Source organism: Trichomycterus rosablanca, chromosome 18, assembly GCF_030014385.1.
Source record: "Trichomycterus rosablanca isolate fTriRos1 chromosome 18, fTriRos1.hap1, whole genome shotgun sequence".
Classification (NCBI taxonomy): domain Eukaryota; kingdom Metazoa; phylum Chordata; class Actinopteri; order Siluriformes; family Trichomycteridae; genus Trichomycterus; species Trichomycterus rosablanca.
This window is the reverse complement of record NC_086005.1, coordinates 7,958,187-8,030,275: the sequence shown is the minus strand read 5'-3', so window position 1 is coordinate 8,030,275 and position 72,089 is coordinate 7,958,187. Positions and strand designations below refer to the sequence as shown.

The 72,089-nt window shown below is 36.6% G+C and overlaps 2 protein-coding genes across 3 annotated transcripts; one reads left to right on the top strand and one right to left on the bottom strand.

The window, feature by feature from the left end:
• Positions 1–29,236: 29,236 nt before the first annotated feature.
• On the bottom strand, positions 29,237–32,654 carry LOC134332451 (GTP-binding protein Di-Ras2). Its single transcript, XM_063014102.1, has 2 exons — positions 32,628–32,654; positions 29,237–30,359 (listed from the first exon to the last, which is right to left on the bottom strand). Exon 2 carries the CDS (start codon positions 30,342–30,344, stop codon positions 29,748–29,750), a length of 597 nt encoding a protein of 198 aa, XP_062870172.1. The 5' UTR covers positions 30,345–30,359; positions 32,628–32,654; the 3' UTR covers positions 29,237–29,747.
• On the top strand, positions 32,401–65,997 carry syk (spleen tyrosine kinase). 2 transcript variants are annotated; one of them, XM_063014100.1, is made up of 14 exons: positions 32,401–32,476; positions 48,373–48,826; positions 49,734–49,894; positions 54,031–54,169; positions 55,089–55,161; positions 55,679–55,710; positions 56,006–56,074; positions 57,112–57,178; positions 57,268–57,439; positions 59,142–59,351; positions 60,752–60,938; positions 61,720–61,860; positions 62,448–62,560; positions 64,728–65,997. In XM_063014100.1, exons 2-14 carry the CDS (start codon positions 48,425–48,427, stop codon positions 64,798–64,800), a joined length of 1,839 nt encoding a protein of 612 aa, XP_062870170.1. In that variant the 5' UTR covers positions 32,401–32,476; positions 48,373–48,424; the 3' UTR covers positions 64,801–65,997. The 2 variants fall into 2 exon arrangements, with proteins under 2 accessions (XP_062870170.1, XP_062870169.1); XM_063014099.1 differs by lacking the exon at positions 32,401–32,476 and adding an exon at positions 42,031–42,127.
• Positions 65,998–72,089: the final 6,092 nt, after the last annotated feature.

The following is a 72,089-nucleotide window of genomic DNA, read 5'->3' as shown; positions in this document are numbered from 1 at the left end:
TCATTTTCAAGGAAAGTAAACATCTGCAGCAATCATTTCCTTTAAATTCATTAATAAGTTTATGCATGTCCGCCTTCTTACATGATCAAATATTGCTGTGTGAAGCTTTATTACCTGCCAGCCTGAATTTGTCTTTAAAATAAACATCAGCAGTATCTTAACCTTGCAGCAGTGAGCATCAATCAAAGACCAATTAGACAAATTAAAAAAAGACAAGAAATACATGGTTTTACCTTAATGATGTACCAGCCCAGTTAATCCTTGCAAAAGTTTGCAACAGTTATATTTCATCTGAAAAAGCAGGACTGCCTTTAATCGAGACGCTCCTCTCCTTCTTATTGTTCTGTTTCTTCTGTAAAGCCTTGAAGCAGCTTATTAGCACTAATCCCACCTGTGATGTCAGCCGTCGATTTAGTGTGTGTAGCAGTACCACTGTATGTATTCTGAAATAAAGTAAATTAGATGTATGACAAAGGCACAGATGAAGTAGTAATTAGAGGTTTGTGCACCAAAAATATAATCATCAAAAATACCAGCTAAATTCTGGTCATTGATACAGTGTGTGTTTGTCCTGATCAGGGATACCAAGAACACACTCTGGTCATCTGTGTTATTTTCTTGGAACAATTATTAAACTCATTAGCTACAGAACAGATATTAGAGGTTAAATAAAGATGTCAGGGAAACATTTACAATATGACTGCACCAGCTCTGTCAGTAGGACTCTTGTAGGACCAGCATTTTCTGTAGTTGTATTAAATTTCCCCACTAGATGACAGACACAGTTAAAGCATTCTGACCTGAGTGTACAGCGCTGTTCTGTGTTTTTGGAAGATGTCACGACTTGCAAACACATTTTTGTATTTTCTGTCTATCCGTGTGATAGTTCTGAGATATGCTTGGGCTGTCTTGCATGCACAATTTACATCTCAACGATTTACATTTTCAGTAATGGTGTAGTCAGTGGACTGTGAGAGCCATTCAAAACTTCATCTTGCATTTCTTGTGGAAGTTTAGCATCATTAGCCTGTTGAAGATTCCAGACTTTTTTAAGCTTCAGTTTCTTGTATTACTTTGTCACATTTACCTTTAGACTTTGCAGATTTGTGTGCCTCTTTATGTCACCCCATGTTCATCAATCAACGATGGCTGACCCTGCGCTCTGACCCAAGCTTCCAAACAAGCTGGGATATGTGAAGAAAGAATTTCATTGTACATATGTATATGTATATATGACAAATAAAGTATATATATATACACATATATATATTATTATGAAATGTTCCTTTTTGCACTATCTACATCATTTCCAAAGATGTTGACACACTGTGTAAGGACCCTGCTTGGTGGAAGAATGTGCAGAATGTAGGGGCGGGAAAAGGAGGGCTGTGCATGTGTTGAAAGAGGCGTGTACAACGACGGGTATCTCTCAGCAGCGGAAGATAAATTGAGTGTGCTAAATCAGGAGGAAAATGGGGAGAAAAAAATGTATATGTCCTATTTATGTATATGTCCTATTTATATAATTCATACTCCAAAAAGTTCCATTTATATAATTCATCAATGAAATCACATATACATACACATTTCTTAAAACTGTATAAATTATATAAATTAATTTCTTTAATTTCTTACAGGATTAATAAAGTATCTATCTATCTATCTATCTATCTATCTATCTATCTATCTATCTATCTATCTATCTATCTATCTATCCATCCATCCATCCATCCATCCATCCATCCATCCATCCATCCATCCATCCATCCATCCATCCATCCATCCATCCATCCAAATATTTCCTTTCAACTTCAGATGTTTCACAGACACAGTCTTTTTCTACATTTGCCAGCATAGCCTTAAGGTAGTTGTATCTACTGTCTGTTGAACCATCATTTGAACCGTATATTCAGCTGCAGTTTAGTGCAGTTGTTTATATGACATGCTAATTGCACACAGTAATTGTAGAAGAGAGATAAAGTGGTCTTGTAGCCACTTGTTGCTTGGTCAGGAGAGATTGTAAGCAATTGGTGACCCTGGTCACAGGACCTGCTCCGGCCTTTCTCTCTTTTATTTTTCAGAACTGCAGAATGGAGGTGTGTTTAATGAGCTAATTAGCATTTAAAACCATCTGGGCATGTTTCGCCCCTTTCTTTGTCCTTCTATTGAAGAGTGCTTATTACATGACCACAGTTTCTCATAGGTACTGTGTCAACTGTCAGATCGTTAATAGAGCTGTTTCTCCTGTTTCTCTATCAGTCTCCCAACTCTCTCTCTCTCTCTATCTCTCTCTCTCTCTCTCTCTCTCTCTCTCTCTCTCTCTCTCTCTCTCTCTCTCTCTCTCTCTCAGCAAACTCATTGGATCATGTACAGACATTAAATTCATTTACAGTTTAGAAAATTCAGAGAATATCTAAAGTACAATTTCAACTTTTTAATGAACAGTTTACAGTTTGTTTTATCTATCTATCTATTTATCTATCTATCTATCTATCTATCTATCTATCTATCTATCTATCTATCTATCTATCTATCTATCTATCTATCTATCTATCATCCATCCATCCATCCATCCATCCATCCATCCATCCATCCATCCATCCATCCATCCCCCTCTTTATATATATATATAATATATATAATTTCATTTCATATCTATTGTGCAGCCGTGTCATATGTCATTAACAGCCCTTTTACCTGTAGGATTATTGTTAAGCCCTGGCTATGACTCACAGGCTGCAAGGCCACATGAGACTTTTTTTACACAGCAGTCTATTCAACAGCTCATTTTAATTTCTTACTAGACAATAAAGGACTAGAGGACAATTTCACTCATGCTGGATCACACATTGCTTGTCAATGCGTTCGATTTATTTGTTAAATTTAATAAATGTCCTTGTTTACTATATCACTATAATTTAATCACTAAAACTGCAGTTCTTATTCAAAGCTGTCTGGCCAGTTTTGATGGAAATTCACACATTGTTGCTACAGAACATTATGCCCCTAAATAGCAGAAGGAATTACCATCATGATTATAAAGTTCTTAAGATATTATTATTATTAATAATGTTCTTGGTGTGGCTGTATTTTGGATAATCAAAAATAATCAGCAAAAATGCACCAACCACAACAAGTTAGCTAGTATTTACCTAGCTGATAACTAGTTGCTGTGTCCCAAAAGGTTGCAGGGCACACATTTTCAGGCTTCAGTTATACACAGCGAACATATACAAAGAAAACCCTGTAAAACCTATTTCCACCTAAACCCTTTTTTGTTCTAAGTGTGGTAATATGTTCTCATCTGCTGTTCTATTTGATACAGACAGTGTGAGATAAGCAGTCTCTTCTTTTATAAGAATTTGTCTTTTGTCAGTTTAAGTGCCTGTGGGCTAAAAGAGCAGCAGAGCAGATACATTAACATTAGAAAAACTGATGGAACACAAACACAGCAGTTAGAGTCAGAGCTCAGAGAACTAGTACCGATAGTGTGTTAGTGTGTCAGCAAAGTGTCAGTACCTGGCAGCAAACAGGGATACATATTGTTTTTTTCACCATACATAATTATCCTCCAGTGTATGAAATACTATGACCAGTCAGAAGCTGTAATGTTAAACATTACTCAAGTACACTGCAGATACTTGATCTACTACATTTTTCATACTTCTCACTTTGTATACAGTTTCCAGTGTTCAGCATAATTTCTCCCGGACAGGTGGCTCAGCACTTTTTTTAGTCCCAAGAGCCAAGGATCTTAAAATGCTGCCAATACTCAATGGCAACAGGCCAATCCTAGACACTGCTGATAAAGGCATGTATAAAAACGGATCCCGTCCCAAACGATAAAATACGATTCATGCAATTATTATTTTGTATAAATGAGTCACGATCCAACTATAGCTGTGCAGAGCATAAGGCGAGCTGATTTTTGTTAGGGCTGTTTGTTAGAAAGAGCTGGTGATGTTTACAGGGCTGCAGCGTAAGTAAGAAGATATAGGCCAGGAGACACAGGCACATCACATACTGCCAGGATCAAAGAGGTAAGAACATACTGCCTTTGGTCAAGAGTATAACATGAAAACAGGAATTAATTGCTGTTCTGGGATTTAGGATGTCAAGTGTGTGCGTCTGTGCATGAATTAGATTATGGTTTGTGAATAAACTCCAGCAGGCAGGATCTAAGGAGTGATATGTGTCATGCTGGGGTGTTTTTAGTGCACCCTGTAGTGAAACACAGCTGTGTGTGCTAATGCTTATGCTGTAACCTTCATGGCTAAAGAGCGAGCTCGGTCTCTTGGGATATCTAAGCATCTCTTTGTAGTTCTCTATCTCAGTGGGAAGAACTGGCAGATTGTGATTGACAGGGCAAAATGAAAACTGGACTGGAAGATATGATAGAACAGCCACAAAGGGCCCTGCTAATAAAGTCTAGAGAACATTCTGTCACTTTCATTAAAGTCCCATCTGCAAACAGCTCTCGCTTTAAATCAGAGAAGTGGCGGCTGCTGATACAGTTTTCATTTTTACAAACACATAGAGAAACAGTTTGTTATTTCCGGGGTTGATACTACTGGTGTTTATATTTAGGTTATGAGTAAACACAGCACCTGGCGTACATGTACCATAACCATAAACTGACTGTGAAAAGTTGTTGGATTTTATTACCACCTTGTCATTAATTATTGTTTATGTGAGAGTGAACACTTGTCAATAGTAATTGCTTCCTCTTGTAAAATCACTTGATTGCTTGTAAACAAAATGGATAAAAATAATAAAGCAATAAGCCACGAGAGGCCGTGCGTTACTGTGATTTTAGCACGGGAATGACGTTTGTCTCGAGTGGCTTATTGCTTTTATAAAACGGCAGTCAACATAAAATACAATAAATACAACAATGTTTAATTCATAAATGTATTTATTGTGTATAAACTTACAATAAAGCATTCTTCCGCGACGCAAGGTAGTTCGATTAACAGTGTTGCTAGGCAACATGAGGGCGAACATAACATTCACTTTTTCTTTTCAGTGGCGTATTAATATGGAATGATGTGAGGTGGTCATAGGTGTGCGTTTATCGGGGATTTTACAACGGCTTTGAACGCGGCTCAGCCAATCAGATTTTAGGACCGGAACTATCCGTTTTATAATAGAATTTTAGGATGTCTTTACATTTACCTTTTCGCCATTAGCAGACACTTTTATCCAAAATGTCATACAGTGCAGTGACAGCATACAGTCTAAACAATTAAGGTTAAAGGGCCTTGCACAAGGGCCCAGTAGTGGCAAGCTGGCAGTGGTGAACTTGAACCAGCCACCTTCTGATTACTAGTCCAGAAGCTTAACCACTAGGCTACAACTGTCCTGTCTTTATAAGTTATAAATACACATAGAGTATAATTAAATTCTTTTTCTGCATATTCCACCTTGTTTAGAAGCCTGTGTCAGAGCATAGGGTTAGCCACTCTATGGTGCCCCTGGATTTAAGAGGGTTAAGTGGCTGCTTAGCAGTGCTGGGAGTCAAACCCACAACTTTTCAATTAGCAGCACAGAGCTCTATTGTCTTTGCTACCACTGTTCCACTTATAGCTACTGCTACCACTGCATTACATTACAGTTTATTCAAAATATTGCAGTGCATTAATTTATGTGATCTTCATAATGACAGATGGTTGCATTTTGCAGACTAATAACACATACACACACACACACACACACACACGTCTTATTAGCACTGATTAATCATTCATAACACATGCTAAAAAAAGAAACTAGCTTTTAAAAATGATGTGATCCATGAAATAAATTTGGACGTTTGGGTTGTAGCTGTGTAAAAAAATCTAATGTTATGTTCATATAACCATCCAAACCTTTTGGAGAACCATAAAAGGATTGTAAAGACGTAATAAAATAGAAAACAGGTTAACACCCTGATTTTAATCATTTCACAGATAGTCTACAAATAATAGAAAATTAGTACCATTGCTACTGTGCACAGAGAACAACAAATGCTGTGCAGCACTGTGCAGCACTGAAGAAAGCAAAAAAGTTCCCAAGAGTATCTCCTTTCAAAAGTGCAGAAGTAGATCAAGTCTACTGTAAGAAAATACTTTGCACTCCAAAAAGGCATTGCTACGTCTTATGTTTACAAAAGACAATGCTTCTGAATGCTCCTGAATGTTCTGTGCACACATGAGACAAAAGCGTCTGGGTAAAAATGTTCAATGGCAAGTTTAGCAGAAAAAGATAAAGTACACCAACACCAAATTCACATTCCACCTGTGAAGCTTGATGGGGGAGCATGATAGTTTTGTTCAGATTTGCTGCCTCAGAGCCTGCACAGAAATGTCAGCAATGGCACAACCAGCCTCAAACACATGTAATACTCAACAACAGAACAGTTAAACAGTTTTTAAATTTCTCCACGCTGATGGATTAGAAGCTACAGAAAAAGTTAATGCTTAAAGGAGGCACTGCCAGTGATTAAAATATATGGGTTAACTACCCTAGCCTAAAATGTAAATAATAAATTAACATGGGTAATAATTACATAGATGTTCAAATAAAAAACACACATAAAGACCACCCATTTACAGCATTTAGCAGATGCTTTTATCCAAAAAACCTTACAATTATTACCAAATACAACTCAAGCAAGGGTTAAGGGCCTCAGGGGTCCAACAGTGGCAACTTGGCAGCATAATAAAACAGACTGAAGCAGCATAATAAAACCTACATAGGCAAATAGCCGAACCTGTGTATCCCTGATGTGAAAAAATGCTTTATTTTATTGTGCTGGTGTATTAAAATATGTAAAAGATGTTTTAAACACTTAGTTATTTTCTGATCACATTGTACGTGTGAAGATGGTTTATGCTGATGTGTTAAATGTTGGTGTATTTTTGTAAGCCTTGGTTTAAATTGGCTTCCTGTTTGAATGTTAACAAATAATGTGGGAAGTCATATGACTAGCTGAGCAGTAAGCCAAGTGAAGTGTGAAAATGCCAATAATAGTTCTTCTGAACTGTCCTAATGGCAGTTCAATTAAATGAAACATTTACCACATTTTCTATATTTTATATAATAAAATCATCACAAAAGGTTTGCGAGCTTTTGTTAACCATTCACACTCTATGGTTACTAAAATAACAATACAAATACATTGTACCTATTGTTTTTTAACCAGTAAACTGCCTGAACATGATCATTTTGTAGATTTTAATTTACTAAATGTAGCTTAGTTGATGCTATGCACAATTTGCTAGCTACCCTCTTCACAGTTTATCAGTAAAAGGGACAGACTATTTGTAGATACACTATCTTAGTTGCACAGTTTGTAGATGGACAGTTTGGTGGGCTATTCTTAACCTAGCAGTAAGTTAAAAAAGCAACACCACACTAATATTATATGGATGTAGTTATGCTAAGATAAACACTGTAAAGTTGAATTCTTATGGTAGTCCTTTTCATTAAATTGACATTGTAATATAATATAGATACAGATGTTATCTGTAACTCATCTATAATTTGGCTTGCAGCAAATACTGTATGATGTGGTTAATCAAACAGTGAATACAAGCCCATTCTACATGTTGAACTTACATTGCGTGCCTGTCAGAGATGTTGTGGTTCGAATTTTTGGTTAAATTGAACTATATATGCTTCATGAAATGCAATTTAAAAGGCTTTTAAAGCTTTTTATTAACCTGTTAATGGCATTATTGCTGTTTAATGATTATAAAGTTGCTTTGTTTCTTTTGGTGCAATGTTTGTTCCAACTGTCTTTAAGAATTTTGAATTGTTTTCAACAAATCATGAGCATGCAAACAGTTGCTAGTTAAATGATCAGTACTGTTTTAGTAAGCTGGAATGACATGTTGTACTGGTTCTCATTTTTCTGTATACTAAAGATAAAATGTTCTCATAAACCCATTATCATTGCTATGTTGCTAAAATTAAAGATGAACAGATAGCATATTGACATTATTTAGAATTTGTGTAAAAAATTGCTGCTTCCGTGTTTAAGAAGTATCATTCAACAAGATTAGAGTGTGACTGATGAAATCAGTGCTGCAAGGCTTAAACATAATAAAGTTATTGGGCTCTAGAGTGTGGAGTTATTGACAGGAAATTAATTCTGTAATAGACAGGTTATTGAAATTGCTGTCTCCACGCGCTCTCTGCATTATGTCGCAGTACTTGTGTCCATGTCCATGTTCTCAGCTCTCCCACAGCTCACTCAAGAGTTCACTCAGGCTCCCTCATCTGTATTTTAGTTTTATTCAGGCTTTATGGAATGGAACAGGGCTATTAATATCACCCTCAACATCACCTGAGTCATATTGTACTGTCACTGCCTGTGCTATTTACGAGCTCTGTGTTGCTGCTACACCTTACCTGTTCAATTAAATCAGAACAAGTGGCCTTCGCTTACAAGTCTAAAGCCCAGTTAGCAGTTAGCTGTAAGCACTGTTTTGCTAAAACCAAAGAGCAACTCAATCACCACCAGTCTAATGATGCTTTGACTTCCATTATGCATTTTTTAACTGTGCACCACCATGAGCACTTCACTTCCCATGGACACGACGCCACAAAAACGTGTTCATGCTGGTTTGGTAGTTAGTGCAGTGTTACAGTCTGACCTGATCTAGATGTTGGGAGAACAAACATTTATCAGCCATTTCCTGTGTAAATGGATGGGCAAACAGTGGAGCCCCTGAGAGGCAGTAATTGCATCGTGGTTTTATGTTACATAAAGCGTAGAGCTGGTGGCATGATGTCAGGAAGCACTCACCGAGGGCTTTGTTCCTATTCGCCTGTCATTTTTTCCACTAGGGTCTGACGGGAAGCTTCTTCAGTCATAATTAAAGATGTGTGTTTGTGTTGGGGCCATTTTCTTTTTTAAATTACAAACGCCACTTATTCACTTTGTGAAATGCAATAAAATAGGAATGTGTCCAATTTTGTGAGAGAATAGTGTCAAAAACTTTTCTCAACATAAAACTGTAAATAATTTAGGTCATTCACCATCTACCTTACATGATATTTATAAAACGATTCAGGAAACCCAGAGAATTTTATGCTTTACTTTAGCATTTCAAATTATGGTTAATTGTCCTTGATCTATGTTTAGAACCACCTGTTCCAATTTAAATTGATTAGACATTGTTTTGAAATATCTTAAAATGTACACAGCAATGTTAGGACAAACCCAAACTACAAAGCCAAAATGTCTGTTTCTGTATATCATGGCAAGGATATAAAACAATATCCAGGCTTTGCGAGGACCACAGTGCTCTTGAAAAATTTGGAATAGAAGTAGCTTGGCACAACCTTGAACCTCACTAGAGTTGGCCGTCTGTCCACATTGGGCATCTGGGCAAGAAGCGCCTTGGTCAGTGAGGTAAGAAAGAAACCTATGAGGGCACTCAAACTCACAAGTTTGAATCTCAGGGCTCCTTGTGTGGGTAAAAAAAAGCAGTGCCACTGCACATGTGTTTTGCGTTAGTCATGGCTCTCCTCAGTGAAGAGTGGAAGTCAGCAGCAGTAGAGAGGAAGTGAAATGCTATCAGGTAATTGCATACCACTAGATTGGTAGAATTGGGGAAAAATGCATTAAAAAAGAAAGAACCCAAGATCATTCTAAAAGAGCTTCAAAAGTGCTGTGACAAGCTACTGTTGAGTAAAAGATATTTGAAAGCCCATTTGGAATTTGCTAAAAAAAATATGTGAAAGAAAAAGTCATTCTCTAGTCCAATGAGAGCAATTTTAGGGTTAGGGAGTACTAAAGTCCTGATTTTATGATTTCACGCTCATTATAAGATAAATCCTCACAGTAAATGCTCTCAGTGATTGAACACTGTAGATACAATGCACTGAACCGAGGCTGCACTTTATGATGTACCGGAGCCGCTCCAGTGACTGAGCGATAGCTTCTATTCCAATGAGTCGCCGTTCTGGTCACTGAGTTATGGTCATATATTCACCACTGCAATCTTTGCTCAGTGAATTAAAGGGCTCTCAGTCTTTCAGAGGCTTTTGCTTCTGACTATTGTAGATGTGATGCAGAAGTACAGCAGCCTTGAGTTTATTGTAGGCTCACTCTGACAATCTCCTGTCTTATTATCTTCATTATCCTTCACTTACAGTAAAAAAAAATCACCAGACTGAACTTGAGTTGCAGGAGAAGAAATGATAATGAAAAGATTTTAGTGCCTTTAGAATAAACCTTTCATTTTAAAAAACAAATTCAGTTCACTGTTGATAGCCTTTACTTTAATAAAAATACTTTAAAAATACCCCATTTAATTACATGACGGTAGTGGCTTTCCTGCTTTTAGCCATTAATAATAGTGATTAGTTATGTTGATAATGATAATGATTGGAAAATATGGGGAAAAACCCACGTAAATATAGCATTAGTCTAAAATCATACCTAAACTGTAATAGTTTGTTGAACCTAAAATAATATCTTGCATTAACTAACTTTGCACAGGAACATAAGTGTATGCAAAAACAGTTTTTTTTCAACTAAGTGGACTCAAAAAGCCTTGCTTATTTTAAAGTTTTCTCAGCTTGATTTTAACAGGATTGTGGAATTAGAACAGATCTGTGCTTTGTGCCAGACTACTTCACAATGTTCTGAATACAGCACAGTGAGAAGATTTAAAAATAAAACTTATGTTTGCACCTCTTTAAACACCCTGCAGCCTGATTAAGACTGATAATTGCACTTTCTTACAGTCACTGGGAGGCATTCTACAGCTGAGTGCAGATGTAAGGTTCTGAGAAAATATGAAATGGTTGATGGTGGTTTTAGAATTTCATGTATAGCAATTATTTTAAATGATAATATTTACTGTGAGGTGCCAATATATTGACTAGATTTACAATACAGTTGTTTTTAACTGTACTATAATCTGTTTTTTCACATTTGATGTTTGGAGATGTTTGTATAGAACAGACAAGGTAGATTGGATTGAGATTAGAGGTGCTGCTTACGGTTGGTTTGTATATTGATCTGACATGGTGTGCCACTGATTACAGAGGATGGATCAGCTTCCAGTTCCATCCACATTTGCCACCTGGTTCTTGTGCTTAATGCTTTTGAGAACTATAAGAATGAAATAGATATTCAATGGTCTGTCAGATTCAACTGTCAAATTTTAACATTTACTTGGTGTTTTAATGTTGGAATTTGCCAGGCCAAATAACCATTATTATACTATATATCACTGTTTTTTCTTCATCGGCTCCGGGAAACTGGTTTATTGCATATGATGAGATATCTGGGGTAAACTGGGTTATGATTGGATCTCCCACTGCCCACTGTGCCGTCCTTTATTCAAACAAAAATGTTAAAACAACATGTTTAGATTGTTACAATATGGAGAACAGATTTGCAAAACATTTTTACAGTAATGTATATTAAAAACGTTGTAGTGACCTGCCTCAATGTGGATACGTCTGAGACAGCAAAGGTTGCTTTAAATTCTGCTTGATTGAGTTAATCGGTACAGGCTAGACAAGTATTCGCTTCAGTGAGTTTATATGTGGTTTTTATGCGGTGTGCTCTTCACGCTCATAAAATGGCACTGGAATGCATATCGCAAAGTGGTTTTCTTACGAGAGAGCTTCAAAAGCAGTTAGACATATAAAGCTAAGTGAAGATGCTTCCTAATTTAAAACTGTCTCTTCAACAGGGTGGCGAGGTCTGACATATTAGCATATTAGCAGCCAAGTATGCGCATACAACTCTTCTCACCTGACTGAGACCATATGGTGAGGTTTTCAGGGCATGTCGGGAACCCATCTGGGATTCCACCATACTTGAGTTAAACATGCTGAAAGACCACACTGGAGCATTTTGTAATTAGATGTGCAGTGACTCATACAAACGTAATGATAAATAATACATTTAATTGTACATGGACTGTGAACAAGAAATTAGACTGTGATCTGAAAAGCTATGTGCTAAATTAATAGCTGGTATTACTCCATACTTGTACAACTGTAAGAATATATGTTAATTTGAGTTTTTTTTACATTAGTTAGTAGCCCTCATTATTTAATCAAGTCCTGTCCAGGACTTGGGGAGGCAAGTCTATTCCAATCCATGATGCTCCCACCATCATGCTTTACAGTTAACATGATGAGGATGATGTATTGGTGTGTAATGGCTTTTTTCTATTACAGGTAGTGCTTTCCTTGCTATGTTTTACCAGTTAACAGACTTTTTAAAATATTGTTGAACAACAAGATTTTGCAAAACATTAGACATGTAGCATGTTTGTGACATGGCTTTCCTTGTAGTGACCTTCTATTGATACTTTTTTGGTTTATGAGGACTTCCTTAAGGTTCTCATACTTTTTTTAGTCTAGACCCTGAAAAATACAATAGTTTGTAATTATATTTTGATAATGTGTTGATTGTTATTATGACTGTGATGAACAGGGGCACATTCTATGAATAATTAATATGGACATTTGGGCAATTTCCAAAAAAAAAAACACTTTCTTGCAATTAGAAATAGTTGCTACACAACATTGTATGCAGTCACATTAACAAATTACAAATGTTAACTTGATTAAATAAAATGTAGTTACCAGTCTGTACTTTTTGCTCCCTTCAACTCCTAAAATGCCCAAGAGGTTTTCAAATTTTTGCTTCTACAACCCAGACACTGATGTACTATTGATAAAATTTTAAACTGCAACCTAAAACTTGGTTTGATTTCAGCCAAACTGTGTGGGCTGAGACTTAAAATATCATCCTACATTTATGGGGCACAGCAGTCTGTCACCTCCTTTAGGCTTTGGCTGTGTGTATCTAGAGGACAAGTACAAACAAAATAAAATGATGAACTGTCATGTATGAGGGGCTTGATGTTAGTGAAAAACTTTCTGCGTCAGTGTTGAATCTTTTTTCTTCTCATATAAAGATACTGTAATTACCTTGAAATTTACAAGGAACCTTGATTTTATAAACCTTGATAAGATAAAACTGTAAAGCTAATTAGATTTTTGTTCTAGAAATCAGTATGAGACTTTGATAAGCCTAAACATGCAAATGCAGGAAGTTAAAATGCCCCCAGCTACATGTCACTGTCATGAAATTTTAAGTCGAAAGCTGTAAGAATATTATATTATTGTATATTGAACATGGCTGGTGAGGCTTGATTAAAGGATTTTGCACTAGACACTGGTGGACCTGTTCTGATACTCAGGTGAACCCTGACTGCAGGTCTGCATACCTATTAGCTGTAGTCCCAGGTTGATGTATCCAACGGGACAGACTTTCAGTTATTGTTGTTATGTTTTGAAGATCATTAATATGAAGCAAAACACTGCAGCAGCATGGAGTTGTACTTCTTTAGGGGATTCCAGAGAGTCTTAACAGCAATGCAAAGAAAATGGACAGACCCTGAAGTATATGAGATAGTAAAATGTACAATTTTGATGGGTTCAATAGATTAAGACTTCATGCTTTTACAAAAACACAAAAAGCTTTCTATTAAAAGTTTTATTAAACACATTATTTATTCATTCATATTACAGAAGTGCTTTGTGATAAAACAGTATTTTACATGCCTTGTTTTGAGCTTTTTCTTTTTAATTAACTTGTAATTGTACTTTATTTATATTAATAACTAATTTTTTTTTATGAAGTTGAGGTACAATTCTGATAAATTGTTTTTGGTAGATTTTCTGAATGTTTATTCAGCATCATACTTTAACACACACAACTCTACAATATAGAAAGTGATTTTGAAGGAAGATTTCTGTGTTTACATCATGCCAGGTATTGCATTGTAAGTCCTGTAAACCTATAAATCTTAGAACAATGCTGCATTCAGCAACGAACACACACACACACACACACACACACACACTACGCTTTTTATAAAGACTTGAGGATGTTTCTGTTTGGTGAGTGGGGAAGCCATGTAAGGGAATTGGCCTTATTCTGGTATGGTAATATCACCAGGAAATTAGTTTTGCACCATAGCGTGATCAGACCCATGATTCATTACAGAAATAATGAATTCCACACACCCTAATGTAAGATCATCTATTCAGAAATTAAGACATAATCAAGCAAGACAATGATCCAAAATTCAAAAGCAAGTTCATATCTAAATGGTTAAAGAAATCGAATTGAATTTTGAAGTTGCCTAGTCAAAGTTCTGACTTAAACCCAATGAAGATGCTTTAGACGGAGCTGAATTTAGAGGTTCATGCTAGAAAACCAGCAGCGTGTCTGATTTCAAACAGTTCATATCTAAATGGTTAAAGAAATCGAATTGAATTTTGAAGTTGCCTAGTCAAAGTTCTGACTTAAACCCAATGAAGATGCTTTAGACGGAGCTGAATTTAGAGGTTCATGCTAGAAAACCAGCAGCGTGTCTGATTTAAAACAGTTTTGTAAAGAAAAGTGGCTTTAATTCCTCTGTGGAGGTGTATAGTCTAACATCAATTTAAAAAAAATTATAATATATAACATTAATACATTTCAGTTGCTCATTAATGGTGCAACCAGTTATAAGGTTAATATGGGTGTTTGTTAACTTTGTTCTTTTAAGAAATTAAAATATATTTTAATAGTTATTGGTTTTTAAGTTTAAGTCTTTGTGTAATTAATTTTTTTAATGATCTAAAATAATGTACTGACACAAATATGCAAAAACTGAGGCAGTCAGACAGGGGTCATTTGTTTAATCACCCACCATATGTTTTTTTGTACCTACATTACAGTAATTCTATAAGATAATGACAAGACCAGTGATGTTAGTTAGATGATTGTGGATGTTAAATGTAAACCTGTGATGAAAGATAATCCAGCAGCAGATGTGTACTGCTTCCTTTCTTTCCTCTCGTCACAGGAAGGCTAAGCGAGCAAACATAATGAGTCACGCTTGTGTCTCCAATACACTGCTGCATACTACCCAGCTCCACCTCCCTTGTCACCATGGTAACCAGCCCTCTCCTCTGACAGCTCTGGGATGCATCATCATCACTGTTGTGTGCACTCTTGATAGAAAGTAAAAGAGAAAGGGAGAGAGAGAGCTGAAGAGTACGTAACTTGTGTCCAATCAAGCAATATTGAGAGTCACTAGTTCAAGACTGAAAATGCAGTTTTAATGCTGTTAGTCACTGCATGTTATTATTAAAGCTTGTCTATTACATGATATGGACAAAAATATTGAGACACTCTTCTAATTTTTGAATTCAAGTGTTTCAGCCACAACAGTTGCAATCAGGTGCTATAAATGCTTCCAACTTTGCAGCAACAGTTTCCCAAGACCCTTTCCTGTTTCAGCATTACTTTGCTGTTGTGCACAAATCAAGCTATATAAAGTCATAAAGAAAAGCTTGGTTAAGAAACTTTAGTGGCCTGCACAGAGCTCTGACCCCAGGCCCACTAAATGAACTGGAATATTTGTTCAGGCTTTCTTGGCCAACATCAGTGCCCACCCATATACAGGTCCTTCTCAAAAAATTAGCATATTGTGATAAAGTTCATTATTTTCCATAATGTAATGATAAAAATTAAACTTTCATATATTTTAGATTCATTGCACACCAACTGAAATATTTCAGGTCTTTTATTGTTTTAATACTGATGATTTTGGCATACAGCTCATGAAAACCCAAAATTCCTATCTCAAAAAATTAGCATATTTCATCCGACCAATAAAAGAAAAGTGTTTTTAATACAAAAAAAGTCAACCTTCAAATAATTATGTTCAGTTATGCACTCAATACTTGGTCGGGAATCCTTTTGCAGAAATGACTGCTTCAATGCGGCGTGGCATGGAGGCAATCAGCCTGTGGCACTGCTGAGGTGTTATGGAGGCCCAGGATGCTTCGATAGCGGCCTTAAGCTCATCCAGAGTGTTGGGTCTTGTGTCTCTCAACTTTCTCTTCACAATATCCCACAGATTCTCTATGGGGTTCAGGTCAGGAGAGTTGGCAGGCCAATTGAGCACAGTAATACCATGGTCAGTAAACCATTCACCAGTGGTTTTGGCACTGTGAGCAGGTGCCAGGTCGTGCTGAAAAATGAAATCTTCATCTCCATAAAGCTTTTCAGCAGATGGAAGCATGAAGTGCTCCAAAATCTCCTGATAGCTAGCTGCATTGACCCTGCCCTTGATAAAACACAGTGGACCAACACCAGCAGCTGACATGGCACCCCAGACCATCACTGACTGTGGGTACTTGACACTGGACTTCAGGCATTTTGGCATTTCCTTCTCCCCAGTCTTCCTCCAGACTCTGGCACCTTGATTTCCGAAAACAGTACTTTGGACCACTGAGCAACAGTCCAGTGCTGCTTCTCTGTAGCCCAGGTCAGGCGCTTCTGCCGCTGTTTCTGGTTCAAAAGTGGCTTGACCTGGGGAATGCGGCACCTGTAGCCCATTTCCTGCACACGCCTGTGCACGGTGGCTCTGGATGTTTCTACTCCAGACTCAGTCCACTGCTTCCGCAGGTCCCCCAAGGTCTGGAATCGGCCCTTCTCCACAATCTTCCTCAGGGTCCGGTCACCTCTTCTCGTTGTGCAGCGTTTTCTGCCACACTTTTTCCTTCCCACAGACTTCCCACTGAGGTGCCTTGATACAGCACTCTGGGAACAGCCTATTCGTTCAGAAATTTCTTTCTGTGTCTTACCCTCTTGCTTGAGGGTGTCAATGATGGCCTTCTGGACAGCAGTCAGGTCGGCAGTCTTACCCATGATTGCAGTTTTGAGTAATGAACCAGGCTGGGAGTTTTTAAAAGCCTCAGGAATCTTTTGCAGGTGTTTAGAGTTAATTCGTTGATTCAGATGATTAGGTTAATAGCTCGTTTAGAGAACCTTTTCATGATATGCTAATTGTTTGAGATAGGAATTTTGGGTTTTCATGAGCTGTATGCCAAAATCATCAGTATTAAAACAATAAAAGACCTGAAATATTTCAGTTGGTGTGCAATGAATCTAAAATATATGAAAGTTTAATTTTTATCATTACATCATGGAAAATAATGAACTTTATCACAATATGCTAATTTTTTGAGAAGGACCTGTAAATGCTTTTTTATGGCTGAATGGGCACAAATTCCCACAGACATACTTCAAAGTATTATGAAAAGCCTTTTCAGAAGAGTGACTGTTGTTCTAGCTAAAACGATCACATAGAGGTCACTCTATTTTAATTATGTTTATTAAAATGAGATGTCCAACAAGATCAAGGTCAGGTGTCCAAATACTTTTGGTCATATAGTGTATATTGATGTTTTACAATTTTTAAGGTTGTGTGTTACTGATAGGTTAGATTCACAGTGTTGTGGCATAGATGCTACAAGTCACTGAAACTGCATTTAACCAGGTTAAGATCTGGTGGCTGTGAGGCATACAACATAATTTACTTCTGTCAATGGGAGTGTAAAAATTTTGAAAGAGACAGCTCTTATTAAGATAGAAATATTAGTCAAAATAGCTTTGTACTGATTTACAGTAAACCTTCTCTCTAGGAGTATAACTGGGCTAACAAACTCTTCCACCTCTCAAAAACAAGCCAGTAGGTATAGACTAAATATCTAATAGTATATAAATGTGTGGTGCTATGTGATGGAGTAATGGGTGTGTCCTAACATTTTCACCAGAGCTCCCAGGTTCTAACACAATGTAACTCTGAACAGGATAAAGAAGCTACTGAAAATTATTTAATCTATAACTGACATATAACATTGTTTGAACTTGGCATTGGGTAGCGCAGCAGTAAACTGTACCAACCCACTACTGCTTGGATCCAGGATTCAAGCCTCTAGCAGCACGATAAGCCAGTTGGGTGTCCACATACAGACATGGTTAGCTATGTCTGAGGAGCAGAAGGTCGAGGCCTCGCGACAGATTGATGTCCTGTCCAAGGTGTGTTACTGCTGTGCTTTTTTAGTCTAGTTTCACAAACATGAAAATATCAGTTCAGTGTACTTTAATAGCCTGTCTAGTCACTAGATCTAAAGCCAATGAAGATCTGGAATGTGTTAGAATGGGAGATATGTGATATGAATGTGCAGCTTACACACAAGCAGCAATTACCTGATAAAACTATGTCAACACTAACAGTTAAATAATTACCTTAAACACCTTTCATGGCAAAGTAGTTTTGGCTGTTCTAAGGGCTTCCTACCCTATCAATGCTCAAAAGCCTTTCCTGCCGAAGGGCTTCCTGCTTAACAGTAATTTCAGTAGCATAAAGAATAAAAATACTGCCCTAAAATAAGTATGCCCTTTGCAGCAAGTGAAAAGCACTACTGTATTAAAATTATTCATGTTTTAGCATACTTTAGAAGCAGTTCTCCATTTCTTGAGTGCATACAGTACACACTGCTCACAGGAGGAGGGAACAATACTGCCTGCCGCACATGTTGCTGTGGCAATAAAAGAGTGATGCAGGACCTGCTGGCATTGACAGCCTCCCATTGTGCACACAGCAGTTGCTGTTGTTCTAAACCTTCCTTCTGACGTGAGCAAGGAAATAGAACAGAAGATATCATCATCATCGTCATCATCATCACACACACACACACACACACACACACACACTAATGCAAACGTATATACTGACCTGTTGATGGCTATATTTGTAGCACTGGCTTGATTTTAAGAGTTTCTCCTTCCTCTGAGGCAAAAGCAACATTTTTTCAGGCCCTTCCATATGTTCTAATAAGTGCTGAGTCAAGAATAAAATGTAGCCACCTACTTTGTCTGAAGTATAAAAATCTTTGCTTTAATATACAGAACAGCTAGAAACCAAACATATTCATGGCAATGTCAGTTGGCACAAATTACTAAAAATCATTATTATTCTTGGGACTTGCAGTTTAGGGTTTTAAAGTGTTTGGATTTTTTTACTTAGACTGTATATATAAAGTGAACTTAGTTTAATGAGCCACATTTTGATATACACCAGCCAACATTTACTTGCCATTTTATGAGCTTCACCTTTCATACGAACTTTGAATATACAATAACTGACAGTAGCCCATCTGTTGCTCTGTACACCCCATCGACCTTTGTAAATTGTATTGGGTCTACATTAAGCCATTACTAACACTTTAATGACACTAACATGGAAAACACATGGTAGAGTGTATTATACTGGTGTATCAAGTGTAGCAGTATTTTGGGGATTTTAAAACATCACCAATGATGAGTGTCATGTGATCAGAGTCCACTGATAAAAGACTATAGAATATTAACACACATTGTGCTCATAATAAAGCAGCTAGAGGATTTAATCAATATATAAACACCTCAGATATACTGTTTAATCTGATCTATTGGGGCCAGTTCAACACACTAGCATGTTAGTGTCACTGCAGTATTGAGAATAGTCCATCACATAAATAATATCTAGTATGTGGGGGTCCTAAAAGTCCTAATGCTTTACAGCTGAGCAGGTGTTGCTCCTTTAAGTCTTTACTCAATAATAACAGGACTTACAGGGCATCCTAATAAGGCTGAAATTGGTTGGAACATGGTTGGACAGGTGGCATCTGATAAACCACCAGGCTTTAAACATGACCCATTTTACTGCTGGTGTTTGTCTGTGTAAAACCCAAGGCTGCATTCTTGATGTTATGCCTCAGTCAGAAATGGGTGTGGCCTAAATCACCAAACCCATTAAGTAGACAAGGTTTTCATGTTGCCTTCTAATGTGCTTTAATAAGCTTTTGCTAACTGTAAGAGTAAGTTAGTGGAGTTGCTTAACGCTAGCATAATTAATATTTAAAAATGGACCTACAAACTCAATTTTTAGTGCTTTTAGTAGACCATTTATAAGCTGACCACAACTGACTTTCTGACATCTGAGGCATTCTCTTTTTATTACAGTGCCCCCTTCTTTCACAGCCAGAGGCATGGCAGTCCTTGTCTCCATGGCAATCATTTGTTTCAATCCAATCAGTGGCCAGTGAGATATAGATCCTCTATAGAGGAGTGGACATGCTGCCTTATCACCACTGCCCATCCTGCACAGAGAGACAGTTAGTCCTTCGTCTGCTATAACTGATTCTGGCATCTTTATTTAGTATTATTCGCATGCCATGCCTTTATATAACTGTATGTATTTAATGCTAAACAGTGTGCCATATGGATTAAATGCATTTAAAAGGTTACGTAAAAACAACCCAAGTTAATCCAAAGAAAAAACAATGTCAAAGAAAACTAGATTATACTACATAATACCACAGAACAAATACAATCTAATTTTCTTCTATTTTTCTTTAGTCGTTGCCAGTTTTAGTTCAAAAAGGTCTGGGCTAGCATTTGCTTTCTCTATGATGCATAAAGTTAATCACTGTCTCTTTTTTTTACTACTGCCTGTGTGACATTGTTGACCAGAATTAGGGCACTGAATGACTTCTTCATAAATATGATTCACGAAGAACATGAACATGAAGAACATGGCATAATATTCTCTTTTATTCTCTTTTGGACTCCTAACCCCAAATGGCTATGTAGATGATGGTGTATATGGGCGCATAATGACGTTGTTCAGTTAAGAAAGTAATGTGCTAGCAAGAAACAAACACAAAACTGTTTGCAGTGGGACAACAAAAACAACAAAAACAAAACAAAAACCAACACCATCACAACAGATAAATGAACAAGACTGTTTTGGAGCAAATTAAAGAGATGTAGAATAACACTACAGTTCATAAAACATGATGATCATCCACCATGCTTCACAGTTAAGATGAGTTTTTGGTGTGCAGTGCCTCTTTCCTCCTTCTATGGTCTGCCAAAAGGTTTTAGACAGGTATTTCAACAGTTTTAGAATTTTAAGGTGTGCTCTTGGTGTGATCTTTGCAGGAACTAATTAATTAAAATATATACCAGCACAAATGCTTCTTTTCACAGCGTAAACCAGCCTTAACAAAATAGACTATAGACTTTTGGGCATTGATATAGACACACTGTCTTATTTTACAAATAACATACCAGCTAAAGCAATGATTTATATAGCAAACCAGCACATATATAACATACACTAACATAAATGATTATATATATACTAATATATACTATATTCTAATAGTTATATAGTTAATAGTTAAGCCATATTTATGTTTCTATTGTAACAGTCTTCCAAAGCTTTTAGATTATCAGATAGGCACTTTCTCTTTAAACTCACTCCTAAAAAACCTTCCCAGTGTTTGGTCAGGATAGAAATGTAAATGACCAGGGTTAAAGCAATAAGCTAATGGGTGAGTATATCTTGCCCTGTAATGGAATGGTGCTCTGTCCAGAATGTATTCTTCCACTGCATCTAGAATAACTGTGATCCTGATCAGGATACAGCAGTGAATCAAAATAAAAGTATGAATATATACATAAATATGAATACATTTAAATACAAATATAAAAATGTCTATGAATGGAATCTGCTTTGTGCAGCACTTTTGTAAACAAGCCTACCTGATCGCAGTTGTGTCCTTAAAGCAAAAGCAAGAACATAAACCTAAGCTTCATTTATAAACCTAAGCATCATTTATAAACCTAAGCTTCATTTAGAAAAAGACAAAGTTTATTTGTTGGAGATGAATGAGTAGTATTGATAAAAACCCAGCATTTATATTTATATATACACACACACACACACACACACACACACACACACACACACACACACACAACCAAACAGTCCCTGCATGGCCTGGCCTCTGAATTATTCAAATCAGATTAAATCAAGAGCGAGTAGGTGAAATGATGGAGGGGCTGTTGTCATTGTTTTGACAATGAAGTGACCAGACAAGCATTTACAGACAGATTTAGGGATTTGAGACACTTGAGATTTGACCTGTGGGTGCACTGCAGGGTAAGAGGGGCCTATTTAGCCCTCTCTGATATGGATATGAGCTAAACCTGTTGACCAGCTCAGGTTTTTTTGTCTTCCTTGCCTTTTGGTGCCAGTGGCGGTTCTAGACCATGTGAGGTGGGGGGGGGCCAGGCAGGGGCCAGATGCTATGTTAGAGGGGCCAATTACTTTCTGCCCAAATGTGCATTGTGGGCATTAAGAGGAAACAGTCGATATTCAATAGAATTCAACATTTTATTTATGCAGTTTTCAGTCTAAAAACCCCTTAAAACGGTCCGAAAATGTGAGTTACTTTGGTGTGCAGCTTTGTCGCCGTGTGTTCGCAAGAGTGAGGTGACTCACTCATTAGGGGGGCCGTAGGGGGGGCCAAGCTGGTTGTCACAGGGGCACTGGCCCCCGCTACCCCCCCCCCTCCAGAACCGCCACTGTTTGGCGCTGCCAATGTTGTTTCATTATATGCCCAAACTTAAGCCAATTTAAAAGTTAACATGCTTTTATTCTTTTTTAAAGCTACAGTTACTGACCCCTTCAGGACAAGTGAGTGCACATATTAGCTAGTTTCACAAAGTGGCAGGACCATTTCTATAATTTCAATATACGTGTTTATATGCTTTACTGCCTGACTACTCAGGAGCAGAGAAACTAAATTTTTGATGGTTTGAGTTGCACATTCCCAGTAAAAAGCTAATAAAACAATAAATAAAACAAACTCAGTGACTAAAATTAATTCATTTTATTTTTATTAGTCGCTTTATCTTGGTCAGGATTGTGGTGGGTCTGGTTTCAAATGGAATCATTGGGTGCGGGGCATGAACAGACACTAGACAGGACGGCAATCCATTCTAAACTGGATCTCAGTGCTGGTGGGCTAGCATAATAGACCGCTGTGCCACCTAAAATTAAATAATTTATTTTACTAGCCGTAAATTGCAGTACAGCACAAATAGTAACTACAAATGTACTTACTCACACAGAAAATGGGCAATTTAGAGCAGTCAATCCACCTGCTGCATGTTTTGGGAGGGCGGAGGACACACCCAGAACTAGCAAAACTCCTTGCAGATAATGACAAAAGATAAAGATTAAACAGAGGTCCTTAAAAGGTTTAGTTTTAAATTTTGCTGATTTTGAATTAGGTTTAGTTGGATTTTACACCGGTTAACTGGTGGGGCTAACTGGATTCAACTACCATGTTTTTCTGGGATCAGATATTTTCATGCAAGCACACAGACACAGAAAGCAAGAAAAAAAACAATGCTGTTCAACACTTGATAAACAATTCAACATTTTTGACTTCAACACTTTTTAATCTGTAGCCTTTATTGTTTACTTTCTGTCAACTCTTTCTTATTAAACACTAATGTTGTTGGGGGTTACAGGCACTGAAACTTTACAGCATTGTGCTCCTTGCCTCATTATAGCATTTTATGCCATTATTTTTATAAATCTGAAAAGGTCCATAATTACAGCTTTTTTTACACCAGCCCTGGAGTTTGGCAGGGGGCATGGTTTACAGAATCATGTCCACCTGCCATGCCATTATGGCTGGCGGGGGAGCATGAGGGCACAGATATCTGATGTCTGACATTGGCAGTTAATTTCCTAACAATAGGTATCTGTACCTCATTTGCTGCAGGTGGGTCCACGACATGAACTCAACCCCCCACCACACTGCCCCCCCATTGCTGCACATTGCTTTTATATATATGAGATTTGTTGAGGGGGCCCACATTTTTTTTGCACTGGGGCCCATGAGCTCCTAGTTACGCCACTGCCCCCCACCTCTAAAAACAGGTATACTCTAAAAATACTTTCCTTTTTTAAGAGTGTGCCTGTGGAAATTAATATCTATTTAGTCAAAAGAGCATTTGTGAGATGGAAGATGGACAAAAAGGCCTTGGTAGCAATCCACGTCCTGTCTAGCTCATCCCTAAAGTATTCAGCAGGATTAAGTTCAGGACCACAGGAATTCTTCCACACCAAATTCGTCAACCCGTTTATTTTGGGTGATTAATACACCTGTTAGAAGTTGGTGTGGCGGAATTAATGTGACACCATTCATTAGGAGGAATGTCTACATACTTTTGACCATATAGCGTACCCAAAAAATGACTATTGTAGTCCTCTTTTAGTATCAGTCATTTGTTATACATAGAAGCACAATGTTTCTTACGTTGCTTTTCCTAATGCATTTGGGCTCAGGCTGTAATAAGAGATGCGTTGGTCATAAAAAGGCTTTAAGTCTGGCGGGCTGAGCGAGTGCTGGCAGGTGCTCCATTATGTCGTCTAAGCCACTTCACTCTGCAGTAATGAGCCACACGGCCTGATTAGTTCAATCTAATAGTGCAGCTACACCTCCCCCACACTGTCCTCTATCCGCCTCCATCAGCATGGTAACCACATCGTGTGTTTAAATAAGCGAACACAGATGCTTCTAGCAGCGGGAGTGACCATAACACCTGTGTTAAAGCTGTGTCAGGGTTACTACATTATTTTAATATTCATGTCTAAATTTTAATCACTTTAAATTTGGGCTGAATAATAATTTTGTATTTTTAGCAAAGACAAAACTGATGCTTTTGACAAAAATACCTGCTATAATCATGCAGTCACTTATCACCTAGAGCAGTAGATCTGATCTATGAATACCAGTGATGATTAAAATAAAAAGTAAGTGTTCATTTATCAACCTCAAGCATATCAAGCTATATGTCACATACTGTACATCAGCTCCATTTGCAGCAAATGGACTGGCGACCTGTCCAGGGTGTTTTCTGCCTTCTGCTCAGTGAATCTGACCCATTGTGACCGTTAATAGGAAAAAGGCGGTCTGCTAAAACAGACAGTGAATAAATGAATAATCATTGAGTTGAACAGTGTGCTCTGTAAGCAGTAAATCTTATAATGCAACATGCCTCTGATGAAGTACAGCCCTATTTTATGAGCTCTGCCTTTCATCTAAAGACAAAATTAATGTTACTGGGTTGCAGAAGTGGGGTTGTGAGTGTAATATCTAATTCTATTGTCTTAATTCCATAAATCAAAGGGTACATTGTGGCAGATACATTCATACTGAGAATGTCATTAGACAAAGCCAATTTATGTTCACTATCAATCATGCTTCCTTTATCAGTGTTTCGCAATGTAAAGTCAATGGTGGATTATTTAAAGCTTAAATTGTGTTTAAAGCTATTATTTATATGCTTTTATAGGTTAAAAATCTAAAATAGTCAGCATTCGGAAAAATGTAAGTAAGAATACACAGTTATGATTTACATGTTTTTAAATGTGTATACATACACTTCAATACACACTCAAAAGATCTTTGTCGTATACACAGGCTGTACTAAGAGGATTTCTTAGCAAGTTAAGTTCCTTTTAACTTGAGGATCCCAACTTCTGGCATCACACCGACAGTCATTCTGTTTTACCTTTCCGTTTGATTTTTTAAACTGATGTCAGTGCCAGTGTCACCTTTGTGGTCACCCCACTCTGATTTAGTTCTATATTGCTGCTCCCCAATATAGGTAGATAGATTTTGTTTGGTACCTTTTCTAAGACCTTTCTGTCATGGGCTATGAGACCCTAAAGCTGATAAAACTTCAGGCAGCTAAGCTCTGTGTTTATGTGAGCAAGCCTTCACGTCTTAACAAGACAGCAAACCATAAGAACATTCAGTGTTGCATTATACATTTTTAATGGGAGACAGGTCTGTACTGCAGGCAGGCCAGTCTAGCACTTGCACTGTCTTACTGTGAAGCCACGCTGCTGTAACACATGCAGAATGTGGTGCGGCTTGGGGTTGTCTTGCTGAACCAAGCAGTGACTCTCTGAAACCTATGGAAGCATACAATGCTTTAAAATGCATATACTTTTAAATACCTATCACTGCTTTCTGGTTTTGTTTTGGTGTTTTTGCATTTTACCTACTGTCCAAACTATTTTGTAATTGGGTTTAGTAAAACCAATGCCCTGCATTTGGACACCAACTTTAACAATCAATTTGTAACATTCATTATTTATTGCATTTTAATTGGAAAATGATGGCTTTTTTGAGTTAATGCTTTTTATGTTTTACAAAACACAACTACACTCTTACTGTCATTCATCATCATTATTTATAAATTCCTAATTCATGAGGTAAAATCCCTGTTTCACATAATGTGGTTTGGTCATGCCTTTGTATTTTTTAAAGGATGTGCACAAAATGCATAAAAACTAAACTGTACTGGGGATTTAACATTTATATCAGCTGAAATCATGTCTTCAACAAAGTGTTATCAAAGCATTATTGCTAGATTCATGTGCACTCATCTGGTAATAGTGTCATCTTTGACAGGACGTAAACTCAGCCTCTGATATTTAAGTAACCAGGCAAAATCAATTGCTGGCCTTGCTTAACAAACTGTGTCTTCTAGCTGCTTTGCTTTTTAAAACTGTGCGACCCTGTCGACCCTGTCATTTCAGCGTGCATTGCTGCACTGTATTAGTACTTTTTAAAAGAAATTTGTCACTCATAAATGCAGAACATTCTTTATTTTTATTCATATACAATAATATATAAACTTGTAGGCACACATGATTTTACAGGCATTTTATCAGAACAACATTACATCGCATTTGTTTTACAATTCTGTAGCTAACAAGTGAATCAGCAGTAAATCTAAGAGCTTACTTTTACCAGGTTACACATATCATCCCCTCATTTTGGCACATTTGTGCCTGTAGCTAAGAACAACTTTTAAATATAGCTACTGTATCTTTTTCAATTGCACTATAGTAAAGTCTGTTTGTCTTTATTTTAGTTCCTGTTACACTCATACAGTGACATTCCTGTAACAATATAGAACTTGCACTATATCTGCTGTATTGTGGGCAGTACTGATGTAAAGAAACACAGCCAAAGCAGCAATATAAGATAGCTCATAAGCTAGATTCTACTATTAAATAACAAGACCCGTCATGCTACAATAATACACAAACAAGTTATTTATTTCAAGCTTTAGGTCTGTGGTAAACATGTACTGGTTAGGCATGTTAATGTGTATAGTTAATTTTTAGTTTTCACCATCATTATCTGAAACTTTCCTGCTGCTGCTTAAATCATGCAGTCCTGCTTTAAAGCTTTATTTATAGTTCTAAACTTTTGATTGTTTTTATTTTCATCAGACGAATCCACAAGCCAGTACATCACCTCCATGCTCCAAATACAAAGGCCACTTTCTGATTTCATGAAACAAAGTAATATAAAATCTGCTATTTGCTATAACAAACCCAGAATACTGGCATGCAAAGTCAGTTCCTGTCAAATACACAATCTGGGATCTGTTGCATTTTAAAGGAGAAATGTCACACGTGGCTGTATGATGCCAAAGCTCTAAAGAAATTGCATTATTTACTGTCAAACCAATGTTCTAGAAAACAAACAAACAAACAAACATGGAGAACACTGGACCAGTGACATCACTATGTTTGTATCAGGCAGAGAAGAACTCCCAGAATGCTGCAGCATTAACTAGGAGGTGTTTATTCGTGCAAATGCAGTCAGGGAAATGTCTGAAGTAATACATTCTAGATTCTGTAACAAAACAGTCGAGTATCTCCTGATGATTTTGTATATTTCTGTAGTTCTTTATATTTCAGATATATTTTTATATGTATCCGTTCATCCACACTAAACATTTCCATATTACTTAAAAAGTTCCTTGTTGCATTCTGGGTAACAAGTCATAGACAATGTAAATTCACAGCTGTTTAAATATTCATTTTTCTTTCACGTTTTAAGTTTTTACTTGCAAATCAGTTACTCTCGATGGGCCTAAGAAAGAAACAAGTTATTCTACTTTGCCATTAAAACAACTACGTTGGTCTTGCATTATAGATTACATTTAAAAAACAAAAGTAATCTGTAAACACGTCGATTATTTCTTGTTTGGAAATGAGGCACTGAAAGTATTTCTTGATTAAATTAAACAAATGTAGCATATATCAGAATGGACAGACTACATATACATCCTGGTTAGAAAATGTATTTACATGTCTGGTTTTAAATAAATGTTAATGGTATAATAGTTTCTCAAAGACAGATTATGTTGCTAGCTATTAAGCTTAATGACTGGTTGTTTCTAATGATAATTTTTTCAGCTGGTCCAATCACATCCAAATTCCTGACTTAGCTAATGATCAGCTAAAGTTATAAGGCTTTATTTTCAGAATATCAGCTTTATTTCTAAAGCTATACATTTTATATACATTTTATGTAAATCATTTTCAAGACCAAAATGTCTTGGTTAAGGTTAGGAGCTAAAACACATGCCCAAAATTAAAAGATTATTAGCAAAAATAAGCAAAATTAGTCTAATCTTAAAATTGAAATGGTGTGTAATGGTAAATTATCACAAAGATACCTTTTTATTATTATTATTTTTACAAAATATAAGTACCAAAAGATTGAAGATTTGGATTATCTACTGTCTTGCCATAACAGACTTTAATGTGCAACCAAATCCTTAGAAATATTTAGTTAATTGTTAAAGGGTTTTGACAAGGTATATAAGCCCCTTTCACACATGCACTTTTAGTAGGGAATTTACCAGTAATTTATCATTTGAAGGTGAGAATGCAATTTAGTGATGGGAAGACTGAAGCAGTAATTTACCAGCTGGGGACCTAATTCCATTCCCAGGAAATTACCACAATGTCTTGTGTAAACAAATCCTGGGACAAACAGAAGATAAAGTATTTATAAAATAAGAAGAGTCTTCTTGAACAAATATTGTTTGTCTGTTCAAATTGAAGTCCATAACATGTATGTATGTAGGTTATGTATCACATGTACACATTGGCTTCTTTAAAGCATCTTAGACAAGCCTGCATATCATTAATAAATAATTACTGAGGGAGTTAAATAAACAGGACAAAGGTTTTCTCCTGGAGTATTTGTAAAAAAAAAAAAGACTGATTCAGGTGGGAATTACTTTCCCCGCAATTGTCACATTTCCTTTTTCCCCATGTAAAACTAATCTGACACAAGTGAAACTTTTGAGAAACAATTCAGGTTTTCCAGAAATTAAGGATGGGTATTCCTTTTCATGTGTGGTTCCAATGAGCAAATCTGAATCACTAAAACATGGTATTAGAGGCAGTATAGTACGATGATAGTGTGTTGCATGTGTGGAAGACCCAAGCCAAAAAAGTGCCAGTAAAGATCAACCAATAATTCTGTGGATATAGCCACCAGCTCAGCAGGGTTTTTTTTTTTAATAACTGCTTTGTTTTCAAAGGATTTTACGATTTTCTTCATTGGCAAATTAGCCAAATACATAATGTGACACTTAAATCTGACCTGTAAAACATTCATACATATTGCTTTTGTACAGCACTGGGTCTCAGAGGCAAATTATATAGACAGCTTTCTAAAATAACACTTTTTTATTTTCAATCTTTCTAGATTTCATTCCACAGATTTAGCCATATATACTTGATAACTGGTGTTTGAAGTGGGACTTCCTGTGTAGTATTTAGGGAACAAAAGAGGTGTTTATAAGCCTAATAAAGAAACGCTGGCAGGTACTAAAATTCTGGTGCAAACTTGCAATGAGGTAAGACGGAAATCCATTCATGACAGTCTTATGATGATTTCTAAAAGCAGCACTGTTTGAAAGTGGCTTGATTTAAAAATGGTTCTCCAAGACTTTTTGGGAATTTACCACGGGCTTCTTCTTTGCAACCAACCATTGCTTTACTCAAGGGGCTCTTCTGTCCATGGCAATGTGTTGCGAGGAAGCTTTCATCCCTTTCTATGGGAGTTGTGACCGCAATGTCATGCAAGCTTTTACGTTCTTGGTTTCCCTTCTGATTAAATCCAGACACTTCTCTTTTATCAGCTCACATGACAACACATTTGCCCTTGAGCTTTTCTGCCCTTTTCTGCTGCTTGTTCTTTTTGCCATCGATCTGTAGGCTTACAGTCCTGCGTTTTTCCAGGTTAAGTAGCTCCTGGAAGAGTTCCTTTACATTTTGGTTAGTCTTGGCCGAAGTCTCCATAAAGGCACACTTCCACTTCTTGGATAAGGCCTCACCATCACTGGTCTGCACCTCACGAATGCTCTCATCAATCTTGTTGCCCACCAGCATGATAGGGATGCTATCAACGTCACCCTTAATCTGGCAGATCTGCTCAAATATGGGCTTCAGTTCCTCCAGTGACTGCTTGCTGGTGATGGAATAGACCAGGATGAAGGCGTGACCCTTGGAGATGGAAAGACGTTGCATGGCAGGGAACTGGTGGCTGCCCGTGGTGTCTGTAATCTGTAGAGTGCAGATGCTCTTGTCACAGCTAATTACCTGCCGGTAAGTGTCCTCAATCGTAGGGATGTAGCTCTCACGAAAGGTTCCCTTTACAAAACGCAGGACAAGGGAACTCTTGCCGACCCCACCAGCCCCGAACACCACTACACGATAATCGTTGCTTTGCTCAGGCATTGTTCTTTATGAAATCTTAAAGACAGAAAAGAAAAAGAGAATAAATTGTTTTTTCCAGACAAAATGACAAAGCTGAAATTGCTTTCTGTTGAGTGGCTTGAGTGACTTTAGCATTCTCTAGAAAATGTGTAATATTATTTAACAGGTTTATTATAAAATATGTTTTTATAGCACTTATTATTTTATTGAGTAGTTAAGTGACACAAAATGGTTTGTTATATCACAGTATGACCTTTTTGGCTCCCTAAACATGAATACTACTCCTGGTGCCACAATTAATTTTCTGAACCCACCTAAACGTGTACATTGAATGGAGATAAATCTGCTTTACACATTTAAATATTCCAAAAAATATATATCTAGGTAGATTTTATTACTCTAGTTTTATAACATGTATAAATACTGATTTTATATTATATTGTGGGCCTATAGCATATTAAACCATATGGCAAAAAAGTATGTTCACCCGTCTGCTTAGTTTTTATTATTAATTTATTATCATTTCTGTTTAAGAATTGTATCCACACACGATCCAAACATGTAAAATCAATTATATAAAATAAATCCTTTATATGCCATGCTAAAGCCACTATTCTGTCAATTTACAATGATCTATAGCAAGAACTAAAATATAATGAACATATAAAGGCACTGTTGGCTATGGAGTGGTCTAAATGTTTAATGTTACAGTAATATGGTATATAATGCACATTATAAATATTTATTTAAGGTTAGAGAAAAAACTAATTCTAAGTAATTTTATCTAAACTATGATACATTAGATAACTGTACAGTTTCCCCACTAATGGTTTGTTTTACCAAAAGTGAGGAGAAGAAAATAGCCAAGTGTGCCATTTAATTCCAATCTGTTTACCTTGTTTATTATGGAAATTATGGAAATGATATAAAACAGTTATGCTTCAGCAATTTAGGCAGCACTGTTTTGTAACAAACTTTTCTGATCTATTTACGCCACAGCCTAATATCAGATCAGAGCAACATCTCAGTTCACTCAGCACTAACTGTTACATAACAAAAATTACAAACACTTCACAGTAAGAACTGTCTGAAAATAAAAAATACAGTATACAGCACTGATAATCAATTGTGTTTGCTGAAATGTGGAGAGGAATTATACAAATAACCATTGTTTGAGTATTAATAATTTAACAAAAGCTTTAATGTAGTAAAGCAAACAGAAGACTTTTATTTTTTGTGACACAGAAATGGTTCTTCTGTAATATTGTCTAACAAACACTTGGCACCCAGACTGTTTTATTATTTAAACTGTATGTGATAGTTTAGAACCTCTGGAAGTTCTAAAATCTGGAAGATGATGGTACTTATAATGACCCTTAATAATCAGAAGCCTTATTTTAAAATCTTACTTTATATCAACTGAATCAAAGAATGATGCTGGGTAGTAAATAGTTTAATTTTTACTTTCACCAAGAACAAACATGCATTAAAACATCCAAGAGCTGCATGTTGGTGATTTATAACATCACCTGTAGTGGCACCATTAAGGTTTGGCAAAATATTTTAACAAATGACTTACTATTAAGTGAAGTTGCAGTTAAATACTAACTACTGGTTGAGAGTATCTTGATGTTCTTGGGCAGTTCTCATACACGTGGCTATCTATGAGCAAAATGCCACTGTCTGCGCAAGACTGCTGGACTGGATGAACACAGACGGTATAGCGCATACATAGCGCCTGCGCCAACCTGCAGTAGCTGCGCATAAAATGTACAGCCGACGTATAGACTAGCTGTACACTATCACAAATATTGGAAATACTGTTGCATATGGGAAACGTAAAGACAAGCGATTGAGGTTTAGGATTCATAATTTGAGACGCAAAAGGCAGAACATTTCGGAGAGATTTCCTGGGGAAAAAGGTTGTTCACTACGGCGCGCATAGAAACTGCAAACGCAGCACGATTTACAGGGAGCAGGAACGTGTTTTGCATATTTCAATTCAGTAGGTTATGATGCATGTATGTACTAAAGGATACAGTCCGGTTTTTACTCTATTTAAAGCGTTAAAGCGGTGATCCAGAACTGCTGATGCAGCCAGGATGCTAAGAAGGTTGTATGAGGATAAAAGACGGAGATAAAAAGCGCATCTTGTAAGTACTCTAAAATTCATTTATTATTCTGCTTTCTACCAACATAAATCTGACTTTTAAAGAACATACAGATCAGATTAAGCCAACAGGGCGTAGTCAGTACTTAGTATTTAACTGTATTAAAAACATAATTCAAAAATCAACTACTCACCTACACACAGAGAGATGAAAAAACAAGTCCTCACGCTGCAGTTATCATGTTGCACTGAGTGGCTGAAGCGATAAACTTGCAGATCTCCTTCAGTCCGCGTATGAGGCCGCACTGATGCTGGAAGTTCATTCGAACTGCGCCTCCGACATTTAAAGGCGCATCCACAAGCTGCGCCGCTTCTGCTGACGTCAGGAGGAATCTCACCCTCGCCTGAACATAGCCCCGCCCACTTTCCCAGTAATAAGGAGAGCAGAAACACCCCAGTGAGGGGGCAGCACCGCGTGGGCAGAACTGCTGGGAAACCGTCACCTGATCACCCATCACCGACACATTGGGAAGGTCTGAAGAAAATGCACTTTTCATCACCTGCATGTTTTCATCGACCGGTTTATTACAATCTACAGCAGGTGAAATCCGCTGAAAACACATGATAGCTAAAAGAGTGGATTTCACACACCAAAATAGATAGATAGATAGATAGATAGATAGATAGATAGATAGATAGATAGATGGATAGATGGATAGATGGATGGATGGATGGATGGATGGATGGATGGATAGATAGATAGATAGATGGATAGATGGATAGATGGATGGACGGACGGACGGACGGACGGACAGACAGACACTATTTATCCCGAAGGAAATTATGGGTCTCCAGTAGTTTAACAAACAAAAGAAGAGAAACTTATACAAATACAAATTAAGTAAGTAAGCGAATAAGGTAAATAATTGTGCATCTGGTACATGTAATAGGAGCAGTAGTGTATCTATTCTTATAAAGAATATATACAGATATATAAGAATAAATATAGAAATAAGTATATTGTTATAGATATAAATATATACAATGTATATATATAATAGAATATGACTATAGACTGTGTATCAGATATAGAATATATCAGACAAAGGTATGGATGAGTATAGTAGTGGTAAAATACGGATAATAATAATAGCAATATATGTACTTTATTATTAGATAAAATGTAGACTATAATCGATATATACATACAGGTATGAATACAAGAATTTAAATATCAAGGAAGAATATGTAGTCTTGGAAATTATTGGAAATAATTAGCCTTCAGTCACTATCTGCAGGGTTTCTGCATGTGTACCCTCCAAAGGGCTTTGCTCAAGGGCTCAGCAGTGGTGGGGGCTTAAACCAGCAACCTTCTGATTACTTTTGTTAAACCACAAGATTGCATTAGAAACAATCAGGGTTGAGCAACATGAGCCTTGGGGATCTGAGTTTGATCAATGTATATTAGATTCAAATACAGCTGTTCCTGTATCACCCCACTTCCCAAACCACATAGAAGGTACAGAAAGTGGATTGAATACTAAGCAAATGTCTGTGTGTTTTTAATTCTGTGGATTGATGTACTTACAAGACCCTGACCAGAATAAAGTGGCTAAATAGAATCCATGAGTAGTCAGGATTGGACAGTAAGAGCATTTAAAATAAAGTTTAAATACATTTAAGATAAATTTCTATGCAGAGTGACATAGTGGTGTTACTGGTATAGTGGAAAACTGCTAGATGGGTTTTAGCTACCAGGATTTGTGTGTGTGTGTGTGTGTGTGTGTGTTGGAAGGGGGGGGGGGTTGGGCGGGGGGGTCTGTTTTTTCCACCTTGTATATAGATAGATAGATCACTTTATTAATCCCATAGGGAAAGTCAGTTATTATTTAAATAAAAAATGCCATAATGCATAGGGGAATTGGTTTCTTTAGACTGACCTTAATTTGACCTTGATTTGAGTGAGTGAGTGAGCTAGTGAATGAAGGTGAGCATGTGTTGGCCTGCAAGTGTTTTGCATTATATTATTATTATTATTTACTTTCAAAAATTACATTTAAACACATTACACAATACATATGAAAAATCTAAACAAACAAAACATAAGACGGAACATTTTTAGTTAATTTGTACATACATAGCATGGGTGCCATGGTGGCACAGCTAAAAGAGTGGATACCACACACCAACATATTGAGCTTCCAGTCACTATCTGCAGGGGTTCTGCATGTGTACCCTCCAAAGGGCCTTGCTCAAGGGCTCAGAAGTGGTGGGGGCTTAAACCAGCAACCTTTTGATTACTAGTCCAGTATTTTAACCACTTCACTAACACAGCATTGTGAGTTTGATCTTTTTGCAAGTTTCCTATGGGTCAGTTTCCAATCAACTTGCAAAAACATGCAGAAGGTGAATGGGTTTCTTTATGTTTCCCCTGTAGTTTGCGTGAGTGAGGGAATGTTTATGTGCTGCATGGAGATGGATTGGCACCCTGTCTATTTTGTATTTTTGCCTTGTATCAAGTGTTTCTGGGTGATGCTGAACCCAGAGAGACCCAGACCAAGATGAAGTTCGTATGATGTTTGTGACTCAGTTGGTGTGTTAATTAAGTGTGTTAATGAGCTCAATATAGCAGCACCTAGGACACGTGTTCCCCAGGGTTTTGTGCTCCAGTGAGTAAATGTTGTGCATTGTGATCTTAACCAGTTTTAATATTTTTTACTTAGAACACATACCAAAGCATCTGCTTGCATATTAAAACAAGCATTTAGCATTCAAAGTAAACAGAAGTGCATAAAGTGCGTAAAATTAAGCATGCAGGCATGTAAACTGTATAATAGGTGAAGGAGCTCAGTGAAGTTTCATTATGCCTCCTAAATTTTCCATGCTTTGTACAGGTCTATTTTCTTTAAGTGGAGGAAAGTCCTCATACATGTGGCCAAAAGTATGTAGACAACTGACCTTAGCTTGTTGGACATCTTTTCTTAATACCACAAGCAGATATGTGGTGCTGGCCCTCCCTGGGTGGCTATAAAAGCCTCCGCATTTTTGGGAATGCTTTCCACAACATTTTGAAGTGTATGTGGGAATTTGATCTTATTTAGTCAAACTACTATTTGTAAAGCCAGACACTAATGTTAGACAAGAAGGTCTGGCTCACAAATGTTTTTTTTTTTTTGTTGTTTTTTTCTTCAAAGGTGTTCAGTGTTGTTGTGGTCAGGACTCTGTGCAGGCCTCTGGCATTCTTTCATACCAATCTTGTCCAAGTTGTTATTAAAATGGGTCTCTTTATATGTGATCTCTATAAATGTTTTTTGCATACAGGAAATATCTTATTGTTTAACTTTGTTAATTTAGGTAAACATGGAAGGGATAATTTAATGCTGTGGGATTTTGCTGTGCACTTTTAATAATCACTGCAGTTCCTGGAAAGTCAGTCTTTAATCTCTAAATTAAACACAATGCATATTTACTTGCTTTTGCCTGCTTTTTACTGAGTAACTTAATAAGCAAAAAAAAAGATGGATACTGGCCGGTTCACTGGGATAGATTATTAAAGACACACTGTTGGCCCACAACACTAACCAAATTCACTTCTAGTCATCTTATGTACTTAGCTGATGCAGATCTAAAGTTTAATTAGGTTTACTGAGACATTTTCAAAGCCTTTAGTTTGTGTATTGTTTTTATGTACATTATATGACAAAGAGTATGTGGATACTCCTACCATTTGTTGAGTTTAGGTGTTTCAAGCCAGAACCATTTCTTACAGAATATAAAATAAATAATATGCTTCAAAATTTATTGCAGTTATTTACTGTTTCATGACTGTGCACCATGCAAGTACCATAAAGACTCAGTTTGACAAGATTACTATAGAATACCTTTAGTGGCCTACCACCAGGAGGGGGTGAGGTTTTGGAATTTAGGTCAGGAATTCACAAACATCTGGCCTAATAGTGTTGAGAGTGGCCCTGTATGTAGCGGATGCATACATTACCACAAACTAGCCACAATTCATTTGATGAGTCTTAATTGACTCTAAATTTTCTTTATTACTTTTATTTAAATTTTTTAATTAACAGCACTAGTGTTTAACCTGGTATGTTACTGTCTGAGCTATAGTGCATTATATTTATTTATTATTATGCATTACTGTGGATAACTTGATAATGCTTAATCCATCATATCTTTCAGATTGATATTTTAGGCAAAGCATGCAAAAAAATAGGATTATATACATTTAGTCATTGCTGTGAAATAAACCCCTTAGTGATGCATAACTAAGTCAAATATGATTTGTAATAATAATGCTAACTTGTCATTATCACTTACTATTTTATGATATTAATGCCCAGCACTTCACAATCAGTCTAATAAAATGGTGTGGGAATGATTTGCTTCTTCGAGGCATCAAGCTTAAACTAGAATTTTTCTCTCTACCTAAGTCCTGAAGAGACTCTCTGGTCATTATTTAGTGATTTAATACTAAAGTTTAACAAATGATTCTTGCAACTAAATGATAATCCAAATCACAAGACAAAGTTCTTATCTGAATGGTTCAAAAGAAACAATATTAAGGTTTTAAACTGGTCTAGTTAATATCCTGACAAACTACACTGACATGCTGTGACAAGAACAGGCAGTTTATACTCAATAGCGCCCCAGTGTGGCTGAATTAAAGCAATTCTAAAACAAACAAGCATTTTTACTTGGAATAATCATTTAAATTGTGTTTTGTGTTTCCTCATTTCTTTGTCTCATATTACATTTAGTATGAGCATCTAAAACTATTTACTGTAGCAGGAATTGATCCCATTAGGGGTCGCCGGTGGATCGTTATCCGCATTATTAATTTGGCACAGTTTTTACGCCGAATGCCCTTCCTGACACAACTCTCCCTATTTATCCTGGCTAGGGACCGGCACTACAATGCACTGGTTGCTAGTGGCTAGGTACCTATAGGACAATTCAGTGTCTCCAGTTAGTCTGGCTGCATGTTTTTGGACTGTGGGAGGAAACCGGAGCACCCGGAGGAAACCCACGCAGACATGGGGAGAACATGCAAACTCCACACAGAAAGGACCCGGACCGCCCAACCTGGGGATCAAACCCGGGACCTTCTTGCTGTGACAGTGCTACCCACTGAGCCACCGTGCTGCCCTCAATAACTATTAACTATATTTTCAATAACTATAAGATCAGTATAGCATAAAAATATACATAACAACAGCACCTGTTTAGTAATCTGGAAGTTCTACAGTTTAGTGGTCCTTGTTACCCACTTACATAATCAGTAGAAACTATAATAGAAAAGATCAGTAGAAAAGAAATGCTTTTATTGTCAAAAGTTGTTTAAGATGATTTTGGAGGAAGCACTAATAACAAATAACCTTAATTAGCTGATTTCATTTATTGTGTGTTTTACCACCTCTTTATTACTGTATATTCATGGTCATTGTGAGCACAACTTACCTGGCAAAGGATAGGAAACACCCTGGACAGGTCGCCAGTCCATCGCAGAGATTTTAGCTGATGTGTTCAGGATTATTTATTATTTAGCAAAAAGCTCATATGCCAGTTATGAATGGTTGTTATTATAGAGTTTTTTCAACATACAGTATAATTAGGGTCCTACTAAATTCACGGCAAAATGTCCTTAATTTCACTGACTTTGTTTTTCAAAAATAACAGATTACACAGATTTTTTAAGAAAAGTGCCATATTTCACTGTGGTCATTAAATTATAGAATCAATAGAAGTTACAATACACAGCACAGCTACCTTAATAGCGCCCTATCAAAGACTAATGTCTGTGTTTTGACACACTATGTGTGTCTACAGAATCGGTTGGGAGTTTTCCAAACTCAGTTACCCGAGTCTTGTTTTCAGCTGCTATACACTTCCACATCTTGGACATTTCGACTAAGCAATTGCTAGTGTAACGGAGTGTCTTTAGAGTTTGCTGAGTTTATAAAAAAAAAAAGAAATAAACTGTACACAAACTATCGCAGTAAGTCATCCGGGTACTTTTTACGTACTACGTGTTCGGACACACTACCCGCTCTCGCGTACTGCTTTTGTGTACTGTTTAGTATGGAAGTATGCAATTTCAGATGCAGCCTCAGTCAGAACAATACAGCACAGAAGTCTGTTACACTAATGTAATTACTGTATGATTGCTAGGACCACACATTGCATCCTGCGCCTCATATTTTATATGCTACGTGAATGAAAAGTGTTACATCACTGAACACAAACCTTAAATTTTGACTTTTACAGCAAAACGCATATTACACGGGAAACTGCTCATTTTACGGGAAACGGCTCATTACGCGGTCCATGATTTTTTTTTTTTTCATGGCCGTGAATTAGGTAGGTCCTTAAATATAATCTGTAATATAATTTCTGGTGCAAATGCTTGTTTGCACTATTCTGCCCTTCAACGGAGATCATGTACTGTCACAGAGTGTGTAAAGTGGCACACACTGCACCTGAAGGGTAAATCACTTCCGGACGGCCCCAGTGAACCAGCAGTTCTAAAAATATAGCTTTATACCTCAACCCCTCCATCCTCAGACTGTTTCATGTGAGGAGAAATGTTACAACCACAAAGCAATGTCAGGAAAGAACAGTGTTTGAAATGTATAAGCTGTAGGTAAGTGAGTGCAAGCAAGTTAAATGTCACGTCATTGCGACATATTGTCACAGTTTATGCTGTCTGGGGGGACAGAAAATAGGCCAAGTGTGCAAGTGTGAAATTATAGAAGGATACTCATGTAATTTACAAATTACATCATAAATAATTTAACAGATCCATTCTATTTGATAAATTATGTATTAAATAATTAATGAAAACTACTGCTGTAATAGTATCAGTTGTACTAGTGGTTTAGTAGTAGTGAAAGTAGAAAAAGTAGTTGTAATATTAACAGTAATAGTTTTAGTGGCGCTTGTAATTAAATGGCTCTGGAGTTGGTAGTAAGATGATAGCAGTAGTATAAGTATTAGTAGTTTTAGATGTGGATAGGGATATAAGATTAAATATTGAATACACCTCCCATGCACATGGTTGGATTCTCATGTATATTATTCTAAACAAATTGAACACAATTTTCTGATTCTTTTTGTTCTTTAAGCCTAAAGCTGCACATAAAGAAAAAGTTTTTGTATAATTTCACATACGTCTATAACATGTTTTACAGAGCTATAAAAATAAACCTGATGTATGAAAGCAGATAATAACAACTAATCAACATTTAATCAAATTTTTTGAGAATCTGGCATAGCAGAGTGAGAAAAGAAGTAAACATTAGGCAGGTGCAAAAAAGGCATTTCCTGCCAAGTGGCACAACTGGATTCAGCCCAGTGATCCACATCATACCAGCAGATGTGTTTTTCACGAATACATATTACCTGGTAATGACATCATGAGATAATTTTGCAACTTTACACTGGCACTATTATTTACACAATACATTTACTTTTAATACTGACTGTAACAAATTAAAGAATTGATAAATGTGACATACACATTTCTTTATAAATCTTACTTTTCACCACTTGTGACTAACACATAAGGAAGAAGTTACAATAATGCAATACACTTCTTATTAGTCTGGCATGAAGATTAAGGTGGGTTGATAAATGTTGTGAATGAGTAAGTGGTGATTTGATGGATTTTCCCAGGGTCATTAAGCAAAAGTCAGTTGCCATATTAAACACTATAAAACATAGTAAGTCATTAAAATATTCCTAAATTCCTGCAAATTTGTCCCTAGAATAATTTATTATCATTTATTATCAATTATTAGCATTGTTTAAAATGTTATCTTAGCTTTAAAAGGCTGTTTTTATTTCCACTAAAATTGTTTAATTTAGACTTAATTATTCCTTAATTAGCAGTCAAGAAATATATAAACAACAAGATATATGTATATATCTTGTTTTTTAAAGCTTTATCAAGTGCACAGTTCATATGACTTGCTTTTTAGAGGACAGCTAATGAAATGTGACTGTATTAAAGAGTTAAAGAGTTCTGTGGAAGTTCTGTGGAACTCAAAACTGTTATTATTTTTTCAGTTATCAATTTTAGGAGAAGTGAACACTATGCTTTACACCCCTGCACCATACTCATAATGTAATATAAACATTTTCTACATTTTTAAATTTATAATCCATATAATCTGCAAACAATATTCTGTCAATATTCTGTAAAAGAATACATATGAGCAACATGTTTTGAACTGACATAGGACAGAGACATCCAAATGTAACGTAAGGTCACTGTGTTACATACATTAACTGGATTATTCCATACAGGAGAAAATGTCATTCCTTTACTTTTGTAAAAAAATAAATAAATAAATACATTTTAACACAAAAACACACAAAAAACCCTCCAAACTGTTACAGAACTCAGTTGAAATTTTTAACATTTTCTAATGCAGAAACTTAAACTTGGCTTTTGATTAATGGCTTAGCATATTCTAGTAAATAATTAATTCAATAACTATGATATAAAATTTGAGGCACAACCTTCACTAATGAGCATTGTGATATTTTCACAGTTTTCAGTTGGTAGTTGGTTCACTCTTCTAGTTCTCTCAGGTTTAGTAGTGCTTATTCACAGTTTTAAGTCTAACCTAATCATTTCTAAAAGACATATAGCTTAAATACGTCTGAAACTAAGTGGTACCAAATTTGATTTGATAGATCTGAATGAAAGTTTTTAATTTACAGTGTAATTCTGTAAAACCACCATTTTCTTCATTCATTCAGTAACGTTTCTCTTTGCCAAAATAGTTAACTCTGCTCATAAGTTTCTTTCTTTAACAGCTTACTAGCATTTCTGTACAATATTAAACCTTTTGGAAAATGTGTGAAAATCTAAAACACAGACACAAATGAGACATGTGTTTTACTGTGTAGTGTCCTGTAATGGTTTGGGATCCTAATTTTTTGTGGGTGATGCCACAACTGAATGAAGCCAGAATGAAGCATGAATGAATTCATCATAATTATTTTGGGATTAACTTGGGATTAATTGTGAATATGTTGATAATGAAATGAATGTATATCCTGTAATAACACAACAATTAAAACATGAAGCAAATTCAACATACGTACTTTTGGTTTTAGGCCTAAATTAAAGTGTATTTCATCCAGCAAAGGGTAAGATGACATCAAACAATTCTCTAGAATACCAAATATATCAATGCAGGTTGCCTTTTAAACAGCACTAAATACATTTCTATTATAATCCCAATTACACAATGTTTTGAAATTTATGTATACACCAGTTTAATCATTGTGGCCTGTGTGCAAGTTCTAAAGTATTTGTGTGTCAGATAAAAAAGGGGAAGTTAGGCTTAAAAAAAACACCAAAGGAAGTCACTTAAAATGAGGAAGCTTACCAAAAGGTCCAGTTAAGTGCTGCTCTTTGGGTGTAATAAGTAATTGTACTTTGGTTTACAAGGTGGTGTGGCTGCATTTTATTTTAAATATTTTTTTTTGCTTTGGGCCCAAAGACCCAAAACTGTCTGAACGTGACACGACGTGTTTCTGTTACTGTTGCAGCTTTTGAACTATCCACTGAGTTTTTGGCCATACCACATCCTGTAAAACTATACTGAAACATGGTTGCCACAGCGCACTCACACAGCCTCAAGTAGAAGAGACAGCAAGACTCAATAAGGTAAAATATAATATAATATGTGATATGATTATGATTATAAATACTTAGTTTTTTATGATGTAATATGTAGTTACTTGTACTATTTGAAGCATTACATTTTTATATCAAGTTTTTGTATACTTTTGTATTTGGGTGACCAGTGACAGCAGCTAGTTGATTTAACAATAAATTAGGATTCCAATATGTAAAATATTTAAAAATAATGTATTTTACTTTACACAGTTATTTAGCTCATTTAGCTCTTAACACAAAATGCAATTTACCAAACACAGTCCATAATCTATTATTATACTTCATGTTTATGAAAGAAGCACAATAGAAACTAAATGTTGAAGGTTGTTGTACATGTTGCAATCATCAGTATTTATAAATTAAATGAAATTTAGCTTTTTTTTAAATACAGGCTTCAGAGCTGCTGTGTGTTGTGGCTTAACATCAGATTTCTTTATTAGTAAGATACTTTGAAGCAAACATTAAAAAGCCATGATTGCGCTTTGAGTTAATTTACTACTCTGAGAAATATTATGATTATTATTATTAACTTTAAAACATTTAGATATTAATTCAGGTATAAAGATACATTTTTAGTTTGAAAAGCTTGGTGCCTTACATAAAAAATGTATGATAGTTATAAAGGAGATGTGCAGTGGTAATTAGAATTTTAGATAATTGACAACATGCATTCTTGTTTTTAAACTGTAACCCCATAAATGTACTATTTATTTTTAAAATATTCCTAACAGCATTTAGGTTTATGCGGGCATTTTGTAAAAATATCTAAATTGCTATTTTTATTTAAGTTAATTGAGCAAAAAGCCATTCAGAGTCAAACAAAAAATGTTTTAATAAACAATATCTAAAAGATTAATGTTAAGTTTTAAAACATTGATGTTCTACTCTTCAGTCAGTGTCTTAGTGATTAACATACTGGAATAGTTATCCGAAGGTTACTGTTGGGCCCCTGAGCAAGGCCCTTGACCCTCAATTACTTAAACTGTATTCAGTCATAATTGTATGTCGCTTTGAATAAAAGCAGCTGCTAAATGCTGCAAATGCTAATGAATGAAAACATAATGACCGTCTAGTAAACTGTTACTCTAAACCCTTTTGTTTTGTAAAGTTAAATCAGAATCAGAATTAGAATTATTAGCCGGGTATGTTCACACACACAAGGAATGTGTTTCTTGCTGTTGGCAACTCTTTATAATATACAGACAACAGTACAGATTATTTATGTGCTAAGCAAAAATGTACATGTATACAAAAATTTAGAATGTAATTTAAACAAAATTAGAATACATTTATACTTTAATAATACTTTTTTAGTCTGGGAAAGTGCTTGAGGCTAACAATGCAAAAAGTAACACAGCTGAAAAGTAAGAACTTTATGTAGAATATACTGTTCAGAGAAGGTTATTTTGGTGAACTATGTTAATACGATCATTAATATTTAATTCAAAGGTTCTTGTACATTACTTGAATTGAAATGTTTAACTTATTTAACTAACAGTTATTAGCAGCATTAAGTAGGGCTCCAGATTTCTAAATATTAGTTTCTTGACAAACTGTATTTTTATGTACAGAAATATAAAAGTGTATTTGTTTGCCACACCCTGATGCCCGTTTCCCAGTAGTGGAATTGTTGCTGTTTTAATTGTCTCGTTTCATGTGTTTGAATCCAGTTAGCTGAACCTGTGATCACACTGGCAGCAACGTGCTACAATTTGGCTAAACTTAAATGTCCGAGTTTGGCCCACTGAGGGAGGGTCTTTTGTGGTTGATCAGACTAAAGCTCCCAGCATGCCTTGCACTTGATAGTTAGGCAGCTTATTGTTATTAGTTATATGTTAAATATATGTTTCAAACCTAAACAGTTAGGTTTTGTATTCAGAGTTGAGTTTTTTAAAAGAAGTATTTAACTGAAACATTGTGGTTTCTGAGCCAGATAGATAGATAGATAGATAGATAGATAGATAGATAGATAGATAGAGAGAGAGAGAGAGAGAGAGAGAGAGAGAGAGAGAGAGAGAGAGAGATACTTTATTTATTTATTTACAAAAAGCTTTAATGCTTCTCTACTTTTGCTAAAGACAAATACTTTTGGAGAGTAGGAAAATCACCTGTTTGACAATCACTGTCTGTACTGTCTGTGCTCAGTGGCAGCTTTATACATTTCAATGTTTAAAATTAAACAAAACTATCTAACCTAAACTGAAAATTTCCATAAACACACTTTTGCATTTATACATAAACAAACCTAAAGAAACAGTGTAAATGTTTAACCATACACACAAATTCAGTAGAACTTTAAAACTAATGATGCAGTTTAAATCATTGCAACCCATAACCCATCAAAATAAACTGAGAGTGAAAACTCATTCACTCACACCTGAATGCTTCTATTAAGTGTATATGTGTAAATATGTGTTTGTCACACCTGAATGCTGCCACTACGTGCATGTATGTATATATACAGTGAAACTGGCCTGCATTTTCTGGAACTTTTTGTGGTTGAGGCTTTGTGTCTTCACTTACATGCAATTGCTTGTCTTTCTCTCTTTCATGTTTAAACACTACATTGAAATTTTGTTACAGTGGGCTGCAATTGTCAGTGTCTAAAAAGTACAACTATTGTGTTGTTTATACTGCTGCTTACTGACTTCATGAATTAGGGCAACACACTTTCAGCTAATTTAAATTATAATTAAACATTTTGGCTTCGTTATTTAAAATAAGGCAACGGACAACAACGGTGATGTTGGGGACCTTAGGAAAAATGTAATATTAAATAATTTAAATAACTAGTGCATTAAATAACCCATTTTATATTTTCTTTCACCGTAAGTTGTATTGGAAAACCTACTTGTTTACCAGCTTCTGATTTATGGTATTTCTTGTATATTTGATAGGTATAGATATATTTGATTAGTTGTTGTACTGTAGAGTATACTGTAGTTGTTCCAGAAGTTGTAAAAGTAATTTTAACATAAAAAATAATTCTCCCAATTAAGTTTTACTGAGGGCTATAGCCTGTTTTATAGATATCTGGGAAAGGTCAAGGTGCATCTAGCATGTACTTTAACTTGCAAAATAATTTGTGTACTAAATGAACAAACATTTAGTACACAAATTATTTTGCAAGTTAAAGTACACAGATTACCTCATTAAAGTAAAAAATAACATTGTTTATTAAAATGCTTCATTTCTACATCATGCAATATAAAACAATATAACAGGGCAGTGGTAGCTCATTGTTTAAGGTACTGGACAAGTAATCAGAATCCTGCTGGTTCAAGCCCTGTCACTGTTGGGCCCCTGAGCAAGGCCCTTAACCCTTCAAAACTTTATGTTTATAGATTTATCTTAAGAAAGATAGTTAAATAATATTTACCAGATTATTCTGTCAACCTCGGACAAAAACCAGCTCAGATTTGTGAAGTTGAGGGTTATATCAGGCTTTTTGGCTAAAATTCAATACCAGCTCTAATTATTTGGTACAAAGGAACAAACTAAAAGATGTTTCCTTTATAAACATAAAACTTGAATACTTTTTAAACTTTAATAAACATAAAAATTAAAACCTCTTAGTTGTTTACATAAATAAAACACCCATACATTTACACTTTGATGTCTAAATATTAAAGAATTATCATTTGCATCACTTTTTGCAACATTTTTTTGTTGTTTTTAAATATAAATAAAAGCAGGTCTATTATTGACCTATACTTGTACATTTAAAAAAAGCTTTAGTGCTTCTCTACTTTTGCTAAAGACAAATACTTTTGGAGAGTAGGAAAATCACCTGTTTGACAATCACTGTCTGTACTTTCTGTGCTCAGTGGCAGCTTTAAACTTTTCAATGTTTAAAATTAAACAAAACTATCTAACCTAAACTGAAAATGCTGTATCCAGTTTGCCGCTTGATTCTGCTCCTTAAAAGAAGTAGATTAACAGCTGGTTTAGATTTGAGTCTTTCACAAAAGTATCAGTTTTTTAGCAGCAGTATTAGAAGTAACTAAGTAGCAGTTTACTTTATATATCTGACACTTCTTACTTTTTACCAGATTCTGCTATAAATTTTTCAGTACTATCAACATCTGTTCACATGTGATCATGTCTGTAAGGCCTTTTCTGTATCGGGTTCCTCAGCTTCCTTCAACTTACTAAAATCATGCAGAACATTAATAATTCTGTGCTATTTATAAAAGCTAAATTAAATAAGTAAAATTGTGTTTTCCCATAATGGATTTGTATCCTGTTCTAGATGTGTTTCCGGCTTTAACAACTTAGTGAAAAGAAATAAAATGTAGAAGGTTTTTTTTTTTTTATTTAGTACATTTCATATATATTTTTCAGAATATATTTCCTTAAATGTACTTAGTATTATATTACTGTAGAACTAATTAATAAATGAGGCATTGAGAAAACTGCCAAAAACATTTAAGAAAGACATGTGAAACACATGGGAGACACTGTTTATTCGTCCAAGTAAATTGAAGGGGATCATCAGTGGACTGATTTAGGTTAATTAATAAGTAAAGGGGTGAATATAGTTCTGTCATTGTAACCGCCTAAAATACTACATACTGGCAGTTATGTTCTCTTGTACTGAATGCAACACTTGGAATTTGAACGCATGAGGTTAGGAAAGCTGTCTTATTAGGAAGTTGAGCAAGAATGAAATGCAACACAGAAACTGGTGTTATACAGTACTTTCATTTTGTTTAGTTGCTTAAATATTTCAAAATAAATTCAGCTGAAATATGTCAACCTTTCAGTCAACCTGAACAGCTCTAACAGAAAATCTATACATTTACTGTACATTAAAGAACCAATCAGATTGTTACTAGTGCGAAAATCAAAAAACGCTTGTGTTCCAGGTTTTGGATTGTGTAAATGCCCTTCTTGGAGCAACATTTGCTTCCCCGTTGACAACATTTATTTTAGGGTAGTTCATGCTCATTTTAACATGATGACACTGTCACAACAGAACAGCATAGTAATCAGATACAGGTGATACCAGATCTGTCTATTATTATTATTATTATTAAACCATCTGTTTCAGTTGTTACCGTCAGGCAGACGGTATAGGTCTGTTAAGACAAGGACAAACCGACTCAGAAATAGCTTCTACCCCACTGCAGTACGAACCTTAAATACTGCTTTATAAGGTTATTTAAAATACATGGGACTGTGCAATTTTACAATGTTTACAAAGGTTATGTGCAATTTTTCCACCAGCTTGCTACTGAACAGAAAGTGTATTTCTGTGTGTGTTATTATTGTCATTGTAAATTCTGTAAATTTTAAAAATGTTTGATTTTTATTTTTTTTGTAAATTCTAGTTTTTCTTTCTTTAAATATTGTTTTATAACACTTGAGAGTATGGCACCTTAATTTCGTTATACCTGGTATAATGACAATAAAGATATTCTGATTCTGATTCTGATTAATGTCATGCACATCATTCATTCACTGTCTGTTTTACCACTGCATTGTCATGCTCAGGGTCATGGTGGGTCCAATTCATTGGGTGGAATCACCCTGGGCAGTTCACCAGTCCATCAGAGGGCAGACACACACACACACATTCACTTACACTTAGGGCAATTTCTTAAAAACTTGTGAGCGGAAACCAGAGCACTCGGAGGAAACCCACACAGACACAGGGAGAACATGCAAACTCCACACAGAAAGGACCCTGGCCGTCCAGCCAGGGAATCAAACCCAGGCCCTTTTTGCTGCAAGGTGACAATACTACCCACTGTGACACCGTGACACCCCGCTATTCACATTACATAACACAAAGTCATGCAACTGAGATAGTCCTGTCACTGGGATGAAGTGTTGATAAAAGGAAAGATGATGTTCTAATTCACCACTAGGGTGTTTAGTGGTGTTGAGGACAGTTCTTATTTTCTCTACCCCAGGTCTGTCAAATCATATTCTATAGACCTTGTTTAGTGCAGAGGGGCACGGTCATGCTTAAACAGGAAAGACAGTTCCCAAATGCTTCCAGAATAGTGAAAAGTATATAATGCATTTTTTATAATTGATTTACACACCTGAACGTAGGAATGGTGGCCATGTTTAGTATCTGCTTTTATCATATTTAACAAATACTAAAGCTCCATGCTCTGTTTTAAAAGTTGAGAAAATACATTCAATCAACCATTGCCATCACTGTTTATTGCTAACACTTGCGAGCACTTAAGTACTTAAACAGCCTGTTTACTATGTTTCAGACATATTCACTAAACCTCAAATCTTTGGGCAGTCAGAGCTTGGTGAGCAGTCATGACAGATTTGGTACAGGGCTTGTCCTACTTCTATGGAAACATCACTCGAGAAGAGGCAGAGGATTACCTGAGGAAGGCAGGCATGAGCAATGGCCTCTACCTGCTCCGCCAGAGCCGAAACTACCTGGGTGGCTTTGCACTGTCAGTAGCGTACAATCACCAGTGCTTCCATTACACCATCGAAAAGGAGCTAAATGAGACATTCGTCATAGCAGGGGGCAAATGGCATCGCACTCCAGTGGACGTGATTGACTATCACTCGCAGGAGTTGGATGGCCTTGTCTGTCTGCTAAAAAAACCTTGCACTCGACCCCATGGTGTTGAGCCCAAAATCGGGGCCTTTGAGGACATAAAGGAAAAGCTAATCAGGCATTATGTTCAGGAGACTTGGAAGCTGAAGGTTAGTACTAGACAACTAATTATTAAAATGTATATTTATACTTGTATGTATATAATGGAACACCCAGACAAGATTACAAAAAATAACAATAATAAATATGAAGTGCATTTTCCTCCCTATTTACCTCTGCTGCTGCTGACCTCCACTCCAGAGGACTGTAGCTAACACACACCCCTCACACATGTGTGCAGTAGTTGATAGTACTTAAAGTACTTTTTCGCCAGCGTGAGGTGAGTTAATATGGGAATCTGTATAGTGTATGGCGAGTCACACACTGATCCCCATTATCCCCCGTCTTAATGTGCAGGGGTGTTTGACCAGCCAGCAGAAGTCATAATTTAAGCAGTTATGAGGAATTCCCACCAACAACCAAGCCTATGGATGAGCCAATCATTGTCCATATTGGCACCCAGCCTGCTGGTAGCAGAGCTGTGATTAAAACTTTCGAGTTCGGGTTTGTGTTGTTTCCCACTGCACTACTGGGTTTCCATGAATGGACTCTGGGTCACTGGGTGATTGCAGAATAATATGGATTTTTTGGTTTAACTTTTTATATTTTACCATAATTTTTTACCCCATGTTGACTATCAAATGCTCAAATGTTTCTGTTCACTGGTATAAATAAAATATGTATGTACATTTTAGTCTCCATATATTATGTTATATAGTATAATATAATATATTACATTATACTTATTTTAGTACTCAGCAACATATTGGTATTATAAACTTAAGTAGTCAAATAATTTGCCATTTGTTCATATGACATGCTGTTACTTAATGCTACTAACAAGACATGATACATTCAAACAACTGAGATTTATGTTCTGTTTATTTAGTCGTGGATTTATCCACATTTTAATAAAACATGCTTTATTTGTCTATGCACATTTGGTCTGTTTCATAGGGTGCCATGCTGGAGCAGGCCATTATTAGTCAAAGGCCCCAACTGGAGAAGCTGATTGCCACGACAGCACATGAAAAAATGCTATGGTTTCATGGTTTCATCTCTCGTGATGACTCTGAGCCACGCTTACTCAACAGTCCGCGTGCCAACGGCAAGTTTCTGTGAGTACCTGTTCCTTTATTTCACAGGTGCTACATCAAGGTAGAGTGTAATAAAGTTGCCTGTAGCATAGCTGACCTAAATGGAAATTACAGTGACTCGGTGGGTAGCACTGTTGTCTCATTGCGAGAAGGTCCTGGGTGTGATTTCCAGGTGGTCCAATTACTTTCTGTGTGGAGTTTGCATGTTCTCCCTTGTGTCTGCATTGGTTTCCTCCTGGAACTCCAGTTTCCTCCCACAAGTCAAAAGACATGGACTAAAAAAGTGTGTGTCTATGTCTATGTTTGTCCTGTGTCCAAAGACATGCAGTCAGGTGTGTGTAAGTGCATTTGTATTTGTGTGTAAATGTGTTTGTATTTATGTGTGTTCAGTGTGTGTGTATATGTGAAAGTGTATTTATATGTGTGTGTGTGTTTGCACTTATGTGTTAAGTGTGTGTTACTGGGTGTATACGTGTTGGTATGTTTGTATATGTGGAAGTGTGTATTGCATGTGGAAGTGTGCGTGTATTTACATGTATTAGTGTAAACGTGTGTGTGTATGTGTGCAGGTGTTTTTGTATGTGGATGTATGTGTGTGTATAAGTGTGTTTATGTGTTAGTATATCTGTATTTGTGTGTGTTAAATGTGTGTGTTTGTGTAAATGTGTGCAGGTGTTTATGTATGTGGACGTATGTGTGTATAAGTGTGTATGTGTGTTAGTATATTTGTATTTATGTGTGTTGTGTTAGTTTAAGTGTGTATATACAGGGGTTGGACAAAATAACTGAAACACCTGGTTTTAGACCACAATAATTTATTAGTATGGTGTAGGGCCTCCTTTTGCGGCCAATACAGCGTCAATTCGTCTTGGAAATGACATATACAAGTCCTGCACAGTGGTCAGAGGGATTTTAAGCCATTCTTCTTGCAGGATAGTGGCCAGGTCACTACGTGATGCTGGTGGAGGAAAACGTTTCCTGACTCGCTTCTCCAAAACACCCCAAAGTGGCTCAATAATATTTAGATCTGGTGACTGTGCAGGCCATGGGAGATGTTCAACTTCACTTTCATGTTCATCAAACCAATCTTTCACCAGTCTTGCTGTGTGTATTGGTGCATTGTCATCCTGATACACGGCACCGCCATTGGATGCACATGGTCCTCCAGAATGGTTCGGTAGTCCTTGGCAGTGACGCGCCCATCTAGCACAAGTATTGGGCCAAGGGAATGCCATGATATGGCAGCCCAAACCATCACTGATCCACCCCCATGCTTCACTCTGGGCATGCAACAGTCTGGGTGGTACGCTTCTTTGGGGCTTCTCCACACCGTAACTCTCCCGGATGTGGGGAAAACAGTAAAGGTGGACTCATCAGAGAACAATACATGTTTCACATTGTCCACAGCCCAAGATTTGCGCTCCTTGCACCATTGAAACCGACGTTTGGCATTGGCACGAGTGACCAAAGGTTTGGCTATAGCAGCCCGGCCGTGTATATTGACCCTGTGGAGCTCCCGACGGACAGTTCTGGTGGAAACAGGAGAGTTGAGGTGCACATTTAATTCTGCCGTGATTTGGGCAGCCGTGGTTTTATGTTTTTTGGATACAATCCGGGTTAGCACCCGAACATCCCTTTCAGACAGCTTCCTCTTGCGTCCACAGTTAATCCTGTTGGATGTGGTTTGTCCTTCTTGGTGGTATGCTGACATTACCCTGGATACCGTGGCTCTTGATACATCACAAAGACTTGCTGTCTTGGTCACAGATGCGCCAGCAAGACGTGCACCAACAATTTGTCCTCTTTTGAACTCTGGTATGTCACCCATAATGTTGTGTGCATTGCAATATTTTGAGCAAAACTGTGGTCTTACCCTGCTAATTGAACCTTCACACTCTGCTCTTACTGGTGCAATGTGCAATTAATGAAGATTGGCCACCAGACTGGTCCAATTTAGCCATGAAACCTCCCACACTAAAATGACAGGTGTTTCAGTTTCATTGTCCAACCCCTGTATATGTAGGTATGTTTGTGTATGTGGAAGTGTGTATTGTATGTGGAAGTGTGTGTGTTTATGTGTGTTAAATGTGTGTGTTTGTGTAAATGTGTTTGTGTATGTGTGCAGGTGTTTATGTATGTGGACAAATGTGTGTAAGTGTGTTTGTGTGTGTTAGTATATTTGTGTTTATGTGTGTTGAGTGTGTGTTAGTTTAAGTGTGTATATATGTAGGTATGTTTGTGTATGTGTAAGTGTGTATTGTATGTGTTTATGTGTGTTAATTGTGTTTGTGTATGTGTAAATGTGTTTGTGTATGTGTGCAGGTGTTTAAGTATGTGGACGTACAGTATGTGTGTATAGTATATTTGTGTTCATTTGTGTGTTGAGTGTCTGTGTGTTGAGTGTGTGTTAGTGTAAGTGTGTATATTTGTTGGTATGTTTGTGTATGTGTAAGTGTTAGTTGTTAACACACACACACACACACACACACACACACACACACACTGAGAGAAGGCGGGTGTTTGGGTGGAGGGGGATCTTTTGACTGAGGCAGAAAAAGAAAGACCCACAGTGTGGTTTCCGCTCTCACACTGCTATACAAGACTTCCTGAAATGACCAGAGAACAGAAGGAGAATCTTCGAACAGAAACATATGAATGCACGTCTGCTTTTACGTGTGCATCTATATTTATACCACAGAACTACAAAAGTTAAAGCTGTGCACTTTACACTAACAGAGCATTTATTCAAAATGTATTATTATTAATTCAGCTGCAGACAGTTTGGGGTGGTGCCCCTCTGTACTAAAGTGCTAAATGTGTTTAAACTGTATTAACCAGCTGTTAATAACAAAATGTCTAAAATGTATCACCATAAACAGCTTTTGTTTTTACATTTGCTTGTTTCTGTGGTGGCACCATTGAGATTATGTTTTCTGTACATGTAGTTTTTTTTTTTAGTTTTCAAATGTACTTTAGATATTTTATATTGTATTTTAGAACCTAATTTATGATGTGTTAAACAGCCCCTAAATGCTTTCATTAAAGCTGACCTGATTATTTTTTTTATTATGTTTAATTGTATTATTTTCTTAACTAAATTTTTACCCCACATAATACAAAGCAAAAACACGTATAGTTGCATAAATACTTGTACCCTGGTTTAGTTTAAGTATTTATTATTTAAATAAATCCTAACTACAGTGTTAATATTTTTGAAACACTAATTATTTAAATACAGTCCTTGATGTCTTTAGTGGCCTAGCTGAGAAAAACGATAGATTTCCAATAACTGTGTAATTTATAGCTACAGTAAAATAAAACAAACTCTACATTGTGTTTTAGGGGATTTACCCCATTTTATTTGATTACAAATAAACATATTTATACATGCTATATGAGTATTTATTTATTATTAGTATTTATTATTAGTATTTATTTTTAGTATTTATTTATGTGGATTATGTATATCAGAGCATTAGACCATATTTTAATTGATAATAAATGTGTAGGGATGTAATGTTTACATATAATGTAAATACAGGAAACAAACTGAATGCTATTGTGATGTACCTCACTGTCATTTATGACTTTATATATTTTACGTACTACCTTTAAAAATATAATACATAACAAAAATAAGCTATTAATAACAGAAAAAAAAAAAATGCTCGATGTCATACTTTCATTTTTGCTGGATGGTGCTTTAGTGCCACCCACTGGTAAAAGTTACATAAAAGAACACTAGTGTACAACAGGTCTATTCAGGGACCACATTATAAATATGTTAGGTTTAAATTTAAATGAAAACACTTTTGACATATTTTAAATATTGTTAACCAGAATGTGAACCATACTAACTGTGCTTTACTGTGCTTTATCAAATTATGTTACAGAGTAAAGTGGGCAAATTTTAAATTTATATCCTTGCCCTGATCTACGCCTCACCACAAATTGATTGCGGAAATCCATAAACAGTTCCTTGGACTTCATGGCTTGGTTTCTGTTAATATAATGCAGTGTAAAATTATGGGTCATTATGATCCAGGTGTGTGCCGCATCTCTGGTCTTATCTCGAGAACAATTAATGCAAAGGGTTAACCCAGCCAAGAACTGGAGTACCCCAATAAAGGGTCTAAATGTCTGTTTTTTTTCTCCAGAATAAGGCAGCGAGACACCAACGGTTCCTTTGCACTCTGTCTTCTCAATAAAGGCCAGGTCATGCACTACCGCATCGACAAGGATAAAGCAGGCAAACTCAGCATTCCTTCAGGGAAGCAGTTTGACACACTTTGGCAGGTATTATCTGCATATAGAAGCCAGATTTAAACCAAACTTTGTTTATCTGTTTAACTGACTTTAGATGGATAAGTGAATGTGTCCTTGAATCCATATAGTTAAAGATGATTAAATTATTGATACTGAGCACTTTATTACGTACACCAATTGTACATACATATATTATTTTATAAGCTAAATTTACCAAACAAATAAAGTTTTGGGTATACAAATACTGACTGTAGCCAAGCCAACATATATCTTGATAGGTGTCCCCACTAACCAGATGATGTGGTTGTAGAATGAGTGTATCAGATGCAGCAGTGTTTAAACGTACTGGCCTCTTTATTCGGAATTCACACCCTATTAGTACTAATTGTAGGTGTACAGACTAGTGCTATCTATCTATCTATCTATCTATCTATCTATCTATCTATCTATCTATCTATCTATCTATCTATCTATCTATCTATCTTCCTAATCTTTCATCAGTGAACACTTTCTGAATACTGGGCACTGTTACAGGCAGTAATTGTATATCCACAAAGTTCATCTGCTGGTAAGTGTAGCTTATAAAATAATTAAAAAGTGTATTTATTAGGTGTACCTAATAAAGTGCTCAGTAAGTGTATGTTCACATATATACACAGATTTTGTTAAGCCAGCTATTAACATGAACTAACCTGATAATATTTCTAGAGTTTACTTGGCTGTCCTGAACTAATATGACAGAATTTCTGTTTAAAAATCTATATTTATAAATCTTTACTTAAATTTTAGCAATTTAGCTGAACTGATCTAAGAGAAATGTTGGTAAAATTTGAAAGCTAATAATGAATTGATTAGTATTTTATGAAGTGATGAACAGGTTGAATTCATGTGTTTATAAATCCACCATGATATGCCGCTTATAAACACAGTCATGGTTTTCCTGTTGTAGTTGGTGGAGCACTATTCCTACAAACCTGATGGACTGCTCCACGTGCTGACTGAACCCTGCGCACGACCTGATGGTATTCATGTTTTTCTTTAACGTACCTTCATGGATAAATGAGTGGAACAGACTATTAGATCTATAGATATGAGGTCACATAAATAAATGCAGAAATGAGAGGACAAAATAGATTAATAATTGAATTAATGTTTGATTAGATGAATGAATGAACTGATATTTAGATGGATGATTGACTAGAAAATTAAAGGAATACGTAAATGTAGTGTTAAATGAATCTTATAGAAGCGATGGGTAGATGATTATATAATAGGATTAATATACATGAAGGTTGATAGGTTGTATGTAGAGATGAATATTATCTCATTTTATAAATGGATAGATAGAAGGATAATTTAATGATGTAGGGATAGATCAAGAAATGTAAAACTGGGTTGAGGAATGTATAGTTGTTTTTTTTATGAATAGATTTTTCATTGAGAGATTAAATTTTAGTTTGATTTTAGGTGATATGTAAAATTATATCTAAATATAAATATATATACACATAAATCTATCTATCTATGTTTTCTTTTTAGGCCCACCAGCAGTTCCTGGACATCATCCAGGGGTGAGTGTTACCATTAATTATATATTTTCTAATTAATATGAGAACAGTAATTTTAAAAATATACTATTAAATATAATGCTGACTAATATTTACAACTTGCAATTATTTTTCTCATCACAACTTCACATAAAAACAGGTTAAGATGGTGCACATGTATCTTTAGCACTATTTTATGCACAGCTATGGAAGCTTTGCTCAGCATCACAACCTGGGCAAGAACTGATGACATTTACATGTAATGCAGTACAGAATTCAGTACAGTAACTTTATCCTCTTTAAAACTGTGGTTTTCTAGCTGGTTGGTCAAGATGGGATTTTCTCCAGACTCAAATCCTACTCCTTCCCCAAACCTGGCCTCAAAAAGGTGCACAATCATTCTCACTTCTCCTGCCCCCCCACAACTTGTGGTATGACGCCTACATTGCCTTAATTAACTGCTGGGTTTGGTTTTCACTGCTAATACGCCTCAAATACCTCAGTGGGATTGCCTGCACCCCTCTCATCTGCACCCTTATCATGTCTTCTTTCTTCCTCCACTCATCTCCCTGCATATCTTCACTCATTCAGCAGCAAGAGCATCCAGTCACTGTTAGCATTAGTTCATAACCGTTTGCTTTCAGATCTTAAACGTCAGCTTAAAAATAAATAACTAGCAGTTGTGCTGTAAAAATCAGGTCAGGAAACAATTCTTATAAGAGGTAATCCTGGTGAGCGGTGAGTTAAACAATGCATATGTTAGGGGGTATTGATTAAATAAGTTTAAAAAATACACACACACAAAGCAGGGGCTCATGTTATAGTCTTTAATAGATTTCAGTACATATACAACTTTAATTCAGTCCAGAAGTTCATATTCAGCCATCTGTGAGTGTAACTGTGGACTGTCCTAACACTCTCAACAAGATTTCTCTTTTCTTTTTGTGTGATATATTTACTCCAAAAAGATGTGGACACCCATCCTAATTACGTTCATGTGTTTCAACTACAACCATTGCTAACAGGTTTATGTGGACACCCATCCTAATTACGTTCAAGTGTTTCAACTACAATCATTGCTAAAAGGTTTAACATGGTTTTGGTATGGATGTCCAATAAACTTACAGGTGTTCACATACTTTTGGTCATATAATATATCTATTCATGGGCACTCATTTCCCTCTCATTCATGGTCTTTTACCTGAAATCTGTTCAATTGAAGGTTTTTAAATCACTGGAAAATGTGTAATAAAATATTTGTACACAAAGGTGTTAAATGCACCAGGCCATGAACGAGACTGGAAAACATCAGCATGGTGTGTTTGTGTGCCACTTAAATACGTCCTTATTTGTGTGTCATTATTTCGCCATGCATGTCAAAATATCTATTTTAGGATAACATTTTCTCATGTTGTGTTCCCACAGATAACATCACAGTGGAAAAAGCACTTTGAGATTGATAATCATTATGATGTAAAGTCACCTTCAGCAGGTTAGTTGGAGGTTTTATAATCCTGATACACGTTCAAGAGGTAACAGCAGCAATGACTAACTACTCCTTTTTGTTTCTAATGTCTGAAGATGCTCAAATGAAGGAACTGCCCATGGCAACAGAGGTTTATGAGAGTCCATATGCTGACCCGGATGAGCTGCGCTCGACCAAAGTGGACAGAAAAGACTTGATTCTGGAGGATGGAGAGCTTGGCTCAGGCAACTTCGGCACGGTTCTGAAAGGAATCTATCAAATGAGAAAGTAAGTCAGTCCTTTACTTAAAGCCAGTAATGATTACATAGAATGGTTGAAGGTTATATATGGTGGATCTGTGGGGCATTTTTTTATAAATCTGGTTAGTTGTTTGGAACCATGTGTAGCATTTCAGCTAAGAGTGACAATAGACTTTAAGCACCATGGCTTAAGCCACTCAGTAGTTATATTTAATATTTTGATCTTGTGAAACACTTGTGAGCTTTCTACTCTTGACCATCACTAGCAAGATGAATTAGTCACTATCTGCCAGATAAGTGATCTGCTAGACCTGATGGTTACAGTGGAAAATGTATTTTATAGTGTGAGTAAAAATATCATGGTATCTGTTATAGTATGAATGTTTAGGAAATATTAAATAAACTATTAAATTATCTGTTTAATTTGATATGTTCTACTATTCAGTAATACTATATATAATAATAATATTAATCAAAATAGTAAGTTAATATATAATTAAGTTAAAAATGATCAGTTTGGGTGCTCAGGTGGCACAGCAGTAAAACACGCTAGCACACCAGAGCTGACATTTTAAACTCGTCGGTTTGAAACTCAGCTCTGCCATTCGGCTGGGCTGGGCGGCTACATGAACAACGATTGGCTGTTGTTCATACAGGGTGGGAGCCAGATAGGGACCTCATAACTAATGCAATTACGATTTCTGCTGGCTGATTGATGGTGCCTGCACAGAGTCAAGAAATAATGTGTTGATCAGGGTGTGGCTCTGATCCACATATGAACTTGCCTTGTGCAGGCGAAGAGATGCAGTCGACTACTGCACACGTGTCAGAGGGGGCTTGTGTCAGTCTCGCTCTCCTCAATCAGGGCGGGGATCAGCATCAGTAGAGAGGAAGCATAACACAATTGGGTAATTTGATTCGCTAGGAGTTGGGAGAAAAAGGGGAGAAAATGATTTTTATCTATGAATATGGAGAACAAATGCTTTAATGCAAGCATCTAACAGTGCACTATTAACAAACATTCATTATCTGTCCTCGTGTATTTGCCATTGTTCCATATTATCACTGTATATTTAATGTTAAAAACAGTTCTTTAGTGGAATCTTATACTGCAGTATATGTCAAATTGTCATGAGTTGTTCTGGGGTTATGATGAGATTCCGAACACTACAACCTAAAAATCTCAAGTGTGAAAATGATGGGCGTCCAGGTGGCACAGCGGTAGAACATGACAGCCCACCAGTGCTGACATTGCAATCTCACAAGTACAAATCTAAGCTCTGCTACAATCAGGTCGGGTGCATATACGAACAATGGTTGGCTCATCCGAGGGTGAAAATGACGGAGGGGATTCCTCATAACTGCTGCAGTAGCGGCTTCTGCCAGCTGTTCACTGGCGCCAGCACAGAGACTAAAGAGGGAATAAAGGCGATTGGTATGTGACTCTCAGTACGAGATACAGATCTCCATATGAACCTGCCTCTTGCAGGTGAAAACAAGCAGTCGTTTACTGGACACTTGTCAGAGTGGGCGTGTGTTAGTCACAGCTCTCCTTGGACAGAAGTGGAGGTCAGCAGCAGTAGAACAAGCAAATTGTGATTGGGTAATTGGATATGACTAGGTTGAGAGGAAAATTGGGAAAAATGCAATTAGGTCCACAGAGCTTCACTGAGTGTAGGTGGTGCACTTGCTGTTGGTATGCATGTAAATGTGTTTTATGTGTACTGCAGAACACAGAAACAGGTGGCAGTCAAGATCCTGAAGAATGATGAAAACAATCAGGAGGTAAAAGATGAAATGCTGCGTGAGGCTGAAGTCATGCAGCAGCTGGATAACCCCTACATAGTGCGCATGATCGGCATCTGTGAGGCCGAGAACCTCATGCTGGTCATGGAGCTGGCTGACCTTGGTCCTCTGCACAAGTACCTGCAAAAAAACAGGTGAAACTTCTACTTCACTGACTTGATCAAGAATCATTTAAGTAAAAAGAATCATTTAGTTTAACCATTCTGAATTGGTTTAGGTTTAATAGAGTGTAATAAAGCAAACTGGCCCTAATTATCATTACTATGAAATGACATTCCCTGTTCTTTTAATGATTAGAGCAAAACCAGTATATCTTGAGTGTTTATGTGCTGACATACTCCATACTAGGGATGCTTTTGCCAGTTACTTTCAACCGTTAACTGGCTGTCATTAGTTGGCGTTTAACAGATAACCAACAAGCTTATAGCATCCCATCAAAACATGAAAAAATCAAAAGGAATTTCATATCAATCCCATCAAGTCTTTATGCTTTATTGATTCATTGTGGCAAACATGGCAGTAATGTAGATGATTTCTTTGAAAATAACCATCATGCCGCTCAGGTGACGCAACGGAATTGGAGACACTAAATTGTACATGACTGTGTTTGATGTGACCTTGTGAACTGATAAATCTTGTGTAATGAGTAACTACCGTTTCTGTCATGAATGTAACCAAAGTGTAAAACATGATGTTAAAATCCTAATAAATAAATAAATCCTCATTCAGAATGTGGTAATGGTCAGTAATGAGCAGCTCATTAAAAGTGCTAAATAAACATGTGAATTAAGTAATAGAGATGCATGTAGTATTTTAAAGCTCTTCATGAAATAAAATTATTGTAGTTATTTATTATATGACAATCAGATTTCTACCTTTTGCATATTTAGTTGCCGTATTACATTATAGTCGTCTCTCTAAATTTGCGGGTTCAGATTTAGTCAATTGCTGGATTGGCATAAAAAATTATGATTTGCAACATACTGCAAAAAATTGCACATGCTGCCGTCACGGTGGGTCTGATTTATAAGGCGACAGATAGGAAACACCCCAGATAGGTCACCTGTCCATCACAGGGCTGACACACACACACATAGACACACACACACTCACACTTTGGGCATGTTTTAGTAGCTCCAGATGGCCTGACTGCATGTATTAGGACTTGTGTTACCACTGTGCCACCATATGTAAACAAAACATATGCCATAAATTAACAGTTGCATAAAAAATTTTCATAATCATTTATCATTTACTATTATTATACGTATGTACTGAAATTGATTATAAATACCTGAATTTTGTTAAATGTTTCAGTGCACAAATAAATTGCAGGCTACAGACTGACTTTGATGATCCATCAGTCATCCACAGTCACATAAAAAATAGCACTATAACATACACAAATCACATCAGCAAAGCTTTGTTCTTTGGTTTACTTATTCTCTGGCAAACCCTGTGTTAATATATTTATGGTTTTGTTATTTATTATGACTTTCTTGCAATTTCAATGATTTTCTTTTTCAATGCACAGAATCTCAGTGAAGAACGTGACAGAACTTGTGCATCAGGTCTGCATGGGGATGAAGTATTTGGAGGAGCATAACTTCGTACACAGAGACCTCGCTGCTCGCAACGTGTTGTTGGTCACCCAGCACTATGCTAAGATCAGTGATTTTGGTCTGTCCAAATCCCTCAGCCTGGATAGGAACTATTACTTGGTATGGCTTCCCTTCTAAAGAGCGTTGCTGTAATTAATGCTGAGCAATCTAACTCTTTGCTTTGAATTTTAATGTATTCAGTTGGTAGACATTTTGCATTAAGCTTACTATTGAGTCTCATGGCCTAGAATGAAAAACTATTATTCTCATGGTCCTAGAATAAAAGTGCCCCTAACACTCGCTATAGGTAATTCATTTATTAAACATGTTTAAACCTGACAAAAAGGATTTAGCATGTACTTAAGGAACGTGTAATTGTATAAGCATATAGTTATTGATTTTTAGCTTAAAAAAGTTTGATCCTGAAGTTTTGGTAAAATACTACAACATAAACATTTTAAAAGCCAAAAACCCATCAAACAAAGATGTTGTCTTAACCATTTAACAGACGTGAACCTAAATTGTCTGAAATAAATGGGAAATTAGGAAGAACTAAAGAAACAAGAGTTATTACGTAAACAGGAAAAAGAAAACATGGCAAAAAGGTTCAATGAGGTAACACATTCCCAACACACGTACAGTAAATAACACAAACTGATAAATCATACATCATTGAATCCTAGTCAAGATTTTGTTAGGATCTAGCTAACTACTAGTCCAGTTCAAAAGTTGTTTGAGCTTGCTAGTTAATCTTTGGCTAAATACATGTATGTTTTCTGTTCTTTCCAGATCAGTTGATCAATGACTCCATAATGATGAACCTAATTAAAAGACAGTATCTATAGGAATCAGTTTAATAATTTTATGTTTAATGGTTGCTGTTTTGTTTCCTGTTACCTAGTCTGAAGGCCGTGGAAAATGGCCTGTAAAGTGGTATGCACCAGAATGTATGAATTTCTTAAAATTCTCAAGTAAGAGTGATGTGTGGAGCTTCGGAGTGCTGATGTGGGAGGCTTTCTCATATGGACAGAAGCCATATAAGGTACATAACAGTCTGTATTTACTAACAGTTTTGTTCTCCTAATTAATGATGTTTTGTTGAAATATGACTTGAAGTGGTTGAGCTACATTTGTAGAGCATGTTATTTACCTACATTTTGCAGAGACCTTTACATCATAGTAGTTTGCCCAACACTGCAAAGATGAATTTTTGGATAGTTAAATTGATAAGCCCTGTGAAAGCTATAAAGATTCTTTACATCTTAATACTGCTTTTTAAAGTGTTCTGCTTAAAACCTTTTCTGTTTTAGGTTTCTCTAACATGTTATGGCTACATGTTAAAACTTGTCTTTAAGTATTTTAATAATTATTTAAGTATTCTCACTACTAGCTTTATTGAGATAAGGATCCTGGTAGGTTCAGATCCCGTATCGCAAACACTGGTCATAGGGCAGAAATGTATCCTCTACACAATGCTATCATTTTGTAATCTGTAAAGCAGCCAATTCTTGTATTGCCATATTTAGCATGTAGAAGGAAATGCACAAAGACCTGGGTCAATAAGACTGTGCAGCACCATCGAATGATACTGTAGGTGAATTAAGGCTTGTGTGTATTTGTGCTCTTTAGGGGATGAAAGGTAATGAGGCTTTACAAATGGTTGAGAGAGGAGAGAGGATGGCAGCTCCCCCCAACTGCCCACCTGAAATGTACACCCTCATGCTGAAATGCTGGACATACAAGTAAGTAACATTGTGTGTCTTGTGCATGTCAGGGTCCTGAGTGCCAGGGTGTCAGGGTCTCTGACATTATATCAAGCAAAGTTCTCAAGCAAAGCCCTACACTACACACCTACGGACAAAGTAATTAGTAGGGTAGTATATACAGTGTATCACAAAAGTGAGTACACCCCTCACATTTCTGCAAATATTTCATTATATCTTTTCATGGGACAACACTATAGACATGAAACTTGGACAATAACTTAGAGTAGTCAGTGTACAGCTTGTATAGCAGTGTAGATTTACTGTCTTCTGAAAATAACTCAACACACAGCCATTAATGTCTAAATAGCTGGCAACATAAGTGAGTACACCCCACAGTGAACATGTCCAAATTGTGCCCAAATGTGTCGTTGTCCCTCCCTGGTGTCATGTGTCAAGGTCCCAGGTGTAAATGGGGAGCAGGGCTGTTAAATTTGGTGTTTTGGGTACAATTCTCTCATACTGGCCACTGGATATTGTTGCTCTCCACAAAGATGGCCTGGGCTATAAGAAGATTGCTAACACCCTGAAACTGAGCTACAGCATGATGGCCAAGGTCATACAGCGGTTTTCCAGGACAGGTTCCACTCGGAACAGGCTTCACCAGGGTCGACCAAAGAAGTTGAGTCCACGTGTTTGGCGTCATATCCAGAGGTTGGCTTTAAAAAATAGACACATGAGTGCTGCCAGCATTGCTGCAGAGGTTGAAGACGTGGGAGGTCAGCCTGTCAGTGCTCAGACCATACGCCGCACACTGCATCAACTCGGTCTGCATGGTCGTCATCCCAGAAGGAAGCTGACGCACAAGAAAGCCCGCAAACAGTTTGCTGAAGACAAGCAGTCCAAGAACATGGATTACTGGAATGCCCTGTGGTCTGACGAGACCAAGATAAACTTGTTTGGCTCAGATGGTGTCCAGCATGTGTGGCGGCGCCCTGGTGAGAAGTACCAAGACAACTGTATCTTGCCTACAGTCAAGCATGGTGGTGGTAGCATCATGGTCTTGGGCTGCATGAGTGTTGCTGGCACTGGGGAGCTGCAGTTCATTGAGGGAAACATGAATTCCAACATGTACTGTGACATTCTGAAACAGAGCATGATCCCCTCCCTTCGAAAACTGGGCCTCATGGCAGTTTTCCAACAGGATAACGACCCCAAACACAACCTCCAAGATGACAACTGCCTTGCTGAGGAAGCTGAAGGTAAAGGTGATGGACTAAACCCAATTGAGCACCTGTGGCGCATCCTCAAGTGGAAGGTGGAGGAGTTCAAGGTGTCTAACATCCACCAGCTCTGTGATGTCATCATGGAGGAGTGGAAGAGGATTCCAGTAGCAACCTGTGCAGCTCTGGTGAATTCCATGCCCAGGAGGGTTAAGGCAGTGCTGGATAATAATGGTGGTCACACAAAATATTGACACTTTGGGCACAATTTGGACATGTTCACTGTGGGGTGTACTCACTTATGTTGCCAGCCATTTAGACATTAATGGCTGTGTGTTGAGTTATTTTCAGAAGACAGTAAATCTACACTGCTATACAAGTTGTACACTGACTACTCTAACTTATATCCAAGTTTTATTTCTATAGTGTTGTCCCATGAAAAGATATAATAAAATATTTGCAAAAATGTGAGGGGTGTACTCACTTTTGTGATACACTGTAGTATAAGACCCAGTTGGTCATATTTAATGCCTGAAATACAGTGCAGTTTTTATCCCCTGCACTGTTTAACAGCACGATTTTTGGAGTCTCTATTTTTAGTGTGAACTCAGAGAATGAGATTAAAAACCCAAGATGTTTGAACATCTAACGTTGCTGATATATTATGGTACATTGCAGTATTTTTAAACAAATTACAAATTAGTATTCATTATTTTAATTTACTTACGTTCTTTTAGCTACCCATAATGCAGAGTGGCAAAAGATCTGCACTTGTACATAGTTAGTTAAATGTTTTTAAATGTTTATTTCTTTTCTGATCTGACTTAGAATTATATAAGCTTTTTAATTGACTTGTGGGTCGAGTTGTTTCCATTTTATCCCAGTTATCACTGTATGTCCATATAAACAAAAATGTTTTAATATAAATTTGTTATAATAATTATAATCTGTATGATGACTATGCTTTAATTTCTTCTGCGTAGGCCGGATGAGAGGCTGAGCTTTGCTGTGGTAGAGCCCCGACTGAGAGAATATTACTACGACATTTCTCAGTGATTACTCGCCTTCAGGAAGAAATGAAAGTCTTGCAGCAGGAGCCATTTGCACCTAGTTTAAAACGTTTAAAATTGTATGCAGTTTAACATAAACCTGTGAAAAGTTAAAAATGATGTTAAAGAAAGCCCATTTATTTATCTTGTCATTCACCTGCAAGCTTAAGTACAATTTTGCAAGCCAAAGTGATCAGTGGCGGCTTGTGTTGATAATTATTTCATTTTATTATTTATATGATCTTATATTATCTTGTATAATTACTGTCTTCATTCTAACCTTATAATTAAACAGGTAACGTGCACACAGGTAACAGGCCAACAGTTTGAAAGCTTGCTTATCCACCACTTAAATACTAGTTCATCATTAAGTTTTATGATCTGTACCCTCTCACACCCAGTATTTAAGGATGGCATGTAGTGGAGCTTAATGTGTGTCTTCAGTATTTTAGCTAAAATGTCACACTTAGGTTTTGAGTAGCTTTTTTACATGCATAGGTTGAGTTGCTTGATATATGTAATGCTGCTTTCTAAATGAGAGTGTTGCATGTCAGCATGTTAATGAGACAACATTATTTTGTATGCATGAAATTGCTAGTTAAAATGTACCTGACGCTCGTGTCTTAAGGAAATGTGGCTTATTGCAACGATATCCTTAAAGTATAATGGTATATTCAGTAGTTGGTACATGCGAATTAAAATAAGGCCCCGGTGTAGGTGCAAATTATGTTAAAACAAGCATGGTGTTTAAAACTATTATTAATTAACAATATTTTTGTTTTACATGCTCTGCTTATGCAAAGAAAAAAACATTTTATAAGCAATACAGATTTGCAAACTCAGGCTTACAAAACGTACCAGTGCCAACTAAGTGTGAAAACTTTTTCACTGCACCTCTTTTTGATAAACATACAGAATTCATTGCTGTTAGAACCATTAGTTTTTCATTATTGTTTAATTACATTTTATATCATATCCTTAAAAGATCCAGCAATAATCTGTTTTATATATGCAAAGAGGTGTGTGTGTGTGTGTTAACATTTGCAATTGTATGTTTGTCAATAGTGAAAAAATAACACCGGCTTTACACTCATCCTCTGGCCTTATGCACTCTTGTACCCAGTAAAAGTAAAAGTTTAGATGCATTTAATTGACTAATGCACATGCAGTTTTTGATGACATAATAAACTAACTTTATAACCATTGTTTTTCTCTTGTTTAACATGTTTAAATAAACATACTAAAAGAAAGTTACATTACATTAACTTCATGCACATATTGACCACAATTGTTTGCTGTCCAAGGGTGGGTTACTGCATTACAGCCAATGATTTAAAAATCAGAGAAAACCAGACTCACTGTAATCCTGAACAGAATCATGTGGTGGAAAAACATTTAGATAAATAAATGAATCCACCTACTGGCATATCAAATTCATTTAAAAACTCAAATTTCCTCTCAGCAAAAGACGACAGATTGAGGTTTCCTTTGCAGACTACAGTTCTATCTTATTAATGAATGTAGCCAATTAATTTGTATTTTCTATTTAAAATAATCAAAATCATTTAAGCACAATTTCAGTCTGAATAATAAAGGTAAATGTACATCATTAATGATGTCTTAATGGTGCATATATAGTGTTATTATCAAGTTTAGGTGAAAAGGACTGAAACTTCTCCTAATTCCTTACTGACTTCTTATATTTATCCATCATTCCCTCCTCTTTATTTCTTTCAAAGCTCTTCACATTTTGTTTTATAAATAAATAAATGAACAAAAAAAGAAAAGGGTGTCTGAAATCCAGTAGCCCAGTATTCCCCTCCTTTCCAGTTTCATAATCTCTTTTCATTCACTATATATGATGGTGTGGCCTGCACTCATAAAGAAAAGTTTTACATTTTCTATTTTCCATGAGGTTAGATTGGCAACAGACCAGCACATTAAATCAGTGTAGATGGAATTTGCTCAGATAAGGAGGCTGTGTGCTGTTAGCTTTCAACTCTGACTTACAATTAGAGCAAAATAGAAAGTCTTTTTCTACATTTATCTTTTTGATTTGTTTAGGTTTTGTCTCTGTCATACTAAGTAATGTGTAAAATGTGTAATGTGTAAAAATACAGCAGCACGACATTCTCAGCCCCAATTCTCAGAAGCACCTCGCTTCTAAAATATTGCCATAATAAGTTAGTATTAATTAGTATACTAATTAGTTAAGTGTACTAATTTATACATTTTATGATGATGAAATAAACGTTAATACTGCAGTAACAATGGTGAATTAAATTACTAGAATTCTGATTAATTCTTAAACCAATATTTGTTCCCACTTCATGTGTTAATTTAAAACACCAGTTTAATTGAAATAAGCAAAACAGCAGCAATTGTCACATATTTTATTATTTGGTTAACCAGTACTTCTACCAAGTACAATATTATATTATACAATATAGATTAATCCTGTAAATTAGCAACATCCTGGAGGTTTCTTTGCAATATTAAAAAGCTTTATCCTTTAAGAGTTGGTGGAGCTGGTGCTGAAGTGTGGTGAGTTTTCTATCTAATTTTATTTACCAATACATCAAATTTAGATTATTTCTGTTCATGTCAGTTTTGTTTTCCTTTAACCAAAATGGGGTGAATTTATATTGTGTAAATCAGCTTTGCGTTCAATGTGGAGCGAGTTTGATTATTATTATTATTTGGTTGATATCTGCAAAAATAACACCGCCAAAGCTGCTTTTGTCCAGTTTCCCACAAGAGGAGCATGCATATCTGCCCTTATCAAAGTCTTAAAGGCCTCCCATATCTGCTTACACCTGCACAAGAGGCAACTCGTGTTTATTGCTTGTTGCTGTTTGTTCCTCTTGGGCTGTTGTCATTTCTGTCACTAGATGGCAGTAGTGTCGCATGTTCTTGATCTGAGCGAGACAAATTACCCAGGTTAGAACGCTAGACCGTAAATAGATTACTTTATTGATCCAAGACAAAAATTTGTGATCCATCAGGATTTATCGGCACTATCCAGAGAAAACTCTTGCAAACACGGGGAAAACACATAAAGTTCCTGACAGGGATTGACCGGAGGCAGTGCTTGAACCCAGAGACTGGAGGTAAGAATTGAATCCAGGTCCAGAGGATCCATGTTGCTGTGCGACACTAGGGTTGCCAACTTTCAGAACTGGAAATAAGGAACACCCTGGGCTGGCGGGATGCCAAGTGTTTACCGGGGGGTTGATTTAACGCCAGCCCAGGGTGTTGATTTATTATTCTTTATAATAATAAATCAGAACCATATTTTAGGTAAAACAACATAAAGAACATCATGTAACATTTTTTCTCAATAGTGAAAACAACATTTTTACATAATCCATCTTCACACTGACATGCGGCCCGGTTGTGGACTGCGTTGCTTAGGGGGGCATCAAGAAAATTGGGGGAGGGTTGGGGCAATGCCTACCCCAGCACCGGCCCTGCTTGTGTTACTTTAGTTTCACCCTAAGCCGGATTCGAACCTAGGGCAGAAGAACGTGCACTATGCGCTCTGCCCACTGCGCTACTCAAACAGCAGAGTATTTATAGTGGTGGTAAATTCGGTTCATTTTATGCACTCGGGTTAATCTGAGTCACTCAGTAATCTGATCCGGTTCACTTGGGTCACTTGAGTCAGTTGAGTCACTTAATACTGACGTTCTGATTGCGATTGATTTACTGCATTAAAATGCATCCAAATATCACTTGTGTTCTGTGCTCTCATCTTCTGTAAATAAATCCTTCTCTCTTAATTCTCTTGGCCCCTCACACTTCTCTTATCAGTGACAAGTTGACACTTTTTTTTAAGTAAAATCTTGATCATGGGGGAGAGGGGGGTGGACTCACCTACCAATCAGATGGGTATATTAATGGGTCAAGGGTTTAAAATTACCATGGGGGTTATAAGTGGTACAGTACTAAAGTAGCCTGTAAGCATTTGCATTTTAATAATAATATAACTATATTTTGTTCTTTTGCTTACAAGAAAATATGCTGCATTACTAATCTATACCACTACTACTTATAATACAGTGTTTTTAACCGCTTGTTTATTGGAATATTTAACTTATTGCTTAGATTCACAGACTGGAGTGAAGTCGGTTCAGCCAAATCATCTGAGTCAGAGGTCTTTCCAGTGAGTCGGCTCACTCGCCTTGTATACTGAGCAGCAGCCAGTCAGAGGACTCGTAGGATCCGGGTTCATTGAGTTTTCGGACTCGTGATTCCTGATTCAGTACAAAGATTCGAATCATTAACCCGGGTGATTCAGGAACCGCCCAGCTCTAGTATCGAACAGTCTAATCTGCAGCATTTCTCTGCCATTGATAAAAATACGGAACAAAGCGCGTCCCGTATCAGTTCAATACGGAACGCGACGTTCAGTTTCCAAATACGGAACGATTCCGTATTTTACGGGACGGTTGGCAACCCTATGCGACACCCACAACCTTGTCACCAGCCATAAATAAAAACAATCAAAATCTTTTGCCAGGCACACGTGAATAACAATACAGCCCACAGCTGGATGTAAACCATAATGCCATTTTATTAATTCATTCATAATAATCAATCAAGCAACATCCCCCTGATTAAGACTGTAGTGGGTCTGTACCCTATCAAACAGAAACAATAAAAAACATCCATGCCTTGTATGGCACACTGATTTAGACCTTGGGACAATTTAGAAGAGCATGTTTTTGGGAGTTTGGGAGAAGAAAAGTACCCAAAAAACAACAAACAAACCAAGTAAACAATGGCCAGAATTAAACTTGGGTTTCCAGGATCCCATTTGCAATGGCAAAATATTGATATTCTAATTTACATACATAAATTGAAAAAATACCTGATTTCTCAATTTTGCTCAATTTCAAACATGTTTAGAGATTGTAAAAAATTTAAATTAAGCATGCACACACCTAAGGCATCCTTTGTCAATGCTGCATAACTGCAAAGGTGGCCGGAGGGTGGCGTAGAACAAGTATAATTAGGGAATTGAACAAGTTATAATTTAAAAACATTGGAAATTGCTGTTATTGTGAGAAAGAGGTGAAATGCAAAAATAGAATAAAAATGCATTCATGTATTAAATTTAAGAGAAAAGGGCCAAATTTCTGTCATTGGTTGGCACAGAAAAGTACATCTTAATAACAAACATATAGTTTTGTGATGCATAGCTTGGTCAGACATGTTGCACTAAACTGTACCTTAGCCAGATAAAACTGTTATGTAATGTCTCTGTAAACAGAGGAGAAGGTAAAAGGGGAGGCTTGTTTGGGCCTACTAGCATTTCAGGGCACTCTGTCATCATCTTGAATTTTTGTTAGTGAAATAAGACGCTGGGCCTCTCTAGAAATAGATTAGCAAATTTGATATGAAACAAAAGATCCAGTTACTAAGATGCACTTGGTTCTAAATGGTTGTTGGCATTTATGGACTACAGGTTAACAAAAGCTGTGTGGTGTAAATGTCAAAAGATTTTGTATGTGAAATTTTATATAGTTAAAAGAAAAGAAAATCAGTCAGTCAGTACTTATACAGTATTTATACCCCAATCTGTCACCCAAATCTGTGTTTATTTACTCGAATGTGCTTACTACATACCCCACCTATACGTGTGCATTAATAACAACCTGCTGTAACAGAAAATAATCTATTCACTCTAAAAGTTTTAACATTTTAACGTTTTAACGTTTACGTGTTCAAAATGTCAATTATTTACACACGTCAGTGAAATTTGCTTTTAAAAAAATAGTGCAATTTAATAGTTTTTTTTTTATTTTTTTATAAAGCAAACAAATCTATTACAGACAAGAGCAAAAACACGAAAAGAACAGAGAAAAAAAGTCTTGAGTTGCACATCTGCTGTTACTGGAAGTCTCCCATGAGACTTAACGGAAGAATCGGCCCTGCACATCAATGCAGGAGAAAAAGCAGTCTTTTACGCAACCACCCCCATCATATACACACACACACACAGACACAGACACTCTGTGGTGGGATCTCCTCGGCCTTGCATCTGGGACATCTGCCGGAAGCAGGTCACCCACAGTGAGCTGTGCGTTGCTTGAGGCTGAAGCCACAGCCGAGGCTCAACTAGGGTCCCCGGTCAGGCTGGGTTGCCTGAAGGTGTCTGATAGCAGTCTTTGGAAGGTACTGAGCAGCCAGATGCCGGGGCCTGGCACATGTGGCCGGTAAACCAGAGCTTATTTCTGTTATGGTTGGGCCTTGCGGTTGTTGTGAGGGGGGTCACCTGCTTGGGGTTCAGCCTAAGGGGATTTCACTTCTCTAGGAACGAAAGCCGGAAAGTAGACCTGAGTGACAGGTGCTTCAACCGTCACCTAAGACAGTGTTAAGTGGCTTGAGTGAATTAAGGTGTTTACTTCTTTGAAAGGGTTCAAAGGTATAAGGTTTGCATTCCAAATGTGCTGTATGTTATAAACAATTACTGCTGTGTATAATATAATATAAAATGGAAACTAATAAAATAGATAAATTAGCAAGTAGCAATTAGCAAGTATTTGTGACAACAAGCTTTTGATATAAATGACATCAACATAAATGGGGAGTTTGAGGCAGCAGGCACAATGGTAGTTATGGTTCAGAGTTTAATTTATTATGCACTGGTGCAGCTGCCAGATTAAACCACCGGATATCCATTGGAAGTATATAAGGTCTTCCGTCGGCCCTGTGTGGTTGGCCTGCGGTAGAGCCACAAGGCTGAAAGACAGGAGCACTGCTTTACTGTTTACTACAGGTGGAGAGGCCTATTCTACTGCTCAGCTTTTTCTGAAGTATCCATTTATCTATTTATTTATATTTATCTATCAATAATACATATAAATATAATTTTTACATATAGCATTTATTCACTGCTTTGAGCATTCCCTGGACCACAGTGACCTTAGTAACTTTGAAATGAATGAAGATAGGCACAACCTTAAACTTTCCTAACATTGGCCACCCGGCCAAATCGCACATCTAGGTAAGAAGAGTCATGGTCAGGGTGGTAAGAAAGAACTCAACAATCATCCAAAAAGAGCTGCAAACATCCTGTCTGAGGTGACAGAACCTGTTGGATTGACAGCTATCTCTGCAGCACTATATAAATCAGGCCTTTATGGCAGATAAGCCAATGTTGAGTAAAAGGCAAATAACAGCATGCTTGGAGTCTGCTAAACAGCATGTAAAGCACTCTTGCAACACAAGAAAAGAGATTCTCTGGTTTGATTATTAAACAAAATTAAACTCTTTGACCAGAACAGAAAG

Bases quoted from the DNA above. Each gene is read 5' to 3' on its own strand.
- LOC134332451 (XM_063014102.1), bottom strand. From the start codon at position 30,344: ATGCCTGAGCAAAGCAACGATTATCGTGTAGTGGTGTTCGGGGCTGGT.
- syk (XM_063014100.1), top strand. From the start codon at position 48,425: ATGACAGATTTGGTACAGGGCTTGTCCTACTTCTATGGAAACATCACT. The intron at 55,162-55,678 runs GTATTCATGTTT...TTTTCTTTTTAG, and splicing joins ACCCTGCGCACGACCTGATG to GCCCACCAGCAGTTCCTGGA. The intron at 60,939-61,719 runs GTATGGCTTCCC...CCTGTTACCTAG, and splicing joins TGGATAGGAACTATTACTTG to TCTGAAGGCCGTGGAAAATG.